Here is a 72,089-nt window from a genome sequence, read left to right on the forward strand (position 1 = left end):
GGCTCCACGTCTTGTCGATGGGGTCTAAAACCCATTGGGCAAAATCGGCTAACGTGTTCGGTCCTCGAAAGATTTTTTCCCGTCCTCCAGGAATCTTGCTGAAGTGAGGGCAATGACTGAAGATAGGTTCTTGAATGCACTTCTCGTACGCTCGATGAGCCACGCAGAAATTAGGAACGTGAATGCCAGTCTCTTGCATGCATTCGAAATCGAAAAAGATGAAATTGCCTTTCTTCTTGAGTCCATCCTCTTTCTCTGGTGGGGATTGGTATTTTTGCACGTAGCATTGATGTTCCAAGTCCACGATGTGGTGACAAATGTGACATTTTTTTTTTCCTGAACATACGTGTGTCTTTGCACTGTTGGTACGTAGGCCTTGTCCACACGTAGGGCACAATCTCAGGAGCTGACAAGTACATTTCTGCTGTGAACCTTGCGTCTTCAGATATTGTTGGTAACAGGCAGGGCTGACAAACGTACGCAGACAAGCAGAACAATGTACTCTTTCTTGTCCCTCGCTCAGACAGGGTGGAGAGGCCAAACATCCTGAGCATTTCGATCCGCAATGTTTGTGTTGCTCTCGATTGTTATAGCCATAGTCACATTTCTCACAGTAATAACTGTATCCCAGGAATCCGGTGATAGTGGTAATGGTATCGAAATGGTCATCGTGATAATAGACATGAATGTATTTTCCGTCCTTAAAGTTTTGGCCTCGAAACAACAGAGGTCCGCGCATTTCTTGAGGGTGCACTTTCAAGGTGTATCGTGGAGCTAGGGCATCATGCAATTTTTGCATCTCAGGAATGCCACAGGGTGTGTCTTTGGACAGTCCGGCTTGTTGTAACAGGAGTTGTGCTTCGTTTCGTTGTTTGGCTCGGTCGGATCGTTGAATAGTTTTCCAGGCTCTTTTCCATTCTACCGTGTCTTTCTTGTTGGCATAGGTTCGTCCCACCACGATGGCTCGGGCTAAACACATCTGGTCTTGAGAATTGTGAATTTGGTCGAGACTCTTTTTGGTGGTGCGAAGGTCGTTCACCAATAACACCTTATTGCGTTGTCCGGTCCCTTGAGGAGGAGAGACGTGGGCCATTTTCAGTGTGGCTTTTCCATCGGTGATGTCAAACTGGTCATTAGATTGTTGTACGTGTTGAATCTTGTCCATGACTTTGGAAGGGGTTAGTTCTGCGGGTCTGCTAAACTCGATCCAAACAGGGGATTTCAAGCTGTCGTGATCTATGGATAGTGTCAAGCGATCGTCTTCTTTGGGTTGACATTGTCGCTTGAGTGCGGTGAGCAAAGAATCCCACATCTCGGTGATAAACCCTTCTGCTTTCTCCAGTGGTACGTCGGACTTGAAATCTTTAAACTTCACTGTGTAGGTGTAAGCCGTGGTTCTAAATTTTCTAGAGGAACGCTTTTCCGTCTCTCGCATGGAATAGTACTTTTCAGGGTTGACTAAGGGTGGTGAACTTTGTTTAGAGGGTTCAGATTCTGGTTCACTCATGTCCTCTTCAAAATCACTGGCATGAATTTGTGCCAAGACTTCAGCTCTGGTACGAGGCGATAGATCACGTTTCTGCCTCTTACTTTCTTCTTCTTCTTTCTTCTCGAATGAATAGGATCGTTTCATCTTGAGTGCAAAACGTCAAATGACTCAAGTTGAAACACCATAGACTAATTTATTGTCATGGCAAACCAGCGTATATAAAAGGGTGTGTGTGTCTTGTCCTTTCACTATTCATTTCACTCTCAAACCGAGCACAACGATGGAAGAGACTAGCCAAATCAAACGTTTCATCAGAGCTTTGCGAGGGGTCATTATAAAATTCTCTTCAGACCAGCCGACGGACTACTCTCCTTCCTTTCGAGATAAAAGTCAAGATACTTGCTATATCTGTCAGAAGAAAGGGCATTGGTCTTCAGAGTGTCCAGACCGTCAAAAAAGAAAAAAACAGGGGCTAGAAAAGACAAAAGTCAAGATACCTGTTATTATTGTAAAGAAAAAGGACATTGGTCTCCAGATTGCCCAAAAAAGAAACGAGAGGAGTCAGAAGAAAAGAGGGATTCTTCAGAAGAAGAGAGAGATTCTTCAGAGGAAGAAAGCAGCCATGTGAAGAAAAAGAAACAGAAGAAGAAACGAAGAAGAGAAGAAAGTGAGGAGGAAGAGGAGGAAAAGACTGTGACGGTGAAGAAATTGAAAAAAAAGAGAGTAAAAAAAAAGAAACAAAAGAAGTGAATGTAATTTATAAAGTGTTCTGTTGTGAATTGTGAATTGGATTGTAACTATGGAGAAAAGAATACATTAATTATATAAGGTAAGTGTCTTTGAGTTTTGATTTTAAAATAAGAAGCTACTCTCACGCACTCATACACAGACACGTACTATAAGGGTAAAATGGGTTTTTTTTGTTGATTTTTTAGTTATTGGCAAATTGAAAGGCTATCTCTTTTCGAGAGAAGTGGGTGGCCCTGAAAAGGGCCTTTTTTTGGTGTAGGGGTGAGTTTAAGCAAGCAACTTTAACTGCCTTAAGCCTTTGCCACGGCCGAGGCCTACTTCTGATGATGATGATTGGGTTGAAATCACTAAGGGTGATACGGTAGGCTTAGTCACAGGGTTGGCGTGTTTAGCTCGGGAAGGTCGTATTCTCTTCGGTTTGTTTCAGACTTCTTAACTCCGCTAAAATGTCCAACAGTACCGTGGCCGTTTGATTTTCACCCTCTTGTTTCTTTGCTGCTACTTCTTCTTCTTCTTGTTTTTTTCTTACCTCTTCTTGTTGCTGTTGCTGTTGCTGTAGGAATAAAGCCAGTTCCGCTTCCTTTTGTCGTTGCAAAAATTTCTCCAATTCTTCTTTCTGTCTCTGTCTAAAATTCTCCACTTGCGGTAATGAAGAATGAGACGAAGGTTCCGGAACAAATTCTTGCGAGGTAAGAAAATCCACAAAATCACAATGTACCTCTTCTGAAAGTAAGTCCGGGTTCCCTTGGGCGGTCTCCACTGCTGTTGCACCCCAGTGAATCGTTTTCTGAGTTTCCGTCATGTTGAATCACTGTCGCATAGATTGATTGCACACAGGCGCTAGCGAATCTATATAGACCACGTGACGTCACAGACTGTTCTCTTCGGATTGGATGCGGGCTGACTGAATTTTGTCACGCGTGTTTGGATTGGTCAATGAACTCAATCCGTTTCAATCCTTCCTCTCCCTATAAATAAGCGCAGTTCAGCGCAATCACTCACCTGTTCTCGGAGCCTCAAGATGTGGACCGATGTTTAATCTTCCACCCTTGTGTCAACAATGATGTTCAGGACGGACATACACATGTATGTCCGGTCCAAGTTGACTGTTGTCGATAGGACAGATACTAGTCTATGGATGAGAAGAGTTTACATAGAAAGACAAGGATGCCTCAAGAGGGTACTTGTGTATGGACCTGCAGTTAGAAGTTTAAGAAGAAGAAGATGTGATAGATGCCGTCTATGTTAATATTAACATAAAACCAAAGGTCCTTTTCAGGGCCACCCACATTTCTCGAAAAGAGATTGACTTTCTATTGCCTACCCCTTTTTATTTTTTATTTTTATTTTTATTTTTTATTTTTTTAATTTAAAAAAAAAATCCCATGTTCAGTTGCCTTTGTCTCTAGAATGGATATTATTTTTTTTTCTCCCATTGTTCAATTGCCTTTGTCCCTAGAATCGATATTTTTTTTTCCATTGTTCGAATGCCTTTGTCCCTAGAATGGATATTTCCTTTCTCCAATGTTAAATTCCCTTGTCCCCAGAGTGGATGTCTTTTTTTGCCCATGTTAAATTTCCATTGTCCCTAGAGTGACCCAGGGTGGTTAATGTTAATTTCCATTGTCGCTAATCTTACCCAGGGGTGTTTTTAATGCTAATTCCCATTGTCGCTAATCTCACCCCATTCACTACTGACGAGTTCAGTGGGTTACAAAGTAAGCTTTCAAATAAGCAAACGAATGAACTTGATATTCGCAATGTCCACAACAAACGTGAGAGATCCAGTGTCGAATATACTATTCTGATCATTTAAACAGTTATTTAGGCGAAATGTTCATAACTTTTCACAAATAGAATGGTTCAGACTATAACCAGTGCTCTCTGTGGTCTTTAACAATATCATAGACAAGCATATTGAGGTCAAAGGCTTTTGCAGAAAGGTACCATTTACAGGTCAGTAAAAATACTAAATTCGATTTTTTAAAAAATGAATTGAAAGTTTCGGTACAAAACTAAGAGCCTCAGAGTCAATAAGCCAAGGCGACGAAGAAGTTTTATTTCGCCTGGCTGTTACAGAGTAACTGGTTTGAAAATTTCCTGTTTACGTTATTTGATACAATATTTTGTATGCATGTTAGCGATAGAAGCCATAAAGGTCTTGAACTTAGTTGGGGTCCTTCCAACAGAGAGCATGCAAGTAACAGGGCATAAATATATTTCTTCTTTAGCAAGTAATCAGACAGGCAATAAAATATACTTACATTTTGCATACTGAATTTCCTCAAAATGTACTTTCTTAGTTAGTTCTGCAAATCTGAATTACATGACTCATATCATGGGTTAAAAAACTTGATACACAACTCGAAATTGTGCTGTAATTTCGACTACATTTCCAACAGAAATCACATTCTCCTTACTGCACTCAAAACAAAATGAATGTGATATTCACTTGCATCTTTTGATAATTTCAGTTTAAAAAATTAATATTTTTGCACATTATGATTCCAAACAATCAATGACAGAACAGATGTGCAGTTAATTCAGTGCTATTCCACTGCTCAAATCACATATGCATCGTATGTAATAGACTCGGCTAATAAATCAAGTCCATCACAAGCAGAAAAGCAGAATTGAGTTGACACAAGAGAAAAATAAAATCCATCCACTCCAGATCAACTGGAAAAGTCGTTTCATGCGCATTCGCTCAAAATATGACTCTGATTAAAATTTCAATTAGACCGAAAGAAAAAGATTTTTTGAAACTAACGTCGAGCGCGCGACGAAGTTCAAAGGTCGGTGGCGGTTCTATGTGCGGATTAATATTGTTACTCTGCAAAGCTGTTATAAGATTAGTTATTAAGTGTTATAATATTTGTTATTAAGTATTATCAGATTTGTTATTGCACGATATATAACCTATTTTACTGTTATACTTCACGGAAACAGAGAAGAACTGGCGACCTATACCTCTTATTAATACCGATTCGCTAAAATTGATTGATGCTAAAATATTTCAAATATTGTGATTTTCAGTGATTTAATTTCTTGTGGGATAGACAATAAATTAAAAGGATGTTAACAGTTTATAATCTGACAGCTGAGGTTGATACGATAACGAGAAAGATAGACGGATAGACAAATATATAAAAATTAATAAATTTATTTTACTATACAAAATATGCGTAATTTCATATCAAACTCTGCCGTACATTAGACTAATTTATATATACAGCATGGTGTATATAATATGTTTTATATCTTACCTAACTCGTTACTCACACCACCATACCCCTCGCCCTCCGCCCGTTAGCATTGTAAACATCTCAATCACGACTATGAATTTACCTCGTAAATATTCACTGATGCCATGGCTTTAATGTTTTACCTTCAAGCTTTGAAGAAAAGGAGGACGGTATGGATTGTCTTAGTACCAAAACTCGGGGCCGGTGGAGGGGTGGGGTCCGTGGTCCCCCCCCCCCGCTCCAAAAAATACACATACAAAAACGTAGTCACTTTTCAAGTGATATTTGACCATCGTTTTATTCATGCACATGTTTATTGGGTATTATGCACACTTTGAGTAAATAGACACATAGACTTTTTATTTGATACCCGTTCGAGGTAAGTCGGGGTCCTTTTGAAATTTGTAAAACCCATCCAACACTTGTTCTTATCCAGTGCTGAAACTTAAAACACGAAACACGCATCATTTGCGACGTTATTAAGCTAAACTCGTAACTAAACCATTGTTTTATTTCTAGTATTTTTCTACCTATTTCAACCTGTATTCCTTTTTCTACAGCACCTGTACTTCGTCTTCATTTGTTTATCTTGGCAATCTGGGAGAAACGTTGAGACACTAGTTTAGAAGCGTTATATTTGCTGTAAACTACGGTAGGGTTTTGAATTACCTAAAAAGGTTGCGACACTGTTGAAAGACAGTGCGTTTTTAATGAATAATATGTTAACGAGAGTTTACTACTGTCAAATTCAAGATCTGCTATAAAATATAATTTACTATAATAAGAAGACGGGGTTAAAATATAGACTTCGAACAGGAGACCGTAGTACGGTGAACAATTACTTGTCCCGCAAATGTTATTTTTTTAATTTGACACGGACTTTAAAATTGTTCAAGATATAAATTAAGACATCAAAGATCCAATTAATAATTTGGAACAATAAAATTCAATTATTTATATCCGCAACATCTTAAAAATAAATTGTACACCATGCTACAAATAAGAAATGCATACGGTAGAAAATACCACTACTTCGCTCTAGTTGTCTCCCTTAAATGCTCTTCTAGACATCAAGCAGCATTTCCGGTCGGGTCCATGGCAGGAGGGAACTTTTGTTAAACAATTACTCTTTTTAGGACCTATTTTATCGAAAATATATCGATAGTTGTGTCCTATTTAAGATAAGACGATGGTTCGTATATTTAGTTCTACTACGGCCCTTCTTGCGACGGACTTTGTGGAGAAATTCTCCCTTGATCGTTTGGAGTATGAGCTCTTCGTGCTGAGCGTCGAAACTGGGGTGAGCATCAACCGAACAAAGCAGACATTTACTATAACTGGGTCATGGGACAGTATGCAGGGTGCTTACACCTTTTTGGAGGAACTAGAGGAGAAAAGGTTTCAGAATGCACAGTCTGGAGAAAAACCACCGGACGGGGTATTGAATGCTACAGGTACTTCTGTTTTGCATATGTTGGCTACGGTATTTGACATTGTCCAATCAATCAACAGTTTGGCGAGAATGCCTACATGGGGAGATATGACAAGTTGATAGGTCTCAAAACCATTTTATATTCTCCACACTTCTTTGTTTATAGTAAGTATTCTTTTTTAATTGCGATCGCATTTATTTTCAGTTTTAGGAGCAAAATAACGAAGTTGTCAAGATATCAAAGATTGAAAAGATTAAAGGGACACAACTCTTCTTGGTAGAACTGATGACCTCATCTTGCCACATTGGGCGTTTGGATTATTTTGCGGAGTTTACGACAAAATCTTAATATGTAAGATTTTATGAAGATTGGCGTTTCTTTTACATTGGTTCTAAAACCCACTCCAGAAAAGCCCCTGAACCTTCTGCAGAAATTCATGAAGTGTTCTCACAAATAAAGCAGTGTATTGTATGGAATGTCATACAAACTTAACTTGATCTGCACGACAGAAATCAACTAAACGTTTCTCTTATTTATTAAGAAAACTTACCTTAGAATACTTTCCACAGTTTAAAATAAGAAGTTTTTTTTATACCATTATTTTTTCTATACCTACATTACCGAGTTCCTTCATCAGGGAATTTTGTTTTTTAATCTTAACAATTTTTGTTTTTTGATCATGCTTGAAATATTATTCCTAAAATATTAACGTGTAATATTTTTTATCTATCAATTTATTTTATATCTTCATTCCATTATTATTTCTGTATTGAAGTTTTCTGAAACAATTACAAATATTTTTGTAACAAGATGGTACTCATTATTAATATTTTAGAATATATTGACCAGTTTTTAATCATAAGAAGAATACCAGATATATGATATTAATACTATTTTAGAGTATATGTGTTTTATTAAAAGAATCTCAGAAACATTTCTCAATGCAAATATTTGTCATTGACCACTGTGGCCATTGAATATTTAACAGGATCAGTGATGACGGTTGTATATATTTTTGCCAAACAGGTTCATTAAGAAACACTCAGATTTCAATAAAAATGCTGCATTGATTGAAATCTTCCTGAGTTGTATGGTTGGAGAAGAACTTTCTATTTAATATACTTTGAAACAAAAATTCAATATTTTGATGGTATCATTTCCAAATAATTCACAAAACTTTGGCAACTGATAGTTTTCTGTCCTCATTGGTATCATGTAGGATTCATACTGTTCAGTTTACGGAAATTCTTCAAAAATATTAAAACATTTATTTTGGGTATGTAATAGAATTGTTGCATTCTGGAATACTTTGCTGTCTTAGATTATGAATAATTTTGCCCGCATGCTCAAAATCTGTACCTGACAAAAATGATGTTCAAACAGAACATTATAACAAATTTCATTGCTGGATAAATAGTTTCTCTACTGTATGAGACTTTAGAAACTTTTGGTCTCATTCAGAATTTCAGAAAGCAGCTTTTAGAAAATATTCAACATATATTGCCAATAAATGTTTTCTCCCAGGAACAGGGTTTTCCAGGATGCAAAAATCCACCTAAAAGTTAGCATATAAATTAAAACATGCAGGTCCTCACTATGCAAGATTTTTCTTTAAAAAATTGTTTTGCTCAGTTTCTGCAAAATGAGTATCAGTCCTCTAGCGTCTGTCTTATCAAAGAATCTAAGTGATTGTAAATAGATTAGGTGAGCTCATATAGGCCAGATCTTAGTAGAAAAGATGATTAAGACACCTGTTGACTGTATGTTATCATCTTTCATCAATAAACTAATTACACCTTGCTTCAATTAGCATCATTCAACAGGCTTTAAGCCATCATTCTTTAATTCCATTGATGATATTTGGAACATTTGCATTTGATTGTATGCAACATTTATATAGTAGTAGATGTACCAAGATCTTGGGACTTTTGGTATCCTTTACTAAAATATAATTGATTTATTTGTTGGAGTATTAAAACTTGTTTTGAATCTTATAAAATCAATTATTTGTCTGCGTCATGTAGAGGTATTCATTCTTCTTTGAATGGGTACATTATCAAATGTGTGTTTTTCATATGGCAGCTGATTCCAGACTTTACTCTTTCAGCTAAGGTGTTGCAGGTTTCACCAGTAACACAATAGGCATGAGAGTGTATTAAGACTTAGAGCCTTGGATATTTAAAAGGTGAACTATATGAAATTGATGAGAGTAATAGAGGAAGGCCCTAAACCTAAGGATATAAAAGATGAAATGAAAGCACGTGAATGGAATATGGTCATTTGTGATATGTTTGAAATGGAATTAAGTTTACCAAATAAATCTGCATGGAATAGAAATGTTAGTTCATATCTTGATTTCTTTTAGTTGTACACATAGAATGGTATGGTAAGATGGTTGAGAATTCATTACAACTGTAATGTCATGGTCACAAATATGACCCTTATCAGTTGCATTAGATTTTATTGTGATATATTATTGGTAAGAAGAAAAAAATACAAGTTTAATACCCGGAATTATTACCTTGATACAGTTTAATTATTTTGACTCCTATATTTAGAGCAAGGGGGAAAAAGGAGTCACATGGCTTCAGATTTAAAAATCCTTGGCAACTTAAGAAACAAAGAATAATTCAGAAGTTGTAGATTATCAGACTTTTTAATTCACAGCTTTTTGGTCAATCCCACAAGAAATATTGACAATTGTTATGAGGGGTATGCTAAGTTGTTATGAAAAGGGGGTAAATTTTAGTGACCACAACCCTATATATTGTTTGCTAATGTTTGGCAGTGTACAGTATCTTTCAACACAAAAGATTGGATCATACAGCCACTAATTGTGTGTTAACAAGTATTGTAAACCAGTTTAACTTATATTGCCTCATTTGACAGTTATAATATATAATGTACAGTAGTTGGTAGTCTGCCATATTCCCCAAGGGCAGCATGATAAATCACATCAAGTGAGTACATTTTTTTTAGTAATATTAGATATATAGACAAGTAGCATATTTCCCATTTCATTATTAAATGTTTTAAATTATTGAATATACAAAATTTACCTCAATCAAATTTATTGCTTATAAATTTTTCACTAGTTACAAAGTACAAGTGCAGAGATCTAATTCATTTTTTCCAGAATTAAAATACTTCTGTAAGTTTCTATAGAAGTCCAAGATACTGTATCAAATTCATTTCAAAATCTATAAGATCTAGCTGACCAGGAATATGATATTTGTTCTAACTCATATATTATTCTGGTATTAACCTGTGCATCTGTTCTTGATATATATTATTGTGATTCTGAGGTAAATGTTTCTAAACATTTTTGCCCATTAGGTTGTACAGCATGATTCTACAAGTAATATGACATGACAATTTGTATTTGGCTTTTTTCCCGTAAAAAAAAAAGCCTCCCCAAAACCAAAACTAAAACAACATCTCTTGATATATGTCTCCTTTCAGTAAGCAAAGATTAGTACTTCTTCTCTACCATTCTATCTCTGATAAAAAAATGTTCTTGTTCTTGTTAACTGTATTTCTGACTCATACTTTCATGTAGCATTTAATCAACATTCAGAATAAGTTGTTCGTATCATTTTTGTTTACTCTATTTATTGTCTCTTTCAGTTTTGTAACATATTCTGTTTCCTTGAAAATACTTTTATTACATTTCCCAAAGCCTTCTCAGCATGTCAAGTTAATAAATTGTAATTCACAGGTAATAATTGGTTGAATCAGCTTTATCCTGATGAAATTTTCATGCAATATTATCAAATTTGTAAGGTTTCTGAGTTAAGAAAAAATCTAATCTAAATTTTGAGAGTTTCTTTGCCAAGTGTATTCTTAAAGTTGTTATGTTCTTGTAATTGAAAAGTATTCTTTTATGCTGTTCCCTCTTTGTTAAATTTTCCATTTTTAGATGGTACTAGTATCTGCCTCCCTTGGTGCTCAGCATTAAGCGGTTAGTGCTATCACTGGTTGGCCCAGTGTCAGGATACTTTGAATTGGTGGGACACCATGCTACATGTCTTCGGCTTGATGTCCCAGTGCTATGCATCACTGTAAGCTGCCACACTGCAGACATCATAGCAGTACATGTATGACTGAAAATTTTTTAAAGTTACATTAAAAATCTAAATCATGTACACACCATTTCTTGATGATAGCTGTTCCTTCTTTGATTTTATTTTTCTTCATTTCTGTATGATAACTTCAGTATTGCAGTGTTTAACATCACCAAACTATATGAATAATTTTACTCTGGATCAGGAAGAAACTCATTGATTTCTGATCAATAGTCCAGGTAACTGAGAAGAGAAAGATGGCTTGTGCACAGTAACATAGGTCTGCATAATGTACTGTACCAGGACCAAATGGTTTTGCATAATAACTTTAGTTCATGACTTTTCCAGAGTTTGTGTGGAGCTTGCACTTAGGTATAGAAGAAATCTATTGATTTTGTGGACAAAGGCAAAGTTATTCAGGCACAAAGAGAAATGGGTTTTGCAGAATCACTTTTATTCTAAGGTAAAGTTCCTTACCCAAACTTTGTGGATAGATTATGGTAAGAAGTCAGTAGTTAGGTTCATGTATTGAGAGGCCATGGTCATTTCAAGACAGCAAAATTAATTTCTGCACAGTAACTTTACACTGCACACCTTGATAAAAAATCTCCAGAGACAACCATACCTTACTGTTCTTTTTAAGTTCAGACCAGGTTTGTATACAAAATGTGCCATTCACACTACTCTTATTGAATCTGGTTTGAGAACTCTATCATAATCAACCAAGTTCTTCTTCTTCTTATGGATTTTAAAGCCATTTTGTGGCACAAGATAGACTATACAGTAAAACCTGTTATGAGAGACCGCCCCTTCTGCCAACCAAAAGCGGTCTCTCAAGACAGGTGGTCTCTCATAAGAGGTGTGTGAAAATGGACTGGTTTTCAGGGTCAGTAGTTAGCATTGTTGAAAAATAAATAATACCCATACTCACTGTACATGTATCATATCCTTTATTCATGAATCTTGTTAAATAATGCATGCATTCCTCTCAAAATATCTTTATATAATAAGATATACATCTATCAAACAACGTGAATAAAATTTATATTTCAACATCACATTAATATGTACAAAAAAATGAACAGATATGATGTATATATCTTATTTTATACACTTATTCACTATTTTTTTAAAAGAAATACATTATACTTCTTTGTTGACATGTTTTACTCAGCTATTTGGTCTGAAGATGTATCTCAATTATTGCCTTTTCCTGAATCAACTTTCCAATTACTGGTATGTTTTTACTCCTTGCAACACAAAACCACTCCCATACTCGCTCGTTCAGATCTCCGTAAACTGTCCGTCGTGCCGTGGCATATTTCCTCTGTGCTTGTGCACCTTTCTGCCATTCGTTTCTAATGGACTTCTTGTCTTTGATTACATTTTAAACTTGCGTTTTACCGACGCTTAAGCTGACTGCTATTTTGCGAGTGGTCTCACCTTTTTCATTTCTTTCAATGACATTAATCCTTTCTTCCAGTGTTCAAATTTTTCTTTTTTTCAGCGGAGATTCTGCCGTTGTTATTAGTGTTGACGTTATAAAGACTATAGGTTTTGATCAGGTTTTGGGGAATTGTGGAATAAATATATATTATGTACCAATGAATGAAACCAAAAGACATAATTAACTCATCAGGAAACAATACTGTACATTTATTTAAATCAACAGCGTTATAGCTCGATAAACAAATGTTCCGACCATCTGCACCCACGTAAACAGATTGTGGCTTGGTGAAACACTAACAAAAGAAATAAAAAATAATTTTAAAAAAATCCGGAAATGATTCTCACTTACTAGTATTAAAGACAATGAGCTCATTCACCCTCCAGGCATTATGGATTAACTGGAAAGCAAACGACGTACTCAAACCAACACTGAAGCCCTTTCAAACGATTTCTCACTTGGACATAAGGACTACCGGCGTTTTGTGAGTTTTCATACAGATAAAGAAAAAATACAAACCTCTAAATTGACTGCGTATATCCATCATTACTCCCTTTGATGTTACTCTTACTGGCTATTCACATGATTTCGGCACTACAATGGCGGTTAGTGACATGTACTTTAGTCTGGTTTACTGCAGTTTACAAATGACACCGTACGCTGGAGTTGTAAATTTCACAAAACTGGTACTGTAGCAAGACAAATTATTTTTAAATACTTTATTAGAGCAATCTTTGCTATTTATGCAGTCTTTGTTACAAAGGATTAAATGATGTTAGAGGTGTTTATCCCGATATATGGTTGTTCAACTATAGTGTTATTTAATGTGCACTTTGTTTGCATACTACATTTATCCCGAGCTCTAGTGTTTACAAAGGATTAAGTTAAGGTCAGTGGTGTCAATCTGCTTTGATTTTTTGGCGATGCGGTCGTTCATAGCAGTGTCAAAATGCATATTTTGCCAAGAAATCGCGGTCGCTGGTCGCGTTCAGCAGGTGGTCGTTCATAACAGAGCGTTTATATAGTAAAATCGATCCGTGCATTACGATTGTGGTCGGAAATGACAGGTGGTCGCTCATAGCAGAGGTCGCTCATGACAGGTTTTACTGTACATAGCTGCCAATATAACGGTAGAAGAAGAATCCTGGAAAACCCTGGGAAGAACCAGTGTTCCACAGGATGCTACTGGCAAACTTTATCACATACTCACATTGGCCGAGCCAGAGACTTGAACCTATGCAGACAGAGGCGAGATGGCAGTGATCTGTAACAGTGAGTGCTTTAGACCTCTCAGCCACTCATGGAATCCTCCAGTTATTGTTATCAGAGATCTAAATGTTCAACATGACACAGACTTATATTTTAATCAAAAATGTCCATAACAGCATTTGAAATTATAACCTGCCTGCTGGTCCTATGCCCATAATTTTCGCAGAAAGCCATGCCATCTTGACTGGTGCTTACTGACTCGTTGAGGATTAATCTACGTTTTCCATTTCGTGAATTATTTCATTAATTTAAGTTCTGTGTTGTGCTAGTGAGTATTCATTTTAATTTCATTGGATTTTATTTGATTTGACATTCTTGGACCGACCTTTTTGTGTGCCTTTATGAACCTGATATTTAAATAATGCTTGGACATTGCATTTATAACCCTCTGTGGGAAGAAGCTGATGACATTAAAGCAGGTATTATGGCCAAGACTTTATTGTTGACTCATTTCTGTCTCACTTCCTGGAAACTCTGAACATGTCTGCAGATATCTTTCACAAGGGAGAATTTCACTTGTGTCCTCTCCTGTTCCTGCTTTTAGCAAACTGGAAAGGTCACAAGGACCACTATTAGTTTGGATTGATCTGGAGTCTGATTTTTGTCACCACCTCAGTTGGCAGCTAGAATCAGATTCTATTCTGAATGACAGCTCTTTACCCTACTGCTTTCTGTACACAGATGCATCAGATTTTATATTAAGGGTGCTGACCTGGAGCTGGATGAGGTTGTTCTTCAGGGACTATAGTCATGGGAAGAGGTGACCATTCAAATAATTTAAACATGTGGGCAATGTTCCTAGCACTACAGCGGTATGTCAACCTCATATTGCTTCATTGTGTTAAGGTTGCCACAGTCAAGACATCAGTTGCAGTGTACATCAGATGTTGGAGGTAAACATTTTCCTTCACACTGTGGAAGTTTCGAATCTCCTCCACTGGGCAGTCTCATAGGAGTCTGCCATATTCATCGCAAACGGATCATCTTTGGCAGACAGCCTGTCCATACAGGGTCATGTGGTCCTCATGGAATAGTCACTGCACCAGTCAGTAGCAGAGGCACTTTTTCAAAGGGGGGTGGGTATAGACCTGTTGCGAGACTGAACAACAAGCTCCATTTTTAATTCTCCAGTGCTGGATCAAAGAGCTTAGGAATGGATGCTTTCATTCTGTAGTGGGATCATCTGTTCACTTATGCCTTCCACCTTTAAATGTACTACTGCATGTTTTTCACCAAGTCTCAGCTATCCTGATAGCCACCTTTTTGGTCACTGTTCTGGTGGGTTAGTGGTTAGAGCAGCCATCTCAGCTGTGGGAGGTTGTGGGTTCAAGCCCCGGCAGAGTCATACCAAAGACGTATAAAAATGGTAACAACAGCTGCCTTGCTGTCTGGATAATGTGACTGGGTGGGACATCATGCTATGTGTCTGCTGCATGATGTCCTAGTGCTAGACATCACTATAAGCTGCAACACTGCAGACATGTAGCAGTATGACTGAAAATTATTTAAAGCTATGTTTTAAAACAATCCAAATCCTCTTGTGTTCCAAATTGGTTGTGGTTTAATGACCTACCTACACAACCTGTTAAAAGACAAGCCTTGGAGATCATCACGGGGGAAGGACCAGGTATCACAGCACAGGAAGTATATCCTAAACCACAACCCACAGATTCTCCACCTTCACGCTGCATCATCCAGGCTAGGAGGTATCCCACTTCCAAGGTTAAGTATGCAAAGTCGAGAATCTGATGTAAATGCTGCAGTAGGAAATGTGTTATTCCCAGCTGTCCCACTTTAAATGCAGTTGCAGAGAATATTCTGTTTCTGCTAAAGTAGCCATTCTCTAATTTTTCTGGTATTGGGTCTGACACTCATTTTTCTGATCTTGTATGTTGAGCATCAGAGACCCAAATATCACTCATTATTGTCTTGATGGAGATGTGTTCTTTGGGCATTGTTGTTGTTGTTGTTGTTGTTGTTGTGGGGTTTAACGCCATTTTTCAGCACGATAGGCTATACATGGCGGCCAGTATTAATGGTGGAGGAAGAACCCGGAAAACCCCGGAAAGAACCACCGACCCACGAGAAGCTACTGGCAGGCTTTCTCACATGCCCACATTGGCTGAATCTTAGACTCGAACCGCCGCAGACAGAGGTGAGATGGCAGTGATCCGTAACGAAGAGCGCTTTAGACCACTCAGCCACTCGGGGCCCCCTTTGGGCATTGTCTAAACCTCGTTACAAACCTTTGAGTGAAGCTTCCTTTGAGAACCTTGTCCTTAGGACAGTCTTTCTCCTTTCCTTAGTGTCAACAAGGAGAATGTGTGAGTTTCATGCCTTTTCAGGGGAAAAGGATTGTTTATTATTACATGGCAACTGTGATTAGGTTTTTCTTCTTTGCCATTCTAGGTTTCTAACAAAGAATCAGCTCATACTCAGATTCCCAGTTTCATTCATTTCTCTGGTGTGGATGATCAAATCAAGCTACTTTGACCAGTTGGGCCTTTAGGTTTTGTTTTGCTTCCTCTAAAGGGAGAAGGAAGGATCAAAATTGTATGTTTCTTTTGTCAAGTTTTTCTCCGATATTTTGGTTGACACCATTTCCAGGTAAATTGTCCTCACTATCTTGCTTATCAGTCTCTCACCATGTGGTGGCCCCATGTTACTGAGTGGTCTAAAGCGATTACTGATCACTGCCATCCTCTGTCCTTGTGGGTTCTAGTCTTGGGCTAATACAATGTGGGAATGTGATAAAGCTTGCCAGTAACTTCTGCTTGGTCTGTTTTTCTTGCTGGGGTTAACCTGCGTTCTTCTTCCACTAGCTGTGCTTGCTGCCATATATAGCCTATCATGTGCTAAAATATGGTGTTGAACCCAAAATAACATCAACTCTCACTGAGAGGGACTTTTCTTTTATGAGAATTAAAGTCTATTAGTTTAGGGCTATTGTTGCATTTTGGGCATGCTAGAATCACTCCTCTTTGGATGACGTTATGTGAGCAGCTTTCTGATGGTCTAGCGCTAACATTTTTTTCATCTTTTTACCATTGATCTTTGGTGCACCAAAACAAAGGCATTTACTCATTCATTCTATCTGTGACAGCACATTATGTGGTTAAGTCATATACCAGCTTACAATAGAGCACTCCTACCATGTGGGTAAGTGCTTTTGTTTTTTGTTTACCAGTTTTGGGGTGTGAGGCCATTAGACTAACTGGTAATTTCAGCAGTGTAGTAGTAACAGGTAATGTATTACTGATGTCATCAGTTTGGGGGTGGAGGAAAATGATTTTTAAATTATGTAACACCTATCTGCTATTATTGCAAAGATTCCTTCCTCCAATACCACTATAATATCCTGTAGTCTAAGCCTAATTCAAGAGAGAATGATTTTATGTTAGTTAAGACAAAGGAATCAGACTGGGATCATGTTCTTTTCAGTTTGGGGCCTCTAATTACTAATCAGAGGAGGGAATATTTAACTTGGATTGTGTTCCAAAAAATGTAAGCAATGCAGTAGTTACCAGTAAGTATTATATAATTAAAATTACCCACCCACCCCACTCCAATTAAATTAAAAAAGCATTTTCATATTGCAGTCAAGAATACCAAGAAAGCTGGAATGGCTTAGTTTTATTTGCTTCAAGGCTGTATGAACATTGTAAGAAAATTAAACAACTTTACTGTTTTTTAATAAAAGTTCATTATTACCTCACTGTAATGCTGTTCAATCATGAAAGTGTACGATGTTATATTGACATGGCCATTTTATACTCCTGTTCATCACATGGAAAATATATCAACTAATGTAATGGGATCCATTACATACCCATGATATATTCGTGAAATTGATATGTTGAGATTCTTTATAGTTAGGGACCACTGTGCATATTGCTTAAATTCTCAGTCTGTATTTATTCATATCTGGTTATTTCCATTTTCTCATCACTGATTCAGTTTTCTTTGTACTGCAGTCAAGAATGCCAAGAAAGATGGAACATATGAATCACTTCCAAGTCCTGATTTGGTCTATGGCTATGGCAAGCGGCCAGATGGTGATAGCAGTCAAAAGGATGGGGACACTAATGAGAAGGAGGTAGAAAAAGCTAAAGGTCCATATCCAGAAAAAGAGGCCTGTGTGGCCCTGAAGGAGGAGCGGAAAGATACAGATACAGAGAATGATCTAGATGATGGGGAAGATAATTTGGAAGATGATTTAGATGATGCTGTTGCTGAAATTCGTCCAAGGATAATGAGGCGAATACCACCACCATCAAAGTCAAAGATCTCATTGAAGTACAGGAAAAAGAGGAGGCCTCCAATAAGAAGAGAAAGGGATAGATCATATGTTCCAAAGGTAAGAAGGGAGACTGTACATGAAGAAGAAGAAATGGAAGAGAGCAAGAATGAGGAAACGAGCGCTGATGGTTCTGGTAATCAGGAAGAAGGAACATCAACAGGTGGTTTTAGAGCAGGCAGGAGAAGATCACTTCGTAAACCAGCTCCAAGAGTTGCAACTCAAATAAGTCTTCCAGAACCAAGCCGAAGAAAGAGGAAGTTAAAAGAACCCGTTAAATTTGTTGCTACTGATGATAGTACTGAAGACGACCAGGAAAAGAAAATTGAAGATGATGATGAAGCCACACTTGATGACGAGGGAAATCCTCTGCCTTTATCCTCATCTATTATGAAGAAGAAAAGAGGGAAAGGTAAAAAGAAAAGGGTTGTGGATCCAAACATGACCTATCCTTGTCCAGAATGTGAGTATGTTGGAAAGACACCAAAGCATTTGTTTGAGCACAGAAGGCGTCAGCATGCTATCTTTTCTCAATGTAAAGTTTGTGGAAAAACATTTGGCTTCAACAAAGACCTTAATCGCCACATAAAGAATGTTCACTGCGATCCTGAATATTGTTGTACAGTATGCAATCGATACTACAAAAACCGTAAGGTTTATGAACGTCACTTGGAGACACACAGTGATGGTTACATAAGGCCTTGTTTCAAATGTCAAATGTGTGAAAAAAGCTTTAGTACAAAATACGTCCTTAGCACCCACATTAAAGCTGAGCATCTAGGTATCAGAAAGACTTATCTTTGTCCAAAATGTGGTAAAAGTTTCAAACAGAAAATCTCCTATATCCAGCATGCTAACATGCATGCAGGTATTCGACCATTTGTTTGTGATGTTTGTGGAAAAGACTTTATATATGAGAAATCACTTAGAGAACATAAATACATACATACAGATGTTCGTAAATTTATTTGTGATATTTGTGCAAAGACTTTCAAGAAGAAGACAAGCCTGAGGATTCACATGAAGGTGCATTCTGATGCTAAAGACCACATTTGTAGTAGTTGCGGAAGAGGTTTTACTCAGAAGCAGGCCCTTGTTCGCCATGAAAGAATTCACACTGGAGCCAAACCTTACCACTGCACTGTTTGTCAAAAAACCTTTGGTGATAATTCCACAATTCGACGCCACATTATACTCACCCACAAGAGTGATCCAAAGAAGTGGAGAGAATTTGTCCATGCTGAACTGGGACGTAGCAGAAATAACCAGAATATCCACCACCATCAGTCATCAGCAGCAGCTGTACCACCTCCACAACCACCACCACAGCCACAACAATTACAACAGCCTCAACCTCAGCAACAGCAACAGCAACCACTCCAAAACCCAACCAGTGAAAATGACCACAGAGCAATGCAGAGTAAGTTGTGGTTTCATACTGTCAGTGATATTTCTCCCTTCAGCAGCCCCTACATTTGTTCATTTTAAGATGTTGTGGCTTTATACAAGTATTATAAAGACATTGCTTATTTTTCTCCCATCAATAGTTTCTGTTTATTTCAGCACAATTCAAATAACTAGTTATAATTCATTTGTAGATGCTGCTAAGTACTTCATATTTCCATGCCCAAACATGTGCAGTTTTTACTTTAAAGCAAAATTCATTGTAAGGAATTTTTTTTAAACAGTTGGTTTGCAGTTTTCACCTTGAAAATTGACTGATTGTCTTACTTTTTTGTATGAAATTATGAATATTCATGTAGCATCTCTTGGTCTAAATTGATCCTATCATAAAACGTTAAAGATCAAGTTCTTTGTTTACCCAATTAATACAGTAGAAATGGTTGTAGTACAGTGTTTGCTTTTCAAAAAGTCTTATAAATGTAACATATGTATGTAGTGTGTTTAGCAGATGACTATTCCCTATTCCATCTTGCCCAGACAACTATAAGTCATTACCATTGTTGTGCAGGTTAAACATGCAAATTGCCCAATTGTTTACATGTAAAAAAATGAAGGGAAAAAAAAGAATTTTGAGACCAGCTTGTCTGCTTTGTCTTTGTAATCAAGTGGGGTATAACAGGGTGTCAGCACATTTTAAATCCCCAAAAGTACAAACATCTAACCTAAAGTAAATACAACATGAGACAAAAAGGACAAAGGTAAAGAGTTTGCAAAAAATCCCCCAAAAGACACAAAACAAACATAATGGCAAAATGAGGAAAAGTCCTTAAAATACAGGTTCTCATTTCTGTGTAAATCGCATTCTTTTAAAATGTCCATAACCTTCTCATGTGGAATATTTTCATAAAACAAGTTCTATTCTAAAGCAGGTTTCTTTCATTAGTTTTATATTTTTAATGACTCTTTTAGGTCTGTTTTACATCCTTCAGTCTAACTACAGCAGATAATATTTTTGGTTTTCCCTAATTATAATGCAATTCTGGATGTGTATAATGCTATGAATTCCTATGACCAAAATGACAAAATATATAGATAATATTTTTACACAGAATGTACTATCAATTAGCAGAAAAAACTTCCTTAAAAATTGCTGTACATGTGCTTGAATTGATCAAATGTATGACATACTCATGGTTGAAAGACAACAACATATAGCTTATATCTTGATTTCATTTTTAAAGATTATTTTTGAGAAACTTGAAGTTAAAAATATATTGAATTTACATAAAAATTGTTGCTGTATATTTGGCGGCATTTTGTTTATCGACCCCACCCTGTTTGGCTAACATTTATACATATACGTACATTCATCCAAATTTGGACCACTTCAGTGGCCTAAGTGGTTAGAGCGGCCACCTCAGATGTGGGAGGTCATGGGTTTAAACACTAATCAAGTCAAACCAAAGATTTATAAAACTGGTACTATGAGCTGCTTCGGTTGGTGCTCAGCATTTAGATGTTATTGTTAGGACTGGTTAGCCTGGTGTCAGGATAATGTAATTGGGTGGGACATGATGCTACATGTCTGCAGCATGATGCCTCAGTGTTAGACATCACTATAAACTGCCACACTGCAGTCATCTTAGGAGTATAACTGGAAAATTGTTAAAGGTATGTTAAAAATCCAAATTACACACTCTCACACTCATTTCATCTAAATTTGTATCATTCTTGTTGTATCAGCCATATATAGTTGCTTATGAGTCCAGATGCAAAATGCACAGACCCTGATCTGCCATTGTATAATGCACCAACAGGTCTGGGTTTATGCAGTTTGTTAGGAGTAATCAATAGAACAAACATCATAGACTCAAATTTGCAGAAACATTATGCTATAGCTGTACATTGGTTACCAATTTCTGTTTTCAACTTCTTAAAATGCAGTAATGTAATTGCAACCAAAACCTTACTGAGTTCAAGATTTTGTCCAATTTTGATGGAAAGCATCCTTACTTTGAGGGGTTGAAATTTATACAGGTCCACCATCAGATAGCACCAACAAAGTCAATATTTAAATGACTCTCAGAAACCACTCAACAGAATTAGACCAAATTTACCAAAGGCACCCTGCTATTGAGGATATGCAGTTTTATACAAATGCTGCTGCCCTGACATCTGATATGGATGCTTTTATTAAAAAATTGAAAACTATTCATAAAACAAATTTTTACCAAATGAAGCCAATGTACCATCAAATATGCCCACCATTACTAAAAATATTTTTAAAAACCACATAAATGATTTTATCAGAACATCCATTTTACATAATTTCCCCAACTTGAAAGCATCTTGGCACTGAGGTCTTTTGATATTGGGCAAATTATGCTTATGTACAATCAAATATGGATAGAAATTAAAAAAAATGATGAAACTTGTTATTACAACTTTTGCAGTCAACAGCACTGGAGAAAATTGCAACTGAAGTCATCCATTGAACCTAGATTTATTAATAGATATTTTGGCTATTAGACAGATATCAACTGGTTGAGTAATATCAGGCCCACTTAGGACTCTTGTTGTTTTATGTTATATATACTTTCTGATCATTAATCTTAGCTAATTGTCATTGTTGAAACATGAATATCACCAAAAGTGTAATAAGTTGTATATGAAGACATTTGAACAATGTCAGTTGCATTTGTTATGTTTCACATGTACTTAACTGATTTTCTATCCTTTTCATTCCAGGACCTATGTCTCAGCCCCTGTTTCCTGGCATGCCAGGTACACAGCCCATGGTTCCAAAGAGGCCTCCAAAGCCCAAACCACCAGTTGTCAGAAAAGAAATGGGACATCCAGCAGTTACGGATGACCCCAACAAGGACATGCCTAAAGATCTGCTCCTAGCAGCGACCAATCAGCGACAGCCCTACCCGGCTCACCAACGACCCTTCCCAGCACACACTGGCAATATGCAACAACATCTTCAACCCATGTGCACCAATGATGCTATCTACACCCACCAGGGCTCAGAAAGCAACCAAGAAATGCCTCAGGCTGCACCAGCTGCTGCAGCTGCCTCTGCAGAGTTTGCAGGATTTTCTCCTCTTCAGCTGCCAATGTCTCCATTCTTTGGACAAAGAGATGGCAGGTACCCCGACTTGAACCGAGCATGGGAGTACCCACCTTATTCAGCCTCAGGGTATTTTATGCCTGGCCAGAGGCCCCCATACCCGCCTTACACAGGCCAGCAAAACTAAGTGCAAGTCAGTGATCTTGTGTATAAAATCTCTGGTAATTTTGTGTGATTTAGTCTTGTCAGTAATTGTACGACTGTTATGAATTTTGTAAAGATTGTCTTGAATTTGCAAAACTCATAAAGTAATGTCATTTCTTTGTCATTTTCTCATAAAGGAGAAATATGTATGGTTTAATGATTGAGTACAAAGTTGTTGGTTGTTAAAGACCCCATGTTTTATGGAATGGTATATTCAATACCTAGACACTAATCAGTGGTATTGTTTGGAGTTATATCATGTATCAGTAAATAAGCTGGTCACGTGGGTCATGTAGGCATTTAACACCGATTATTTAAGTAATGGGGTGTCATTTATTAGAATTTGATTCTGCATACCTTTAAGTGGCAAGTATTCACTTCATTTAGATTTGTATACATCCATATTCCTTTTGGAAGGTCATTATTTAGATGTTCCAATTGGTGCATAAGGCAAAATCAATATTAAAGTACGTAGACATTTTTGGATGAAATGAACCTAAAGGTTTGATCCAGTAAAATCTAGATTGAATTTTGTGTGCTGTGATGTCACAAAAAATGCTACACATATTGATAAACAAATTTGTACAAATCTCAATTGTGACGATTCCACTCTATGCGCTCTTATTTTGACCCAAGTTTAGTACAAGGCCACTATTTTAAAAGTTGATAGTGATAGATAATTTATGTCTGGAAGTTTTTGGTGACATTTATGTTGCAGAGCGTTCAATAATCAGGACTGAAAAGATTTTGGTTAATGAAAATTAGTGTTAAATTTTAAAAGAACAAGTTATATTTAATTTAAAATGAGTAAATGCGCATATATGATCCATGTGACTTGTACTATAGACAAGACAGAATTATAGTATGTTGAGTCTTTGTAATGCCGGCAAATCATACACAGTCAACTCACAATACAACAACCAAGTTTTATTTCCAGACATTATGTCCTGGCAATGAATGTATTCTTTGTAAAGATCACGACTTCCATCTTCTTTGTCTTACTGTTGTCAAAGTGTTAGGTATAAATGAGAAGAATACATCAGAAATTTGTGATTCTTTTTCACATTTCTTACATATTTTCCAACATATAAAACTCTGTTTACTAGAGATAAAATGTTCAGGATCAATCATCTAATCTCTTCCTGTTAAAAATAAAATCCCAAGAAATTATAATGTCATTGCTAGGAACATTAATATGTGAAGTAATACATATGTTTGGCAAATTTGCTGTTGAAGTCAGAAGCTGAACAATATTCCTTTTTAAAGATACGATTTAATTTATCATTTAACCATTTTCATTCCCATCAATTTTCTATCAAAATTATAATATTTCATTTGCAAAGAATGTTGTTGTATTGACAGTTGACTGTATAACACTTGTAGCTTGTATGATGAGTGTCGATATAATGTTAGGCATACAGATGAATGCGATCATAAATGTAAGTAATCATGTATGATTGTATGTCAGATCACATCTTTATAATTACACTGTAAATTTCACAAATTTTATTTGCTTGTGAAATTTACTTAGATAATTTATGTACAAACAGGCAATGGATTCTCATTGTTATATAGAATTACATTTCACATGATACTGTTGGAGCATGTTTTAGAAATAAAGACATTATTTCAGGGAGCTATGGTTACCCTTGATTTAAATTGGATTTATTGATAAACAGCAGAACTTCACAAATGCCATGTGTATCTTTCATTTAGTCCAAGAATCGGTATGACCTTTTGACCTGACTTATGCCTCCATATTCACTGTAATAACTGCACTTTTCCATATTGGCACAGGCTTCAAGACAGAAGTTGCAATAATTGATCCCTTACAGAGCACACATTTTTTTATCATGGTGTGTTTTATGGGAGGGAAGCAGCTGCTCAGAGACACCAAGAAGACCATGTTTTTCTTTGATCTTACAACTATACATGTCTTATCTCTTCTTACTACATAACTTTTATCAGATTAAATTAGTCTTACAAATAAATCAGACATAGGCTTTATTCAGCATGACCACTTTTTCAAAAAATGTGTCTCCAAAGTGAAGAGCTTCCATAGGTGAAAGGAGATAACTCTTGTAGTATATATATATATATATATATATATATATATATATATATATACAAATGAAGGGGACATTGTTTATATCATTGGAATGTATGTAAAGTAAGTTTTACAGAATTTTCCAAAATAATAATTTTGATGTGCACAAGTGGGTTTTGATGTTAAATTTGGTATACTATTTACAGCTGTGCGTTTATTTATTGTTTGTACATCAGTACAACAGTTTGAAACCATGTATTGTACTAAACATTTTTATGCGTGTTTTTTTTTAAACTTTTACTTGGACATGCTTTTATTCTCATGATAAGGTTTTATAGGAAGAATTATCATACACTTTAGTTTTAGTGTGCTGCAAATGCTGTCCTTATAAAATATAAGTTCTACCAGGTTTAGCTAGGTTAGTATAAATCTGGCAGAAATTTTGTTTCCTTTATGAAAGGACTACTGCTATAAGGTAGATAAAAGAAACAAGGTCTTCTTACCATAGGATTTCACATTCTTCACAACTTGGCCACAAATTGTTACTTGCATAAAAGAAATTCAGCTAGCTGTACATAAACATTACCTGCAAGAGTAAAATATATTGGGGATCTGTCCTAGAGTTTTCATCAATGAATTATCTTCTCAAATATAGTCGATACCTTTACCTCAATTCTGTGGATTAAATCACTAACATAACCATAGTATTGCATGAGTCATTTAGGTTTTTCATCATCGTATTTCAACTGCTAATACATTTTGTGCACATGTGCATATATTTCTCTATGGACTTGGATAAGGGTTGTTTGGTTTATCCTTGGTTATAACGGGGGTTGCCTTAGCTGTTCATGTCCATTGTTAATTTATTTACCATGGAGAGGGGTGGGGGACTAGAAAGCTAAAATCAAATGCATTTACATATTTGGCAGAGTTGCCAGATTCCAGACATCAGGCATTTGAGACTGTTTTGTTTTCCGCAGGGCATTTTAGGATGGCTGTCATATCAAGAGCAGCCACTGTTGTTTTAAAGACACCAATATTCTTTGAGCCTGTACCTCTATGCATCCTCCACTGTTCACTAGAAAATGTATTTGGTGGTTATTAGATATACTAATAGAACATTTCACATATTTCAGTTAATTGCAGTTGTTAATTGGGTCTCCTGAACATAGAGGTACCATAACTTACCTGTTGCTGAGGATTTGAAGGGCCATAAAATTATGCAGTAAAAACTTACGAACTCTCTATTTCCCTGAATTAAATATAAAGATTTTGTACATTAATTTGTATAACAGGCTACAACCAAAAGGAAAAGTAAAATGTCTCTTTGCATCTTCCACTGATTGGGTAAATAAGCACAGACTTAATTTTGAATTATTGAAATAACTGTAGTACTTTGTTACCTTTGATTTAACACGTACATGACTTCCATATATATGTACCTGTTTATGTCGATGAAATACAGTCCTTTCAGGACACCCACAATCATGTCAGAAAATTTTTTGGGAGACCACTTCTCTGTCATATCATTTCTGCATTGATTTTAAAAACTCAAATGTTGTTGTGGTATATAACAACCGTTTTTGTATTAGTTTGAAATCTTTCCTATTGTACACCCACCCACCCCCAGTTTTTCTGCATGGATTTACAATTGCTGAAATGGCGGTAATTAGTAAAACAAATCAGTTATAATCAATATATGATGCTGATATTGGTAGTTTTCCAACCCTTTTTCAGTTTAACTGATTTTTTAATACTGTAGAAGTCTTTGTTTATTGAAAATACAGGAAATATCACAAAACCAGTCTCAGGTGCCAGCTCACTAGGATTTGCCAACTTTATTGAGATTGCCTGCGCATGTGACCTTAGCTCCAAAGTCCCAACAGTTATTAAATATAACAAAGGATTTGTATAGTTACAATAATCTCACCTACTTCATGTTTAGTTGTAAGCAATTTCTATGGTACCAAAATTTAATAAACCCCTGTAATAGACACTTTAAAAAATAAGTCCTTGACCACGTATTGATTTATTTGGGCATTTGGCATGATTTGTGATGAAAAATGAATCAGTATCAGTGTAGTTAGGTGTTTTTATATATATATATATATATATATATATATATATATATATATATATATATATGTTAGAAGTAAAATTGAAACATTGTTTTGTGTTTCTTCTGTGTTTAAATATCAAAACATTTGCTACAGTTATTTGTCTCTTACTGTTCTTTTTTTGCTATAACTTACATTGGTGCTTGGTTATTTCTGCAAAAAAATACATGTCATTGAACAGTCAGTATCATTTTTTACAATGTTTTTCTAAAAATAGTTTAACTGTGATCTTTGCCCAGTTCAATATTCTATTAAAAAATGTGCATAACCCACTTTTTGTATGGACTTCACTGATGTTGTGATCTTTATGTTAAAAGTTCAATATGCAAACTTTCAAATCTGGTCTTCCAAAAAGTGCATGTTCATTGTTAATGAGCAATGAATGGTTGCATATTAAAACTGAATACCGACTACACTGTTAATGACATTGCATTAAAGTTGCAGATTCAGGAACATAACAGTGACCACCATGCATTAATCCCTCCATATTAGGACTGATGATTAGGCTGAACATTAGTAGAATAAAGGTCAGAAGGGATTGTGATTTCATTGAATAATTTTACTATGACATTGCAAATGAGAATGATACAGTCTTTAAAGGGGAGTGATGTTTGTGGGGAGGGGGGCAGAAGGAGACGTTTTAATGTACATGGTGAGCTTTTGTCAAGTCCCACATGGCAGAAGCACCCTTTTGCATTCATTTGTGTGTGTATATGGCCATCCACACCCTTTGTTAGAGATTTTACTGTAAGCTTGATGCTGAAGTTGTTTACTTTTTAGTTAAATAAAAGGACAGGCTTGACAAAAAGGTATTCTCTTCTTTTTTTTTAAGATCGTGTTGCATATACTGCAAAACTGTTAGTAGGCTTTGTAGTGCTTTACCCATCTGTGGACCATAAAATCTTTTCTTATTTTTAATTAAATCATGTGGCCATTGAAGAAACGTTTCATGCTCTTTGTTATTTTGGGATTCTTAAAAGAGGCAGCTTCCAGATTCTTTAGAGTTATGATTGTGATGTAATTACCTTGTAGAGGTTACAGTAGATTCCATTAAAATATCACTTTACATTTTACCAGATTTTGTATAAGCCATTTTACATGCACCAGTAGACAAGTGTTTGTAACTTTGTTAACCTCACTTGTTAAATATATATTTTCAGACCATTCATTATATACTTGTATAAGATATATTAATGTACTATCTTTTTGCCTGTAATAGCTTTAGAATAGTTCTGTTTTTTGCTTTGATTTTAGCATTGTAGTGTTTCAGGGTCATTTTGTATATAACTGTATGCAAGTTCACTTGTTTAGGTTAAACATGAGATTCTGTAGATTTTCCTGGTTTATATTGGAAATAATATGGTTGTATTTTTAATTATATACCATACATACTTACATACATATATATATATATATATATATATATATATATATATATATATATATATATATATATATATATATATATATAAAAGTTGAGTCCAACTGTAAACTGCATTGACCATGATCTGCAATTGCATAATTGGCAGGCAGATCTGGGTCCATATGGAACATTAGAAATCCATAGTGCAACAGTGTTAACCCTGATCTGCTGGCACATTATCAGGTTCTATGTTATTTTCAGTTGGACTAGGCATGCATGCAAGTATGTAATGTACATATGCATAATGACATTTACAACCTCAGAAGAAAAGATCTTAAAATGCACCTACCACACATTATTTTACAGTACCAAATCATCTCAGTAGTATCTTTGGGCATTTTTATTATCAATTTATGCCACTTGCCATTTGTTTATGACAGATCCAGTGAGCATATAGTATCAACCATGTCTATCCATCCCATCCCATCATGATATTCTTTGATTTGATTTCTACTCTTGCTTTTGAATTTTGAAGAATTCTTTAAATTAAATCTAAAAAAGGTTTTGACCATTTTTCAGCAAAATTTGAGTTATTATCATTGTACAACCTTTATTGCATTGTACCAGTACATTTAATGGGCTTCATGGATTTTTATGCAAACATTGAACTACTTGTATGAAATTTTACTTCCCCAAGAATGAATTTTAGTGGTATGGTATGGCCATGCATCCATTATGCAACAAACATCAATCCATAAAATATTGCTTTTTGCCACACTAAAGTGAATTTTTCCGATCTATTTCCAATCAAACTTGTAATATTTGCTTATCCATATCTAGGATGAGTTTGATAATGAATGAAATCCACATATTTTTTAGGTGATTTTTTTATCTCAGTGGTTGACCTTGCCACTCTGGAGGTCATATTTTCAATTACTATTGGATCAAATATAGGTTTGATGCTTATATCATTAAGATCTCAGACAAATTCAATAATGAGCAAGAGATACGCACTAATAAGGCAGTCTTTTGTCTGATTGACTGAGCATGTTATCACTGGAAGCAGTAATTATGAGTAGTCTTTGATCAGACTTGAACCATATACTGATATCATAAATCATTGGGACATGTTCGGTAATGAGCAGGATACAGACATATTAATGAGCTCATCATGTCTTTGATTAGCTGAAGTTGTTAGCACTTGGCATTTTAATGAGCCGATCTTGTATTTGAGTGGACAAAGTTGTTAGCGCTCTGGAAGTCATATTTGACAGATTTTGTTGAAAAGTGAAATATAGACTCATATTAGCAAGATCGTGAATGGGATTGATAAAGAGAGCCATGCATATTAAAGAGGTGATTGGCTGAGTGTGTTACCACTCTGGAAGCCATACTTTATTTTTTTGAGAAATTTTTAAACTTGAAATGTTTGCTAATCAAGATCTTGGATAGGTTTGGTTAAGAGCAAGATCCATAAATATGAATGAGGTGATCTTGCACCTGATTGGCTGAGCTAGTTACCACCAATAAAATGTATTTCTGGTCAGATTTTGACCCACCTGTAATTAAATGGGCTTAAATAATCAAGTACAGTTAAGAGCAAGCTCCTTGCATATTAATGAGGTGATTTTGCATCTGATTGGCTGAGCTTGTCAACTCTTTAATGACTCTTTTCCAAACGTTTCTTTTCTCAAAATTAGTAAATATACTTATATCATTAAGATATATTATCTGGTGTTTTTTTTTTTTTTTTTAAGCAAGATCTATCCATGTTCATTGGGTAATTTTGCATAAATTTGGCTTGAGAGACTATATTTCTGATCTCATTTTAATTAATGTGTTACAAAGGATCGTCTAGACATTGGATAGATCATTAGTGAGACCTATTTATATTTATGAGGTGATCTTGCAACAGATTGATTGAGGTTGTTACCATTTTTTAGACTGTAATTTTGATAGGATGTTTATCAAACTTGTTGAATAAGCCTGTGTCCTTTAGATCTAGTTTGAGTATGATTATGTGCAGAATTCGCACATATTTTTGGTGTGACCTTGCATCATATTGAATAGAGCTTGTCAACACTAGAAACTACATTTCTAATCAGATTTTCATCAAGCTCTATATATATTAATTAGGTAATTTTTTTTCTGATTGTACAAGCTTGTTACCATTCTGGAGCGGGCCCCAAGAGTCCGAGTGGTCTAAAACACTCTCCATTACGGATCGCTGCCATCTCACTGTGTGGGTTCGAGTCTTGGATTCAGCCAGTGTGGGCATGTGAGAAAGCTTGCCAGTAGCTTCTCGTGGGTCGGTGGTTCTTTCGGGGGGTTTTCCCGGGTTCTTCCTCCATCATTAATACTGGCCGCCATGTATGTTCTATCTTGTGCTGAAAATGCTGTTAAACCCAACAACAACAACAACCACCACCACTCTGGAGACTGATTTTCAGTCAAATTTTCCTCTACATTGGTAAATAATTTTACATTATTAGAATCATAGACAGGCTCTATAATAAGTGATATAATGAAATAGCTTGCATCTGATTTGCTGCACTTATTACCTTTCTAAATCTTGAGACTTGTTCTCATCTGATTTCTATAAAAATATTTTTAAAAATATTAAAAAATTATCAAGAATCTTTTGTTTATTTAACTTATGAGCAAGAGACCATGGATATTAATTATATCTTTATCTTTAGAAAGAATTTTTATCAGGATATAGTACAATAAGTAAACTCGGCATAATATACAGTTGTGTTCTTACAATACTATAAAAGCCTGCAAAGTAAAATGGTCAGCTGTTCACTTCAGCATAAGCCAAGTGAGCCATATTAGACCCTTTTGTCCAGAAAAGTTTGGCTAGGGAATTGTCCCCAGCTTTAATCACATTTGCTTGATTTCAGATAATCATAGCCTTATTTTTTTCATACAAATTATTACAATTATTAGTTGTGATAAAATGAAGAAGACGATTCTCAGCAACACAAAGTAATCATTCTTTTTGTTTTTATAACCACCCTCCCCCCACTGCTTGCATCTCAATTTAGTTACATCTACCCATCCACACTGGCAACTGCCTCTCAGTCCTGAGAAGAATGTTAGTAAGATTGTACCAAACTACTGAACATAGACATGATATTACGCTTGCATATTTATATTCATATATGGATGACATGATGATAATTTATGGCCATTATGCCAGTTTCCATTTTTTTTTAACAAATCGTTTTTTTTTTACTACATGTTTTTGAACTTTTGGGAGTTGGACTAATAGCTTGTTGGCACAATTAAGTGAAAACCACTCAAGGTTGACAAATTCAATTCCTGTTTGTCTGCATATGTAGATGACTTGTTTTTATTTTTCATGCCATTTCAGAAGCTGCTGCACTGTCAGATATGGTCCTCATTACTAAAAAGAGACAAAACTTGAAATGCTTTTTTGTGTAAGAGATAATGGCTCACAGTTTATAACATGCAGGCACCAGGTTGGAACTGAATGTATTATTGTGCTTTTATTGAAACTTTCTTAGGTAAAGCTACCATGGTTGGAATTAATCAACTGTAGTGTTAAATTCTATGTAAAATAGTGACTTTTTCATGGAGTTATAATACCATCTGAAAACATCATTTAGCTAACTTATGTAATGATAATCATTTTCAACATGTATGTCAAACAATAAAGTGATCATTGGAATTGTTATGCCAGCCTCTTCAAGCCTTTATTTATTTTCTTCTTACAAGTCTTGAGTAGTTATGGTCCTTTTTGAAATATTTCTTTATTTGCATATGTAAAATAAAATGTTCCAAATTTGTTATTGGCATTTGTATTGACAGAGTCTAGATCAAGTGTGATTTCCATACAATTCTGTTCAAATTTACAGATTTATTGTCATTTCATTTAGAAAATTGATGTATCTTGAACCAAGATGTCTTCAGACGTGTTTGCATTTGTGTATCATTTTAATAATTCATTATTAGCATTAGGTAATTTTACTACTTTTACTCAAATTATCCACAATGACATATCATCTGTCAAAGAGAATGTCAGTAATGGGTCAGAACTGAATGTAATCCACTGCTCTCCTTGGTCCAAGGCAGTTATCAGTTGCCATTAGTAACAAAAAGCTCCCATAATAATACTGTACATGTAATTTTCATGGCAGTAAAATATGTTCCAAAAACCAAAGCCAATATCATTTTATACAGATAATCCATTTTAATACATGTATCAATATATTCTTATACACAATTTGCAAAAAACTACAACTCCAACCTACTATCACTTATTATGTCTGCATATCCTTTTTGTCAAAATATGCTGCTCAACATTTTAGGTAAAAATGCTGCTCCAGACTTGGAAATATACGAAAATCCAGACTTGATGGGTCAGAATATTTTCAAGTAAGATTTGTCGTTGTCAAGAATTTTGACAGAGGGACTTGGTCTGTGCTGTTCATTCTTCCTGTACTTTGAGGTAAACAGTGTGGACCATAAATAACTTGCTGTTGTTTTATGCAACAGCAAACCTGCATCTTCACTGTGCACACTTTATGAAAAGAATGTAATACTTTAATGAGTTGCATGGTGTGGGTCACAATGTCATATTTTTTTTAACAACAATATGAAATGTGTCTGGCATTGATTCAGGAAGAGAACATTTTAATTTTATTATATAAGAAACCTTTTTCTGAATAAAAAATTTGATGATTAAATTTATTCTTCAGCACACCGCCCTTTTCTTAAGTTGACCTCAATTTATTTGCTGATCATACCAACAAAAAAATAAGTTATTTGAGAGAAATGTTGATTTGATATAACCTAATATATTTTTTGCTGAAAACACCAGACCAAGTATTGATGTTATCCTCCTTACATGATTATTTACTGCATACTTTTTATTATGTATTGAATACTTTACTTTCAAAAGAAGTTTTCTATGCACACCCAAAACTCCCTTGAGCAGTAATGTAAATTCTGATGTTTTAGTATGGAAGATATAACATTACACACTAAACCATCTGTAAGTGGTTCAGATATATAAGAATATGTAATTGTCAAATACATGAATACTGCAAACCTTTTAGATCTCACAGTTCACTTTTGCCAGAAGAAACAGAAAGCTTATAAGAAATTATTCTTTGGAGAAAACTGCTAATTTACTTGTGTCAATTTCATTAGAGAAATAAACATTTTAGCAATGCATACCTTAGGATCAGATATCCATTTTTTTATGCAGTAGGTGTGCTAATTTTACAAACTTGCTCATCATTTTAGCACAGGCAGAAACAAATCTCAAGAATATATGCATTTGCGTTGTCTTGTGTAAATGATTCTAGCCAGGCCTTGTGTTAACTTTTCTAAGTCAGGCCTCATGTAAATACTCCTAACCAGACCTCATGTTAATGTTTCTAAGCCAGGCCTCCTGTAAATGATTCTAAGCCAAGCCTCATGATAATGATTCTAAGCCAGGCCTTGTGTAAATGATTATCAGCCAGGCTTTGTATAAACGATTATAATCCAGGCCTCCTGTTAATGATTATAAACCAGGCCTTGTTTAAATGATTCTAAGCCAGGCTTTGTTTAAATGATTATAATCTGGACCTCATGTTAATGATTATAAACCAGGCCTTGTGTAATTGATTGTAAACTAGGCCTTGTGAAAATGATTAAAAGCCAGGCCTTGTGTAAGTGATTATAAACCAGGCCATGTGTAATTGATTGTAAACTAGGCCTTGTGAAAATGATTAAAAGCCAGGCCTTGTGTAAGTGATTATAAACCATGCCTTGTGTGATTGAAAGCCAGCTGCTACACTGCCAAATATAAATGCCAAATATTAATCCTAAATAAGCTACCTTAGCTGCTACAGCTTTCTTTATTGCCAAGAAAACTCACTTATTTGAGATTCTATTTTCAGAACCATTTTAATTGGAACCACATCCTGTTGCACATTACTGAACAAATATGACAAAAGGTATTATAGATTCTATTTCAATTCCGACACAAGTAATAATTGATCTTTCCTTAAAGTCTATCTTATGCTAGTTACATGTATTCCATTTGACCATCCAGTCCAGCTTAAACTGAACATACTCATTATGATCAGATTACTCAGGCTTCAAAATTTCAAAAAATAAGACATAAAACTGGTAGATATTTTTGCATTCATGTGTGAACATAAGATTTGTAAAATGGTCCCTCGCTATACTGGTAACTATACAAGTTGTGTGAGGTCACCTTATACTGAGGTAGGTTCAGTATTGAAATTTTAGTCATACAAAAATGGAATCCATGACCAAATACTAAAACACTTGATTATGAGGGATAACGGTGGCTTGGAAATGCACCAAATATGGGAACCAGGAATGAAACCTACTGTAATCATGCTCTTACAACTTATTGTCATTGCATAATTTCATATGACTGATATACAAATATCATAATTGCATGTATCATGTTTGATGTTGTGACTGTAGATTGATACATATATATACTTTATACATAGGTAGTTTACTAATTAAAGAGCTTATTGCTTTTGGATAGAGTTAGCTTGTTGTTTGTCCCTGCACTTTTCATAGAAAGCAAGGGACTCTCATCCTGGCCATACATGTTTGTATATGTACTGTTGCTCAGCTTCTTTGATGCCAAAGAAAGAGTTGGTATGAAAATTTATTAAAGTATAAGTATAAAATGTTACAGTTAATGTCTGTTGTACAGCAAGTGACAAATGAAGCTTTTTTTAGACCTTGTAACGTCTTTTTTTTAAAAATTCTTGCTTCTACAATATGTACTCGTGTAAGTTGAGTCTTCCTGCAAACTGAATAGAACCGACTCAGATCTGCTGTCATATAATATTCTGGCAGATCTGGGTCGGTGCAGTTTGCTAGGAGTAGTCAGTAGAACATATACATTGGTCTGCAGGTGCATTATTCTTTGGCAGATCATCATTTTTGTTGGCAGTTTGACTGCACTTGTAAGCAAGTATATATGGTAGTTCTTCACAAATGTAGATTGTGAAATCTTTGAACAGATTTTACCTCTTGTCTTTTATAATAAATTGCAAGTCAGTCCCAAGACTTTTATACAGTATAGGTGTTATCTGTGAATTTGATGTTGTGTCAAAGATAAGCAAACTTTGTTCACCATACCTACTTTTTAGAGTTTCAACCTCGTCTGTAAAGCATATGCAGTATGTAGGTTTCACTTTTCCAGCTTTTTTGTTTAATTACTTCCTTGTTGTGAGAAGATGTACCATTATTTTGTTTATTCATTACCCTGAGCTGTGGTGGTCAGTGTGCAGGACTCACAAATGAAAGGGTGTGTGTTTGAATCCTACCATTGGATCAGCCTGGGTCAAATGTGGAGTGTCAGGACACTTTGCTCCAATTGCTTTGGCACTAAATTACCCTGAGCTGTGGTGGTTAGTGTGCAGGACTCACAAATGAAAGGGTGTGTGTTTGAATCCTACCATTGGATCAGCCTGGGTCAAATGTGGAGTGTCAGGACACTTTGCTCCAATTGCTTTGGCACTAAATTACCCTGAGCTGTGGTGGTTAGTGTGCAGGACTCACAAATGAAAGGGTGTGTGTTTGAATCCTACCACTGGATCAGCCTGGGTCAAATGTGGAGTGTCAGGACACTTTGCTCCAATTGCTTTGGCACTAAATTACCCTGAGCTGTGGTGGTCAGTGGTAAGTGTGCAGGACTCACAAATGAAAGGGTGTGTGTTTGAATCCTACCATTGGAACAGCCTGGGTCAGATGTGAAGTGTCAGGACACTTTGCTCCAATTGCTTTGGCACTAAATTACCCTCTTGCAATGCATTTTTATCAGATGAGAAAAAGACTACCGGTAATTAATCTTTTATTTTGGTAGAAAACTCATTTCAATCATTTAAACCAATTGTGTTTCCTTTGAATATGTGCTGGTTGCAGACAACTTGAAAATACTTTTTAAATACAAATTTGTATGATTTTAAAACCATGAAATACATGTATAAACCCGTTTCATAATTATATTATGTTATTTTAAATTTCAAATCTGGAATGATCTGGTTTAAACCAGTATAACAGTGGGATAGTTAATTATTTAAGCAAGATTTAGGTGGATGGGAAACATGCTTTCTTCAAGGCACATTGTTCAAAACAGAAAGTAATCACCCTTGAATCTAAACAATTGAATAAATAAATGAAGTAATTGTATTAATAATCATTTAATTAAAACTGAGATAATCCTATATTTTGGGGGTCGGGTAGGGGGTTGTACAGTTGATGAAACCAGTAACCTCATTATTACATGTATACAAACTAGTTCCAGTGCCTTGTTCTGTTGTCTTAGGACCATCAAAACAATGAAAAATGAGCAGAAAGTTAAATGTTAGTGGATCAGCAAAAAGCAACAACAGTAACAATAATAATAATGTCAACACATGGATAAAAACTGGCTTGGTAATTGTTCACAATTTTATTCATATAATTCTTTTAAATTAAACCTACATGTAAACAATGCTTTTTTTTAAAAAACATCAAACATAATAATCATGTTACATGGAGATTATGTAAAGAACTAGCAATTACAGTACCTTTAAAACGTATTTTGAAATTTTTATTTGATATAGGCACTCAGAGCTTTGAAATTTGCATTTAAAAGTAGATGGCAATTTAAGGATAAATATGTTTTATGGTTTGTAAAAGAGTCATTGTATATGAATATGTTTTTCTGGCAAGTAAATGTTGTTACTTGGCAAATGAAATTTAATTTTACTTGTCAGGTAGCAAGTGGGAGAAATGTTTTCCAACCCTTTCATTACCTTCTTAATATCTCAACCCATTTTTTGCATATATTTATGAACACTGATACCAGGATTAATGTTAGGAAGAGTAACTTGGCTGCACCAGAATAGGTCATTGTGATCTAATTTGCATTTTTAAGTGACATATTTTTGGCTGTTGATTCATTTACACCATCAGTCTATTGGACTGTTTCACCCAAACTGAAAAAAATGTATGTATGTAGTTCTGGACAAAAAAGTAACTCAACCTTTCTTAGAATAGGTGAATGTGACCTGATTTTGCAGACTTTAGTGGTTATTCTTAATTACATCCCCAATATTTCAAACCCCACATCAACTACGGAAATTAATGTTGACACATGGACACGTCTCAACAAAAGGTACTCCACCATACTATACTAAATCAAGTTTTAACGTTCAGGTAAATTTTGTGTTTTTACCAGTTCATTCATTTCTAAAGTCATGAAAACTTACTTGGGTACATCTCACTAGAAGTAACTCATCCATGCCAAAACTAGATTAGTGTGGTCCAATTTTCTTGCTTTCCTTTTGTATATTCAGTTCCTGTTTGCCACATAATCATCATCTTGCACCAAAACTCGTGAAATGTGTATGCGACTGTTAAGTAACTTATCATACAAAGACTAGCTCATTATGACTCATTTTCATGCTCGAGCGACTTTTAATTTCAGAAATTTGCTTCTTGCTCACTATATATCTTTGGCCCCATTTGACTTAACTTATAAAAATTGGTATTTGAATCCATCATAATAAAAGTAACTCAACCATACCAACACTAGCTTAAGAGTTAACCATAAATTCACATTCTACTGACCTTTCTAAGCAATATCTTATAGGCTCGTCATCTTTGAGCCAATTTCACCAGCACTTATGAAAATTGCAATGTGGATGCATATCATGGTGAGTTGTCCTACAATATAAAAATTGGGTCACTGAAAAAATTTTCATGTCCGAGTTGTTTGTTTTCACCTGTTTGTCATGCCTTCAGATATATTTGAGCCTATTTCACTATGCACTCATGTAAATTATTGTGTGGATGAAGGAGAGTAACTCGGCCGTACCAAAAGTAGGTTACTGTGACCTATATTTTCAGGCTTGAGTGAAACTGGTATTTTCATTCATACCAAGCTGTATATCAAGTGTTCCGGATGTACTCTTGTTGGCAAAAGGATTATTGTTTGCACTTGAACACCTTATTCTTGTATTTGTTTTGGTACTATGTGTCTGTTAAGTAAGGGCTCATAGAATCATCCCATTTGTTCACCCAGTAGTGTGGTATATGGATCATGCATGTATACTTTAAAGGAATTCAGATGAAGCTTGGAAAATTACTTTTGAAACATTATTTTCAACACAATAAAAAGGGCCATATAATTTTCATAAATATGCATCCGCAGGAGTTGTATACTGGCTAGACTTTTTAGTAAGCAAAAGCTCGCAAGATATCCCCGTTTTCTGTGGCACACCTTAATATCTTTAAAGCAGTTTTTCCTAAACAATAGGAAAAAGGTAAAAGTGACCAAATTTTTACTGAAATCTTAATCACAAGATGTGCCTTAATGGCAACATTGGTGGTAATAGGTGTCCAGGTTTGAAATTAGAAGCTTAAACAATTTTAAGCACTGCTTAATAAATGTTGGAAAGTGAGTCACAGTGACCAGATTTAGATGTGTGACAATACTTTATCCTTAGGTGCATCTTCAGTGTAAGGATGGCAGTATGTGAAAAATTAGTGCCACAGATGTGTAAAGCAATTTTTCAAACAAAAAGTGCATTAGAGACTATCAACAAAAACTACAAGAAAACAAGACTATTGGTTACAGCATATTATGGTGCTTGTGAATCAGTTAAATTAAGTAACTTTTGTTATCAGAATTATTCCACTGCCATTCATTCTGCACACATTCATAGATGGTAATAACTCTTGCACTATACTTAAAAACAAATTTAATATTATTTTATATGTGTGTTTGTTAATTCACACTGAATTTATACAGGTATCATGACATATTTACAGGAATCTAAACTTGCAATACTTGGAAATACAAGAATCCTGTTATGTCAAACATTCATAGAGTGCATTGAAATACAAGTATTACCATTGGAAACTATCAAGACTCATTGTTGCAATAGGCCACCTAAATAAAAAAAAAACTAAAGTCACTGAGATGTGAAATACAAAGTGACTTAATTTTGGTGGGGTGATATTATATTGTATTTGGATGCATCCAAAGTTGCATGACTAGAAATACTTAAAAAGATACTGAAATTGAATCCTTGAGTGTGTTTTGGATTTTGTCTGTAGCTTTAAAACATTTCAGCCATATCACTTTGATGTCTGCAGTGTGGCAGTTTATAGTGATGTCTAGCACTGGGGCATCATGCCATGGACATGTAGGAGAATGTCCCACCCAGTCACATTATCCTGACACCAGGCCGATCAGTGCACTTAGCTCCCAATGCTGAGCGCCTAGCAAGGCAGCTGTTAATACCATTTTTATAAGTCTTTGGCATGACTCGGCCAGGGTTCAAATCTGCGACCTCCCGCATCCAAGGCAGATGCTCTAACCAGTAGGCCACCGGTGTGGTCAAATCATTAATTAAAGTAACTAATTTGAAAATTAGGTCATACTGTGCTACTTTTAGCTTAATCTCCATAGAAAGTTGTCTGATTCAGCGGCTAACAGCAAAACTTAATCATAATTTGATGGATGGATAAATAACAGTAGCCCTGTTGCCCATCTTGTATTTGTGATGAGACATTTTCATTATAATATTGCAGCTTTTGCAACTTAAATGATGAATACTGCCAAAAAGTTAAGAATCAAATTTATCAAAAGAAATAATAAAGCAAAATCACCTTCAAAATGCCATCTTTATTATTGGATAGTGAACATAAATTGGCCTTTTCTTTGCAAACTACACAGCTATTAGCTATATATGTACATATACAGTTAGTGTAGACTACAGATTACTTATGGAAACAAAAGTGTTAATATTATAGATGAATAAATATGACAAAAAATATTTAAGAAATTTTTCAACATGAAGGATATATATCTGATTAAAATTTCAACTGTATACATACCTTCAAGAAAATTCAGAGGGGATGAAAATATTTTAAGAAATTTATCATATACAATGAATAGGGGGACTTTTTTTTTGTTTCCAAGCAATCGGGGCTGACTGCAAAATCTTATGACTAAGCTGCATGATATTTTCTTGACTTTTCAAGAATTCATGCAATGTAGTATACAGTTGACAATGTAGATGCATTAAAGAGTATGTAATAAAAATTATACAAAGCATAAAGATTAAATCTCTGAAAATACACAGTAAAAATGATATCCTCAATAAATATTTTCATGATAGTTACTTGGTAAGTATGAGTTAATCAGTTCTAAAAATTGGTAAATCCAACATCTATTATATCATCTTCTAAGTGTTTACATTTTCATTTTCCTGGAAATATGTAAATTTAAATGGTTGTTTTGATTGGTTTTTCACAGCACTTTTAACACATGATTGACTATATCATGCCAGGGATTTGGAGTCAAGTGCCTTTCACAACTACAGCTGACACATGCTGTCTTGGATGAGCTAAGACTATGTGACCATAAGCTATTGAGTCAGTGCTCTACAAAATGAACAACAGTGGCTGTCAACATTTCAAAGTAGGATGGCATTTTAAAAAATCTTCACCAAACTATAATACAATTTGTTATCCCCAGATAGTTATGTTGGGTTACAAATTCTAATTTTCCAAGTAAATCCAGTAGTATAAATCTATCCTCGAAACATAGTTTATGCTTCAGCAAAACACTACTGTAGTTATGTGATAACCTGGTTGGGCAAAGGGTTTAATATTTAAGAGTGAGAGTTAACTTGACTTTGGCAATTACCGTCTTGAACATAATTTGATGAAATTTTGTACCATTGGGGTCCTGCTTAGCACCTAGTTTGGGTTATCATGTGATAATTACGTGTTGGATTAGCAGAGTATCCACCTTTTTTCCCAAAACCAGAAAGTCGAATGCCTGCTATATAGCTGAAATTTTTAGATTTGAACAAACTAGTGACCAGAAAAGTGAGGCTTTGATTCCTGCCTAGACCAGATGTCAGCAGCAGCTTATGTTCATGAACAAGACACTTCATTCCAATCACATCAGAATGGTAAAAACAACCAAATATTTTACATGACTGTACACAGCTGGATCCTGTGAGAGTATCATTTTTTTTAATCCATATAATTCAAGCAGAAGATTTATTCAGATAAGGTGAAAAATCAATTTGTATTCCTATAAACAATCATCAAGTTTAAGACACATGTACAAATCATACTTTATCATTTGCTCAAAAAATGTGTCCTTTACATTTTCAACATCAATTTACAGACTGACACAGTAAACTACTAAAGATTCAGTGGTTTGTAACAGTACCAATTTTCTTGGACCCTGTGATAACTACAACTAACAAATTTATTGATCTAATGAACGATTCTTCAATGGAAACAGCCTCTTCCTCAATCCATGAAGTATTGACAATAAATTTTCACAATTCAAAATTGAAGGCCACACAAATAACTGGATTCTCTGCAACTTTTTTCTTTAAATAAAAATTGCACAAGGCACAAAAGAAAAACGCCCAGTATTTGAATGCATCAAATATGGCAGTCAACGACAGCAAACAGATCCAATGTATGGATGTACTGGTAGCACAAGATCAAACCTTGGTTTGAAAGGCTGCATTATCCTCAGCAAAGTTTTAAATTTCCAACTGCTAAAAAACTTTATAAACATTTGTTGTTGTTGTTGTTGTTGTTGTAGGGTTTAACGCCATTTTTCAGCACACGATAGGCTATACATGGCGGCCTGTATTAATGGTGGAGAAAGAACCCGGGAAAACCCCAGAAAGATCCACTGACCCATGAGAAGCCACTGGCATGCTTTCTCAAATACCCACATTGGTTGAATCTGAGACTCGAACCCATGCAGACAGAGGTGAGATGGCAATGATCCGTAACGGAGAGCGCTTTAGACCACTCGGCCACTCGGGGCCCCTATATAAACATTGGTTATTAATGTCTGTGCACTAGATCAAAAGCTATCTATAATTTGATATCATTCAATTTTTGCAATTAAATGAATTCAGCACATCTGTGACAATAAATTTTGTGAAGTCATTGGTTAAGTCATTAGTTAAATTACATGTACTACCATCACATATCATTACAGTTAAAAATATCTGTATCAATTCAACCTCTTTTTCAGTTTTATGAAATAAAACACTCCTAAAAAAATTCTCAAATACTCGCTCTGACCACTTTGGGACCAAATAGATCAGAAGAGCACAATATTTGTCATTAGCACCAATAATGAAGATGGAAAAATTTAAGCAGGGGGTGCTATGTGTGAGAATGTCTCAAATTTAATTTTCTGAGCATCATTGCTAGCCATGGGTCATTGATCTGCTTAACTCCGGACTATTTGACTGGCTAACTAGTATAAAAAAAAGCCAGGATATCTGATAACTCGAATAATTTATCAGCTGTTTTTCCAACAAGCATTGAGCTATTCTATGGCCAGCTGGAACATGCAACAAGCCAGTAAAATAGCATTGCACTATTCTACAGCCAGCTGGAAAATGCTAAGTAATTTGCAACTATTCACTGGAAAAGAGCTCAAATGGCAATTTTGCCGGGAGGCTGGCAAAAGACTTCTGAGCTGTTTAAGTGCCTGGCTGATCAGAAAGCACCATACTTTCTTGTATAGGCCACTGAGGTTTTTGTTTGGATGACAAGGCATGCTGACATAGCAACTAAATGTATGTCCCTATGGAGATAACCATTTTAGACAAACCATTTGCATTTAGAATAGTTAAAAGACCTTAATAACCAACTATTCAAATATTTTATGACTTAATTTTGAGATACGTGTCGGTGAAACTGGGACACGATGTGCAATGTATTTACAGTTCATCATAACAAATGTATATTAACATTTATTTTATCACCAACCTTTCCTGTTTCGAACTGAGTTAAATGAGTTTAGGAAGCAAAAATATTTCCTCTCATCCATAGCTCACTGATATTTGTCGATCAACTATTGCATAACTGAGATACCAATCGACAGCTGATCAGTTTTATCACCAGCTATATGTAAAATATTACATACAATGGACAGACGAAATATGCCCAACCTAACACAGCAAATGGGTAGAAGTGATTAAATAACATACGAAATTTCAAATCTTTAACCATTCAATTTTTTTTTTATATATCCGTTTTTCATGCAAAATTTTATTGTTATTTATAGGCAGCTATCCTTTAGTGTCTGAAATCAATTTGGACAAGTGTCCTTTATTGGAATATGGTTCCTGTGGATAATTGTCCTTTGTGTGTAGGTGTCTGTTATGGCCAGTTTCCATCATCAGTTTGTGTCTTTTATGGACAAATGTCCCTTTTACAATTGTGAAGTATGCAAGTAATCTTAAAGAAATGGGTCCGTAAATTATTTACTTGCTGAGCAGATTCCCACTATGAGATATTTTTAAAATTTGCCTAAATTGATATTTTATAAATGGCGGAGCACTAAATATCAGAACCAGCGAAAAAATGTAAATGTTGTTGGGATTATCTGGAGCTTGACCAACTAGAGAATACACTGTATAGTCATTTTTCCACTTATCTACAAGTAACATCAAATTCGGACATTTTTCACAGTTCAGATAAACTTATAATTTGCATCACTTAATTAAAAGAAGTCTGACAGTATCTGTCTTGATCAAAGACCAAAAGTTTTAACACTGAACAAATTTCAAACAACTTGCCATTTACATCAAGTTACAATAATATCAAAATTACATACAGTAATTGGGCTATTGAAATTTTGTGGTCATTTAAGGTTAAACAAGACAGTTGAGTAAACCATGAACACAGAATACATATCTTTAACTTTTATAAAAATGTACATTTATCTAAAGGAATATTCTGCTTAAAAAAGTCTACTGTATATTTGCAATCACAAACTCAGAAATCTTAACTATTTAAGACGTGTAATAAAAACAAGCATAACAATCTCAAGAAAGAAAATTCACAATATTCATTATGATGAATGGTAGATTGGAAGACTGTAAAATCCGCCTGAAATTGCCGATATTGAGGTACACAATTTAACTGGTAGCTACTGATGTTTTTATTTATGCAATGAACCATATATTATCGATTTGATGGTTAAAAATGTGTGTAATGTATATGTATATAAGTAATAATTACATTCAGATGTAAACATTTTTAGAGTAAAATTTATATTTATAAACAGATTAAAACATAATGAATCTGAATTATGTCTAAAAATACAATGCAAGTACACTCTATATTTGCATTCATATTGAATATCTAGAGAGCAGACTGGCATTAATATAGCAATGTACCAGTATTCAGATGGTTGGTTGAAAATGAAAACAAACTCGTTAGCATGTTTTTAATTGTGGAATTGTCTCACCTTATGGGTTAGGTTATATTCTCTCTCTCTCTGTATTATGTACACACACACACAGCGACACCAAAAATTCCACTCTCTGAAGGCTGGGACACTTAACAATTATTGCTGGGCAACCATTTTTCCCATTTTGAAGGCCTATTCTGGCAAGTGAAAAATATTATTAAAAATATTCCTCTTAAATATCAGAAAATTGTATCAACTGTTTTCCAGCAAGAAAATAGCTAATCCTTATATTGTACCCCGGTTTCCTGCACCAAAATAATTTTTATTTTCCAGGAGAATTTAGGAGAAAATTACAAATTTCAGGAGTCATTTTTAAAGTCTGATACTATGATTCAAGACACAATACTGCAGTTGAAGGCATGTGTGCAAAAAGCTCTTAGTTACCAGACTCAACCATGGGTACCGACGTAATACGATGATCGTTGCAAAATTGTTCATTAAAGTTGTAGAGAAAATAATGTATTTTTTGTAACAAAACCTTTAGTTTAGCTTTTAAATATCAAATTCCAAGACATTTTATGACAAAAAAGTAATTTTAATGGAAGTTTCCAGGATATTTTCATCAATTCAAATTACAGTTGGATTCCAAGACCTCCTTAAAATTCAAGAGGGTGTGTGAACCCTGTGTATCTCTGGGCGCCTACAACAGGGTTTCCAAATTATCTCCATATAATTCTGTAGTCGAGTGTTGGGTGATTTATACAAGGCCAAACTAATCCACGCTACTTATTATTAGAATAGGTCAATACTACAACCCTTAAAGAAACAAGACTCGTGAATGTTCATGTTATGCCAACACACCAATATATGGTAGCAACATCTTTCATCTTTAGTCTGCCATACTGAATGGATATGGTCTTGCATTATGCTTTCTCGGCAGCCAATTGAAGAAACTTTATCTAAAGGAACACAGCAAGTTTAAAGAATCCAAGCAATCATCATTGTCATTGTATTCTATGATGGCTTGTGGGGAAATTCCTGATCAAACCCCATGTGGAAAGTGTACAGTTACCAGACAGTTTAGACGTGTGTGATTTGGATTTTTAACGTAGTTTTAAAAAATATTCAGTCATATCGCTACGATGTCTGCAATGTGGCAGTTTATAGTGATGTCTAGCACTGGGACATCATGCTGCAGACATGTTGCATGATTTCCCACCCAGTCACATTATCCTGACACCAGACCAACCGGTCCTAACACTAACATCTTAATGCTGGATGCCCAGCGAGGCAGCTGTCAGTACCATTTTTGTAAGTCTTTGGTACGACTCAGCCGGGGATCAAACCCACAACCTCCCGCATCCAAGGCAGACGCTCTAGCCACTAGGCCACCAAAGCGGTCCAGTTTAGACCTGGGTTTAGTAGTATCAGATTCACAATAATGCGAACAATGATAATGAATATAAAATATGGATAAGTTTCTGGTCTGGGTTGTCCAACTACTAGAAAACTGAAGGACAATGAAACACCACAATAAATGGATGCATGTTTATTTGATGATCACAAATAGAATAGGTAAGTCTGTAAACCTGTGTGACATTTTCCACTAGCAGGACCGATGGTGAGTAAAAAGTACTGTATATAATTAGGACTAACAATATATCTCACAGCTACAGCAATATTGGGTGCAAAGGGAGTACTTTAATGGGCAACCATGGATTTTCACAACTGTTCTATATATAGTTAAGAGGATGCCCCACCTGAGACCTTTGTAATTATGTATACCACATGTATCTAACATAAAATGCTGCAACACAACATGGCAATAACATAGAATCCTAACAATGAAACAGCTAATGTGCCCAGAAAAGTGATATGTGTGTCTCACCTTGCAGGTGATAATTAAAAAATTCTGTCACAGTGATCAGTCAGATGAGCATGTCACATATCCAGTTCTAACATGCCATACTTTTAAAGGCTAACATTTTGCAAATCTAAGTGAGAGACAATCATTAGCATAGGAAAATCAATACACAACTTAAAATCCATGTGTTTACACTAAAATAAAAAAGCCTTATGATAAGGAAAACCATAATGGAAAAACGTCATATCAAAGAGAATCACCATACCAAAAATTTCAAACTTACAATTAATTTCTGATTTCTTATGGGGAGATAATTCAACATATGGGATATAAATACGAAGGCCCATGACAGGATGGAAACACATTATATATGGAACACTTCATCAGGGACAGCCACATACATCAAAATGCCACTGGGACTTTATGTTGGAAAAGAAAGCAAATATTTGTTTCATGCTAACCCTATAAATGAACAGATGAAGTTTGTTAAACTAGAGTCAACCTCTGATGGCTTCAGTATTCAACTAGAGTCAACCTCTGATGGCTTCAGTATTCAAAATGAGTCAACCTCTGATGGCTTCAGTATTCAACTAGAGTCAACCTCTGATGGCTTCAGTATTCAACTGGTTACTATACTGGTAGGTCATTAAAATCAGCATAAAATATTCACCTTCATAGGGCTGGTAACACTGAATTTGTTTTAACAAAAAAGAAAAAGGTGAGTAAACTACAGACAAACCCATGTTGACACTGATGGAAGATTTTGAGTCTTATGTTGCCTGTTTATTAAAATGTGCTATTTTCTGCATACAAATCTGTAGACCCTTACCTATATTTGGCAACGGCCATATAAGCATTTCCCATAATGCTCATTTGTGGATTTTTTTTTTAAAAAAAGGCGTTCAAAAACTTTCCCTCAATTCTGACATGAAAAGGATTTTGTACTTTCATACATGCACCCTAGGAAATGGCCACAGGACATATGGTCATGTTATTTAATGTAGATCTGCAAGTTATCAAACATAGATTTTGATCTGGATATATTCTCTATATATCATTATTTTGCAGGCATATCCATCCAATTCCTCAATTCTATGAAGAGGTCAGACCCAAAAACAGTCCATCAGTATCAACACAGATCTGGAGGCCTAATTTATAGGAAGTATCACATTGCCTTCCCTCCAGCTAAACTGGGATGAAAGTCATCTGCTGGAGACTTCATTGGGAAGGATCTATAAGAAAAATTATTCACACATATAAGAAAATTATTCACACAAATAAAAAATTGCCTAAGCTTAAAAACTTTAGTAAACCAATTAAAGAGCCATTCAATATATTAATTCTGACTGATCATAACCAATTTAAAACATACATGTCCTGTTCCATATTACTGACTGAGGAAAATTGCTGAAATTTAAGCTTAAAATATTTTAAGCACCTTCTATGCATGAGCCGAACATGTACTAAAATTACCCACAATGCCAGTTAATATGCTCAAAATGCACCAATAAATATAAACATCCTAAATGATAAAATAAAAAGTAAAAGCCAGCGTAACTGAAAAGCTAATCTGTTCTAAATAAGATCAAAAAACAGGATGGGACCAAATGACTAATGACAGTGGCATTTTTAAATACTTTAAACCACACTGTATATATGAAGTCACAGCAGAATGATACATCATTTTATTAACTGTTTAGTTGAACCCTGGGTCACAGTCCATGGATGGGGGATTGCTGAGGTAGTAAATGTAATATAGTGTTGGGATTTGTGATAGCAAGCCATCACAGTTGCTATAATTATTTCTGAGATCATAAACCACTTCCTTCTTTCCTAGATCCCTAACCTTAATCTGCACGACACACTGGGTGGGGTGGATGGCGTTAATACATTTAACATTTCAATGAGAGCATTGAATTTAATACCACATCAAACAATTTTTCATAATATGCAATAGCAAATAATAGTGCTTTTAAAATATTGCATACCTGAAACAGTATCACTTCAGAACCTCTGCTCTGCCATACACAGCTGTGACCCAGGTTGTAATCCAAATTCCTATATAGATATGGCGTTTATACTGTGACTGCATAAACAAGGATTTGTCAACAACAAAAAACAAAGCAACAACAACAAAGGGAAAAAAACATGAGAAATGGCAATGTCATTTCAATAATAGAAAATCTGATCCTCTCACACACAAGGAATGAAGCAAAAAAACAACAATGCCTCACTTTAATATGGTTACCATCTTGAGACTTCAAAGTGCCTGTACCAAGTTATATGAACTTCCAGCAGTCTCAGATACAGAGTTAGATTTTTGGATGAATGGATGGACAGACGTGAGTATATTACAATATCCCCAATCAAATGGTTTTTAAGAAAGGGGACAACAAATACATGCAAAGCAGATCTTCTAAGACTTGAAGTATTATAGGCTTAAACATACATAACAGGTATCGGCTGTTTCATGGACAAAGGCTTAACTTAGGAATTAAGCAAGTTGCTTAGTTTGAGTTTTGTCCATTATTTGAGTAACTCTAGTTAATATTACTGAATGTTTACTGTTTTGTTTATACAAGGTTTAATGAAGGATATCTTCTAAAAGTTCTTGTTTCTCTTAGGTTTGTATCCCTGTAATTGTATTAAAATGAATTACTATCCCCGTAGTGATATTAAATTTTTATATACAAGGAATTTCTGTGAAGGTATGTATATAACTGTGGAAATTAGATGCTGAATTTCAAACACTTTCCAACAGAGCAATACGTCCATAAATAGTCAATAATATTTAGCACACTATATAAACTATGATGATGATTAACATTTCAAGTGTTAGAGAACGTAAAATAAACTTATTTCAATTTATCATTTCCATAAGATGTACCTGCCAAGTTATTAATCTGCATTCCATAGCCCTAGAAGAGTAATACAATTGGTAGTGTCTGTGCATCTGACTGGCAAATAACTTGCAAAAAAATTTATGTAATTCAATGACAGCTTTTAATATTATTATTGATAAACATATATATAAAAATCAATGATTACGTTTTTAATCTTCATCAAAAACTGCCGGAATATGGCCATACTGACTACCGTATATACTCACTTATAATTATGGGACCAACTGCAAACGGCACAGACCCAGATCTGCCGTCACATAATGCACCTGCAGAACTGGGTCTGTGCAATTTGTTTGAAGTAATCAGTACAACAAACAACATAGACCCTAATCTAAACTTGCATTATGCTATGGCAGATCTAGATCTTTGTTGTTTGCAGTCTGACTTGACCTATAAGTGAGTATGATGATCACAGCAATACATTTAAAAAAATCTGTATAACATTTACCTCTCCCAAAATATTAAACTCACCACTGCAGTGAATGCAGTAATGCGTACAGGCACTCCTGGTAGTTAATGAGTCATGTAAGGGGAAGGTTGTACCTGCAGTTGCTCACCTAACTGAAACTTAGCACTAGTAGCAGTACAATGAAATTTCAATTATAGGGTTTCTTTTTATAATTCTGTTCATGACAACCATAAAAACCCATATCATAACCGAGGAGACTTATGCTAAGGAATGTTCCAATAAGTCTGTTTCATGACAAGGCATTGTGTAACAGTCACATAAGCAGAAAAATAAAAGTGAAATAGCAGTGATAAACAAACTCTGACTATTTTAAGGCGATTCATGACCATATCTTGGGTAAATATTTTCATGTCTTTTTTGTTAATTTTTATGGTGATTTTAATTACTTCTTTTTGTCTGCAATTACGTTTTAATTTCTGAGATTTATGCCAAAAATTCGCACATAAAACTTGAAGAGGTGAGTGACATTCCATGCATGAAAAAAAAAAATATTATTCTGTTTAGGTTTTTAGGTTGACTACTAGTAAAGGGAAACAATTTCATATTTCATCCTGTAACAGCAATGAGAGGACTTGCACACTGAAATTTATAACCTGTTTTCTGTTCATCTGTTTCAGATGTATAGTAAATATCTGTTTTAAATGACTGGGTTGAACATTTTAAACGTTGACCTCTTTTCACTTATTATTCCACCATTCTGCCGTAATCTGGATCAAAAGTGAAACCATCCGAGTCTAGCACAGATCCTGATACTAAGGAGCTGTGTTGTGAAGAGTGACCATAATAACTAACAGCGGCTTAGAAAAATCTCTGAGGATGAATATAAAACACTACAAACCTGATGATAAAACATAAAATTATGGACTTCAAACTTATAAAAATATGAGAAATAGTTAAATCACAATATAGTGTGACTGTGTCTTGAAAAACAAACACAATCTGCAGCACACAAAAGAATATCTGAATTCTGAAAATTATCCCAAAATACAACATAGCTAAATATTTTCCCTAATAGAAGTTCAAGTATTGCAAAAATAAACCTATGCACACTCATAAAATTATCCTTTTAACATTTATAGAACAAAATTGTACTATCCAAAGTAAACCATTTTCCCCCGCATAAAACAATGCACAATTCTATTGATTTCCTGAGTTGTCAGGATGAGCAATGTACTGGGAATAGTTTGTCATATTCATATACTGACTGGCTAGACTGGTATAATAGGCATAGAGTGAAGAAATGGAAAGGTTTTCTGGTGGTTCAATTTCATGAAGTCTTTTTGCAATCTCTTCCTGGCGACCTGTCAGGTCTTGTCTTGCTGCTCCTGCTGCATCTTGTCTATCTACCAGAGTTTCATGTTGTTGTCCAAGAAGAGCATCATTGTTATGTCTTGTAACAGGGACTGTGACCTCCAAAGAGCGTGGAACTTGGATATCCAAAGAGCGTACAAGACTTGGATCAATAATGCGACTCGGGACATCTGCAGATCTGCCATGAGTGGTTTCCTCCACCCTAGATAAAACCAATTCCTGTGATCTGGACAGATGTGTTGTGTTGTCTAATGAACGATTTACTGACGATGTCATTGTTGCATCAAGTGGTTGATCAAGACTTGCACCAAGAGTATGGTCAAGTGTCCTGCTGTAATCATGCTCTGTCAACCTCATTAAATTTAGATCAGCAGACCTGGCTAATGCTTGGCCTTGATAGTGAGAGTCCATTGCAATGCTTTGCACAGGGGCTGTATAGGAATAATGGTTAACTGTTGATGAGGCTGGAATAGAATGTTGTGTATAATCCAGATGAGCGTTGTATGCATATGGGTTTGAGCTGCTAGGTCGCTCATTAATGGAAGGATGCTGTGCCTCGATTTGACTGGTATGAACCTGAGAAGGATAGGAATCTAAAGAAGTTTGAGCTGGTGTCTCAGGAGCTTGAGCTGAAAGATGTGAATGGGGCTGAACCATGGATGGTGCTGGAGTGGAAGCTGATGATAAAGGTGAGTCCAAGGCATGATACTCATTCTTTATATCTGAATTAGAATCATCATCACCACTCATTTCACTGGCAGGTCTGATGTAATAATCTTTGTTAGACTTAACATTAGTCACAATATCTTCTCTCCAGTTGCTTGGATCTTTGTGTATCTTATGTACAAGAATCATATGGCGTCTAATAATGGAAGCATCACCGAAAGTCCGTCCACACAACTTGCAAGAGAATGGCTTGTCTCCCTTGTGTGCCCTAACATGTCTCTGAAGAGCTTGCTTTTGTGTAAAACCACGACCACATTCCCCACAAACAAAGTCTTTATGGTCTGAATGAATTTTTTCATGCATTTTAAGGGCTGACCTTTGTCTAAAAGCCTTAGTACAAAACTTGCAAACAAATTTTTTCACTCCAGCATGAATATATTTGTGATCACGAAGAGCAGATTCATAGCTAAATGATTTACCACAGATATTACATGGATATGGACGAGCACCTACATGGACATTGGCATGTTGCTGTAAAGTGTGTTTGGTTGTGAAACTTTTTCCACATACAGAACAGAGGAAGCTCTTCCGTATTCCCATATGCTCTGATTTGATGTGACATTCCATTATGTACCTTGTACAGAATGTTTTTGCGCATATCTGACATGAAAATTCTGGGCGTTTATAACCAGTGTCATGACGTTTCCGATGGTCACGCAAAGCCTTCAGTACTTTGTACATTTTACCACATATGTCACAGACATGTTGTGGACCAACATGAGATGCCCTGTGACGTTTCATATACCGCAAATTTGGAAATACTTTATCACAAATGTCACACTTTGTTGGCTTCGCAAAATGTATCCGATGTTTATGATCACCAAGAGCATTTCTTGTTTTGGCTATGAAGTCGCACATATTACATGGAAATTCTGATTGGATTTCATTGGGGCCTTTCTTAGGTCTTCCTCTGTTTCTTTTAAGTGACTCATGTTTCACACTGGTTAAATTCTCTTGCTGATCTGTACCTGGCTTGTGATTCCTTAACCTGTGAGTCATATATTTTTTCTTAAACTTTTTGCTAAGAGCCGCCGATTTATTTGTTGATTTGTTAGATTTTCCCTTCCCATGTCTACTTCTTGTTCTTGGTCCTGATACACTTTCCTCACTGTCTGTTCTTTCAATCTCTTGTTCTTCTTGCTCCTCTTCATCACTATGATCATTCTCTTTTGTCATCTGACTGTCAGAAGGCTGATTTCGTAACTTTTTTGACTGTGTTCTTTGCTCCTTCGGCATTGTCCACTCTTCATCTGTGTCATCATCGACATTTTCTTGACCATCTTCATTATAATACTCTTCCTCATCTGTTGGAATATAATCTTCATCTAACTCTTTTTTAAACCTTCTTGTCTGACGTAGTCCAGACCTCATTTCATTTGATTCACCAATATAAGATTTTGGGGGGAAGTGATCATCCAATTGCTTGTTTTGAATGGGTTCATTATCTAGCTTCTTTACCTTGCTAGCCCTATGAGGGGTTTGAACAGGAATTTCTGGGCTCTGGGGTAACTGATTTTGATTTAAATTCAATGGTCTATCATAATTTGGAACAACTGTTGTGGAATGAATGGCTGGTATATTCACTGATCCCATGGAAAAGTGCTTTTCTAATAACTCTTTTGGCAAGGGATCCGACAATTCTGCATTTCTGCTCAGTACCTCTGCTGCTTCCACCAAGGCCGTGAATGGACGAGAATCGGGTGTACCTGTCACTTCACCTTCTTTTCGGATTACACCCGATGCCCCATAAATAGCTAATGTGCTAACTAACAGTTTATGGGCTCTTTCCATAGGGTTCCATAGACCATGAAGTGTGTAGTTCTTTTCAGACGCAGTGATATTTACCCCTGCATCTTCACAGATACGTTGCAGCACTCCCAGGAAATCAAACGTGTCGGGAAATTTTTCCATGAAGGAGTTCGACACATCCGCTACCACCCTGGAAAATACAGTCGTCATCTTGACCAGCAATTGTTATTTAATCAAATTATTAATATGAGTGAATAAACTCATCCAAGCATTTTTGTAAAATGTTGCAAAAAACATGAATTTGGATGAAAACTCTTCGTCAAACTTCCAACATACACAGATCAAACCTCAATATGTTTTCTTAGGTGGTGAGGAAACAAGAACGGTAACTGTTACTGTTTCTCATAGGTTATACAGGGTCGACGAACGTGTTATCTGGTCATTCCGTACCCAAGTCGTTTCGTACCCAAATGGTCGTTTCGTACCCAATGATTTTGTCGTTTCGTACCTAAAGTACAAATATAACCACCAGTATAATATAAAAAAAGATATTTCATATGTGATTCGAACTATTTAAAGCTGTTCAATGTTTCATTACAGGTATTACCATGTGAGAGTGAGTATCTTTTGATCGCCAAGCTGAAGTATTGTAATATAATAGCATAAACAATTTTCTTTTCATCAGAATAAACTATTTCTATGTTATTTTCCCCCCTTTGTGATAGATAGATAGATAGACAGATAGATAGATAGATAGATAGATAGATAGATAGATAGATAGATAGATAGATACATAGATAGATAGATAGATAGAGATAGATAGATAGATAGATACATAGATAGAGGCATCCAAAATTACAAAGGTAATTACACGAACAATAAATGCTAAAATGAATCTACATGATAGTAAAATAACGGCTATATATAAATGAATAATAATAATAATAGGAATATAACTAAGGGATAAATATCATATGAATTCTACATGACCTTGTAAGTAGTGAAGGGGGATAGATTAGCGTCAATGGGAATTAGCATTAAAAACACCCCTGGGACAGATTAGCGTCAATGGAAATTTAACATGGAGAAAAATCGTGGGTCAGATTAGCGTCAAGGGAAATTAACATGGAGAAAAATCGTGGGACGGTTTAGCGTCAAGGGAAATTAAACAGGGTGGGACTTTATAGCGTCAAGGGAAATTGAACATGGAATTTTTTTATATTTTTTTTTTTTAAAATAAAAAATAAAAAGGGGTAGGCAATTGAAAAGTCATTCTCTTTTCGAGAAATATGGCTGGCCCTGAAAAGGGCCTTTGGGTTTATGTTAATGTATTCATTAACATAAAGAGCACTGCATTGGTCTTCTTCTTGTCCTTAGGCTGCGTCTTACTGTTGGTCCGTAAATCAGAACTCTTTTGAGGCATCCTTGTCTTTCAACGTAGATCCTACGTATCCACAGGCTGGTGTTTGTCCTGTGGACAACGGTCCACTTGGATCGGACATACATGAGCATGTCCGTCCTAAACATCATGGAAGACACAAGGGTGGATGACTCAACTGTGGTCCACATCTTGAAGCGACGAGAACAGGTGAATCAATGCAGTGAACTGCGATTATTTATAGGTAGAGGAAGGATTGAAACGGATTGAGTTCATTCACCAATCCGAACACGCGTTACAAAATTCAGTCAGCTCACATCCAATCCGAAGAGAGCAGTCTGTGACGTCACGTGGTCTATATAGATTCGCTAGCGCTTGTGTGCAGTCAATCTATGCGACAGTGATTCAACATGACGGAAACTCAGAAAACGATCCATTGGGGTACACCAACAGGGGAGACCGCCGAAGGGAACCCGGACTTACTTTCAGAAGAGGTCAATTGGGATTTTGTGGATTTTCTCTCCTCGTAAGAATTTGTTCCGGAACCTTCGTTACCTTCTTCATTATCGCAAGTGGAGAATTTTAGACAGAGACAGAAAGAAGAATTGGAGAAATTTATACAACGACAAAAGGAAGCGGAACAAGCTTTTCTCCTACAGCAACAGCAGCAAGAAGAAGAGGAAAGAAAAAAAAACAGCAAGAAGAAGTAGCAGCAAAGAAACAAGAGGGTGAAAATCAAACGGTCACGGTACTGTTGGACATTTTAGCGGAGTTAAGAAGTCTGAAACAAATGTATCAGACTTCTTTATCACGACCGAAGAGAATACGACCTTCCCGAGCTAAACACGTCAACCCTGTGACTAAGCCTACCGTACCACCCTTAGTGATTTCAACCCAATCATCATTACGCAGTCCAGAAGTAGGCCTTGGCCGTGGCAAAGGCTTAAGGCAGTTAAAGTTGATTGCTTAAACTCACCCCTTCACCATGAAGAAAAACATTTCTCGAAAAGAGATAGCCTTTCAATTTGCCAATAACTCAAAAAAATATTAAACAGCCCATTTTACCCTTATAGTACGTTTCTGTGTATGAGTGAGTGAGTGTACGTTCTTATTTTAAAATCATAACTCAAAGACACTTACCTTTTATCATTAATTTATTCTTTTCTCCATTTTTTACAATCCAATTCTCAATTCATAACAGAACACTTTAATTAAAAGTTCATTGACTTCTTCTGTCTCCTTGTTTAGTCTCTCTGTTTTTTAAATTTCTTCACCGTCACACTCTTTTCCTCTTCTTCTTCTTCCTCCTCGCTTTCTTCCCTTCTTCTTTTCATCTCCTGTTTCTTTTTCTTCACCTGTCTTCTTTCTTCCTCAGAAGAATCCCTCTCTTCTTCCGAAGAATCCCTTTCTTCTTCTGAAGAATCCTTCTTTTCTTTTGACTCCTCTTGTTTCTTTTTTGGGCAATCTGGAGACCAATGTCCTTTTTCTTTACAATAATAACAGGTATCTTGACTTTTGTCTTTTTTATCCCCTGTTTTTGTTCTTTTTTGACGGTCTGGACACTCTGAAGACCAATGCCCTTTCTTCGGACAGATATAGCAAGTAGCTTGACTTTTATCTCGAAAGGAAGGAGAGTAGTCCGTAGGCTGGTCTGAAGAGAATTTTCTAATGACCACTCGCAAAGCTCTGACGAAACGTTCGATTTGGTTAGTCTCTTCCATCGTTGTGCTCGGCTTGAGAGTGAAATGAATAGTGAAAGAACAAGACACACACCCTTTTATATACGCTAGTCTGCCATGACTATAAATTAGTCTATGGTGTTTGAACTTGAGTCATTTGACGTTTTTCACTCAAGATGAAACGATCCTATTCATTTGAGAAGAAAGAAGAAGAAAGTAAGAGGCAGAAACGTGATCTATCGCCTCGTACCAGGGCTGAAATCTTGGCACAAATTCATGCCAGTGATTTTGAAGAGGACATGAGTGAACCAGAATTTGAAACCTCTAAACCAAGTTCACCACCCTTAGTCAACCCTGAAAAATACTATTCCATTCGAGAGACGGAAAAGCGCTCCTCTAGAAAATTTAGAACCACGGCTTACAAATACACGGTGAAGTTTAAAGATTTCAAGGCTGAAGTGCCGTTAGAGAAAGCAGAAGTGTTCATCACTGGGGTGTGGGATTCTTTCCTCACTGTACTCAAGCAACAATGTCAACCCAAAGAAAACGATCGCTTGAGACTTTCCATACAACACGACGGTTTGAAATCCCCTGTTTGGATCGAGTTTAGCACCCCTGCAGAATTGACCGCTTCCAAAGTCATGGACAAGATTCAACACGTACAACAATCTAATGACCAGTTTGACATCACCGATGGTAAAGCCACACTGGACATGACCCACGTCTCTCCTCCTCAAGGGACTGGACGCAGAAAGATGTTATTGGTCAACGACCTTCGCAGCACCAAAAAGAGTCTCGTCCAAATTCACAACCCTCAAGACCAGATGTGCTTAGCCCGAGCCATCGTGGTGGGACGAACCTATGCCAACAAGAACGACACGGCAGAATGGAAAAGAGCCTGGAAAACTATTCAACAATCGGACCGAGCCAAACAACGAAACGAAGCAGAACTCCTGTTGCAACAAGCTGGCCTGTCCAAAGACACACCCTGTGGCATTCCTGAAATGCAAAAATTGCAAGATGTCCTAGCTCCACGATACACCTTGAAAGTGCACCCTCAAGAAATGCGCGGGCCTCTGTTGTTTCGAGGGCAAGATTTTAAGGACGGAAAATACATTCACGTTTATTATCACGATGACCATTTTGATACCATTACCAGTATCACCGGATTCCTGGGATACGGTTATTACTGTGAGAAATGTGACCATGGTTATAATAATCGAGAGCAACACAAGCATTGTGGATGGAAATGCTCAGGATGTTTGGCCTCTTCACCCTGTCTGAGCGAAGAACCAGTGCCTTGTTCAACTTGTCTGCGCACGTTTGTCAGCCCTACCTGTTACCAACAACATCTGAAAACGCAAGGTTCACAGAAGAAATGTGCTTGTCAGCTCCTGAGATTGTGCCCTACGTGTGAACAACTCATACGTACCAATAATACCAAGGCACACTTATGTTCAGGAAAGAAAAAATGTCACATTTGTCACCACATCGTGGACTTGGAACACCAATGCTACGTGCAAAAATACCAACCCCCACCAGAGAAAGAGGATGGTCACAAGAAGAAAGGCAATTTCATCTTTTTCGATTTCGAATGCATGCAAGAAACCGGCATTCACATTCCTAATTTCTGCGTGGCTCATCGAGCGTGCGAGAAGTGCATTCAAGAACCTATCTTCAGTCATTGCCCTCTCTGTAGCAAGATTCCTGGAGGGCGTGAAAAAATCTTTCGGGGGCCGAACACGTTAGCCGATTTTGCCCAATGGGTCTTAGACCCCGTCGACAAGACGTGGAGCCAAGAGGACATCGAACGTTACGGAGATTGTCATCGTCATGCCACAGTGATGGCTCACAATTTCTCCGGATACGATGGACAGTTTCTTTTGAGGTACTATACGGAACAAGGCACCGAACGTCCTAAAGTGCCTTTGAACGGAGCCAAAATCATTTTCATGCAAGTGGGACAAGTACAGTTTAAAGATTCGATGAGCTATTTGGCCATGCCTTTGAGTCGAATGCCTAAAACGTTTGGAAAGACAGAAATGGCTAAAGGGTACTTTCCACACTTTTTCAATACGGAAGCCAATCAACATGCTGTTCTACCCCATTTACCTGAGGCTCACTATTACGACCCTGACAACATGCGTACCGAACAACGAGAAGCTTTCTACGCTTGGTACCAGGCTCACGCCTCCGACCCTTTCGACTTTCAGGAAGAAATGCTAAAGTATTGTCGTTCCGACGGTGACATTTTACGGCGTTGCTGTGGAAAATTTCGAGAACTGTTCATGGAACACGGAGAGGTCGATCCTTTGAAAGAAGCTTGCACCATTGCCAAAGCGTGTTCCTTAGTGTATCGACAACGATTCATGCCTGAAAACACCGTGGCTGTCATCAGTCCTCAAACGACCCACTTTGTCAAACGTCAATACTCGGTCAAAGCCCTACGTTGGTTACATTACTTGTGCGACAAGGAAGACAAGTGGATTCAGCATGCTCGTAACGGAGGGGGCGAAAAGACCATCGGAACGTATTCGGTCGATGGCTGGGACTTAGAAAACCCCAAGATCGTGTACGAGTTTAACGGTTGCTTATTTCACGGATGTCCCGTCTGTTACCCTGACCGTGGCACTAAAAATCAGTTTTTGCAACGAACCATGGAAGACTTGTACCAGGACACTTGTCAGCGACGCCTAAAGTTAGAACAGCAAGGATACCAAGTGGTGGAAATGTGGGAACACGAGTACGATCACCGTATGAAAACCGATCCCGAGTTTAAACGTCTCGTGGAAAGTTACCAGTTCATGGACCCGCTGAACCCGAGGGATAGTTTGTACGGAGGAAGGACCAATGCCACCTGTTTGCTGTACCAAGCCGACGAAGAGAAAGGAGAAGAAATCAAATACTTGGACGTGTGTTCGCTGTATCCCTACGTGTGCAAATATTGTCGCTTTCCTGTAGGGCACCCGCAACTGCTGACGGAACACATCGACCTGAAAAACATTCGACAATACGAAAGCTTGATCAAATGCAAAGTTTTGCCTCCCACGAACCTATACCATCCCGTCTTACCTCACCATTGTCAAGGCAAACTGATGTTTCCCTTGTGCCGTACTTGTGCCGAAACGTGCAACCAAGACCAACCTTGCCATCACACCCAGGAAGAACGTGCCTTGACGGGAACCTGGGTCAGCGTAGAATTGTTCAAAGCTCTGGACATGGGATACCAACTGTTAGAAGTGTACGAAATTTGCCACTTTCCCAAGACACAACAATACCACAAGGGTGACCCCAGTCAGAAAGGCATTTTCGCAGACTACGTGGATGCCTTTTTGAAACTGAAGCAAGAAGCCAGCGGCTATCCTTCCTGGTGTCACACTCCCGAAGACCAAATACAATTCAAAGAGAAATACTATGAACAAGAAGGCATCTCTTTAGACCACATCGAAAAAAACGAAAGCAGGCGATCGTTTGCCAAAGTGATGTTAAATTGCTTGTGGGGTAAAATGCTACAACGACCGTGTTTACCCAAGACGGAATATTTGACAGAACCTTCCCGCTACTTCCAGATGATTCACGACAAAACCAAATACATGAAACACGTGGACGTCGTTCGAGAGAATTTAATCTTGGTCAATTACGAAGAAGATCTGGACTTTGTACAAGACGACCCTTTTGGAAATGTCATCATTGCGGCTTACGTGACAGCTCATGCTCGCTTAAAATCGTACGAAGCTTTAGAACTGTTAGGGGAACGCGTCCTGTACTTTGACACGGACAGTTGCATTTACATCCATCACCCGAGTCAACAGCACCCTAACATCGAAGGAGACCGTTTAGGAGCCTGGACAGACGAGCATCCCGACGACAAGATTCTAAGTTTCGTCAGTGGTGGTCCCAAAAATTACGGCTACGAATACCGGGACATACAAGGAGAAGTGCACACTACGTGCAAAGTGAATGTACTGACTCTGAATTATCGTACCAGTCGAGTGGTCAACTTTGGGGTATTGAAAGAAGCCTTGCAATCGGGAGAGGATGGAAACTTTAAAGTGACCACCTATCAACCGAACAAGATTGTACGTTTACCCACTCATCACATCGTCAGTCGGCCCTTGGAAAAAGTCTATCAAATCGTGTACCAGAAGCGAGTTCGACGTCCCAATCATTTCACCTTACCGTATGGACACGTTGGTATAAAACATTGGTTGTAAGAGGATAGTTACCCCACCAGAAAGATGACTTCGCCACAGCAAGAATCGAGTGAGAAACCCGATGAGAACCCTACCATTTTCCAGTCTTCTTACCTGACTATTGTGATTGTGCCCGTCGATTGGACACGTTTCAGAAATGGCCTACGGATAGGGAAGGATTACCTTCTTCGCATGTTTTAGCTAGAACAGGATTTGTCTACTTGGGACCTGAGTCAGGATTGGGATACGAGGTACAGTGTTTCGCTTGCGGACTAAAGTTACGAATGGATCTATGTATCTATAAAGATTCAGCTATTCTGGAACATACTCGATGGTCTCCACACTGCCCTTACCTTTCTATGGCCTTTCCACCCATCACACTACGGTACAATGTTGACGGTACCTTCCAGAACAGGACATAAAAAACGTGAAAAAGGAAAGATGTACAAGCTGGAGACTGCATTGAGACTAGTATAAAAAGGGGGCTATGGTCAAGATCGATAGTTCATTGTGACTACCAAGACCGAGCGAACAAGATGAATACTTTGAAAGAGACATCGTTCCAGTTTGGGGATTGTAAAAAAGTTGTATCTTCCTCTAGTGTGACTAATACTGGATGGATAAGACCCAGGCATTGCGACGGAAAATGTCCGAAAGGAAACTGCGATTGTCCATGTGGTTACCATTGTAATTGCGTAACGGAGTTTGCAGACGAGTGCGATTGTGAGCCTTGCGATGTGTACGATGCTGTACCTTGTGACCTGAGCGATGCCGTAAAGCATCATGGGAACTTTAGTGTCCCTACCCCTATCATGGAAAGGGATGCTGTGCGTGTCAAACCTGTGAAATGCGAAAGTGATGCCGCTCGTCCTCTTAGACATTTTACCGGGTTCAAAGGGGAATGTTCACCTTCACGTCTACCCCCCTACGGATGTCATCCAGCCCTGAGCAAACTCCTGTTCCTGTCACCCAACCCTCATCGAAACGAACCTGTGAAAAACGAATATTCGTTTCCTGTGCGTTTGTCGGAATACTGCGACTTTGAAAATCGTCTTCAATCGTTCAAAGGAAAATGGCCTAAGTATCTGGGAGGACCGACCCCCAAAGAATTAGCCAGAGCCGGATTTTTCTACTTGGGCGAAGGAGATAAAGTCAAGTGCTTCATTTGCGGTGTGTCACTTCACCACTGGGAACCGCAAGATTCGGCCTACGTAGAACATGCTCGATGGTCACCGAATTGTCATTACTTACCCTTAGTGGGACCGAGACATTGAAGTAACTTCTTACCATAATCTGTTCATGGATACTTTACAAGAGAACATTCGTGCTTTGCCTGTGGAGTTGAGAGAACGCATTTACCGAGAGCTGGTCAAAATACAAGTGAAACGTAAAGAACAATTGCATCCGTTACGTCACCGGTGTTTGAACCACTGGTACCTGAAGGCTATACAAGGATTGATTCAATTGAAAGTGTTCCATCGGACAGACATTGATCAACGATCCTCTAGTTTTAAAAAGGATTGGTTTGGTATGGACGATTGTAGGTACATCATTGTAAACGTACTGCATCGAATTCCAGAGGAAGAGTTAACGAATTACCAACATCTTGAACACAATGTCAACTTGGTGAAAGAGGAAACTTCTGAACGAATTGTAATGTGTAGATTAGTGACTGAACGATTTAAATTCGACACTGAAGTAAAACCATGTTTGTGCAAACAGTACATTTCTTGTGTCAGACCAAAGAGGATTTAGTATGACATATTCATGGATACTTTGCTAGAGAACATTCGTGCTTTGCCTGTGGAGTTGAGAGAACGCATTTACCGAGAACTGATCAAAATACAAGTGAAACGCAAACTCAAAGTGATTCGTCCCTTTTTAAATTATGCTATGTTCCAAAGTACAAGAAGACTGATTATGAGTGGATATTACATTAGGCACCAAGTTAAACGAGGCTATTGGACACCACCCAACGATTCCAAAAACAGTGTATATACTTATGGATACTTTACAAGAGAACATTTTGGGCTTGCCTGAGGAGTTGAGATCTTTAACCACTGGTACCTGAATGGTATAAGAGGACTGATTCGTCAGAAATTTGTTCAGTGGTAAGACCTTGTTGAACACTTTCAGTTTGTGAATGATGATGGACCAGACGTTCGTAATTTTGGATACTTTGAGATTCACTTACTGCAACGTATTGAGGAAGACGAGATAAAGGATTACCAACATTTGTTACATGGAATCTGCTTAGAAAAAGACGAAACATCTAGACAAACTCTGACGTTTCAGTTACAGTATGTAACATTTAAATTCCCTACTGGAGAACGAACATGTTTGGTTAGAAATTACCTTTATTGCTTCCGAAACAAAGACACTATAAAATCAAGTTGCCATGCCACGGATTATGTCACATATCATTGAACAGATTCCGTGGAAGGAACTGAACGACCATATTCAAACCGTGGATCATTACCATCGATTATTACAAGAACTGTATCCATTCAATTTGGGACGACAAGTGGTGTGTGTCTTAGTGACTTGTTTTCTGGGATTTCGTTTACCAGCCGATTCTTTGTGGACTCTTTACGATCAGTACTTACCACCTCAATGGCCTTAAATGGTCACGAAAAACTCCTTTTGCTCAAAGCCTTGCGTTTTCATCTGGATACTTCTCGACCTCAACAGGAAAAAAAGATTCGTCAACTTTTAGCTACCCAAGACGTGTATGACGATGCGTGTGTAGCTTGTGACTTACATCCCCATTGGACAGATGTCCGTGCCTGGAAAGAATGGGGTTTTGAGGCTTGGACCCAAGAAGTGGCCCAGTATGCACGAGAGTTGTTCAAGGAAAAAAGTTACTTTTCAACCCGTGTTAGTGACGGTGCCAGAAGAACCCGTCACCCAGAACAGGACTGTCGTGGACAGACCTGAAAGACCCTTTCGGGAGGACACTTGTGTGACCTTACCCCCTACTATAGAACTGGTTAGAACATTACCCAAAACATCTTGTACAGACACTTGTTTTTATTCCACGTTCATGGTTATCATGTGCCTTTTATTCTTGTACTTAAGCCTTTGGCTTTTATGTATTTTTGTCTTTCGTATTCATGTTTGAAAAAAAACATTCAATAAACGTGTTCTGAAAAAGTATATAAACTCTTGTCTTGTTTGTTTTTCGTGTCACAAGTGACATTTCTCATACAATGGCTACCTCTGCTGTCTCTGCTCCCTCTTCCTCTACTGTCAAAGTCATCGACGAACACTTAGATCGTGCCAGTTGGGAGGCTTTGTATCTTCGCCATCCCTTTAACATGCTCATTGCTGGACCTAGCGGTTCTGGCAAAACCGAATTCGTCAAACGTTTGATCGAACATAAACATCATTTGATCGATCGGCCACCTCAACGGATCGTGTGGTGTTACAAAGAGTGGCAATCGGCGTACAACCTCTTGCGAGAAAGTCAAGGCGATTCCATCGTGTTTGTGGAAGGCATTCCTAAAGAAGACGACGGCATCGTCTCTGACTCCCGTCAAACCCATTTGGTCATTTTCGACGACATGTTAGGAGAAGACGAAGAAGAAATTAAACTGTGGTTCACGCGCAAAGGGCATCACCGTAATGCCAGTGTCGTTTACATCACCCAAAATTTGTTTCAACAAAGTAAAGCCCATCGCACCATCAGTCTCAATGCGCATTACGTGGTCTTGTTTAAAAGCCCTCGAGATAAATCGCAAGTGCAAGTCTTAGCCAAACAGTTAGGAACGCCTTGGCTGACTCAGGCGTACGACGATGCCACTCAAACGCCACAGGCCTATTTACTCGTCGATTTCAAACCTACCACCCCCGAGGATTTGCGATTTTGTACCCACTTGTTTCACCACTGGTGCCAAGACGGAGGGCCTGTCCTGTACACGTCTCCGTCCTCGACTTCATTTCACTCCCCATAAAAAAAAATCTATAAAAACCTCAGACCCTTTTTCGTCTGTCTCACACAGTGTGAACATGACGTCCCTTCAGTCGCATCTTCCCGTCAAATTGATTCGTGCCTTGTATGGCATCAGTCGAGAAAAAAATCCACAAACACGAGCTCGTGTCTTAGAAGCTAGTCTCATAGAAGTCTTACGATGGTTCACGGTGACGGCACGTCAAATACTCCAAGGAATCATTCAGATTCCTGATCAAACCAAACGCTTTTTCGATCGAAACAAATTCGCTTTGGTCCAACTGGCCGATCCCCGCATCGACACTCAAACCAAAAAACAAATCATTTTGAAACCTGGAGGGAGCGGTACTCTAGGAGGGGTCATCATTCGCTCTCTCTTAAGATGGGATCCTAATGCCCCCAAAGTTATACCCAAGAAAAAAGTCCAACGAAGCTCCAAGAAGAAGAAGAAAAAGACCAGGTCTCCAAGGAGAACTTCTCCAGTGGCAGGACCCTCCTCTTACCAGACACCACCACCCCGGAAAAAGAAAAGAAGCCCCCAGAAAAAGAAACAGAAAAAAAGTCCCCAGAAAAAGAAAAGCCCACAGAAGAAAACTAGTCGCAAGAGAGGCACTTCGGCCAGGACGCAACCTTACACTCGCAAACCACGACCTGCCACAGCGGTGACTGCGTCTCCGACAGCCTCACGTTTATCCACTTCTCCGTTAATGACACCCAGAACTGAAGAGTACTTGGAGACGTTGATCACACCAAGAACTTCTCCGTTGATGACCCCCCAAAAGAACTTCCCCAGTGGCAGGACCCTCCAATTTAGCGGCAGTGGCTGCTGCTCACAAAGTACCTTCTCCCAAAATCAAAGTCCAAGAAAGATCGGGCATGTTACAAAGTTTACTGGATTTGTCCAAGCAAGAACTGGCTCGATTTAGTCCGTTACGTACCCCTGCACGACGTGTCATACCTGTCCTCAAACTCATACGACGTAAAGACAATCAGTGGCGACGCGTTCCAGTATAAAAAAGGCCTGTGACCAAGTAGGGTATCAGTGTTTTTTTGGTGCTCCTGAAGACTCAAAGATGTCACCCTCCAGAAAACCCCAAGGAAAGAAAAGGAAAGGATTGCCACCACGTTTAGCCAAACATGGGGACATGTTATCTGTCCTGTCCAAAGCTTCTCCACCCCTACGAAAAAAAACTCATTCAAACGACCTCCAAAGAGGTCATCGATACCGTGTGCGAATGTTGTTTGAACATTTTGAAAGGCACGATCCCTTTGTCCAAACACCAGAAACAATGCTTAGGCAAACATCGTCACGTTCTTCGCCAAATGGTTCAAAAGAAAATTCCCATTCGTCAAAAAAAGAAGATGTTGGTCCAACGTGGAGGCATTTTGCCTCTCTTGTTAGGCCCCATACTGAAAGGAGTCTTGGGAACCATGTTGGGAGGACTCGTGGGAGCAAGATAAAAAGACCCTTGGAAGTCCCAAGATCTCAGAATCGACCCCTGACAACCCCATGGAAGGACGAAAACTAGCTTTAGTGCCTTACAAACGATGGATGGAATACCATCGGTGGCAAGAACAACGCACCCCGCATTTACCTCCCAATCCCAATTTGAGCGAGATGTCCCAGTTACAACACGAATTGCAGTCCTTGATGGATCGCCAAGATTTGTCCGAAACAGAAAAATCGCAAAAGTACGGTCAACTCTTGCAACGACTGCAACTCTTTCACCAGAAAGCTTTAGACGAAACAGCTCTACCCACTCTGAAAGATTTTAAGACCTTGATGGAAAGTCCAGCACCATCACCAGTACCAGTACCAGTACCAGTGACCAAGACAGAAAAAGGAGAAGAAGAAGAAGGGTTTCAAACGTACGCAAGTTAACAACACCACCTACATCCAGAATTGGATGGATTAAAAAGATGATGGCCACCCCTTCTTCATCACAAGAGAAAAAGAAAGTGAAGACAGAAGTGAAGACAGAAGTGAAACAAGAACCGATATCCCCCGCTCAGACATCCTCCTCTTCAACACCTATTGCCGGTCGCACACGCAAAGCATTGCAATCCAAGAAAGTACCCCAAGAGAAAAAGAGTAGCATCCTCCAAGAGTGGGTGACTTATTAACACACAAAAAATGGAAAAAGTCTTAGCCAGCATTTACTACGATCCCTCCCATCCTGCAGGTTACGCAGGAGTTCAAAAATTGTATCGTGCTGCCAAAACTCGACTGAAAAGTCTCCGTTTACCTCAAGTGCAACGATGGTTACAAGAACAAGCTACCTACACTTTACACAAACCCATTCGACGCAAGTTTGCCAGAAGTCGCACCCGAGTGGAAGGCATCGATCATCAATGGCAAGCCGATTTAGCCGATGTCTCTCATTTGGCCAGCTACAATCGTGGCTACAAATATTTGTTTTGTGTCATCGACGTCTTTTCCAAATTTGCCTGGGTCGTGCCCTTGACTTCCAAATCGAGCAGCGAGTTAGTGCGAGCCCTGCAACGGGTGTTGAAACAAAGCGGTCGTCACCCTCTTCGATGGCAAACGGACAAAGGCACCGAATTTCTGAACCAAGCTTTCCAAAAAGAATTAAAGAAACGTGACATTCATTTTTTTACCACCGAGAATCCCGAAACCAAAGCCAGCATCGTGGAACGTTTTCAACGCACTTTGAAAGAACGCATGTGGAAATATTTTACGCATCACCACACTCTGAAGTACATCGACATCTTACCGCACCTGGTGCAAGCGTACAACCAATCTTACCATCGAAGCATCGGACGTGCCCCGCAAGACGTGACGCCCGACAACGAAGTGTTGGTGTTTGAGCGCCTGTTCGGTACGTCCCCGACGAGGGCTGTCCCCAAGAAAAGTGGAATGTTGGCCGTAGGAGATTGGGTGCACATTGGCAAAACCAAACGCACTTTCGACAAAGGTTACTTACCTAACTGGACGACCGAATTGTTTCGCGTCACTGGACGAGTGCATGGCCGTCATCCTGCCGTCTATAAATTGGAAGACATGAACGGAGAAGTGCTCAAAGGAACGTTTTATTTGCCCGAGTTACAACGTGTCATCAAAAAAGAAGACGACGTGTACGACATCGAAAGCATTCTCGAACGCAGAACCCGTAAAGTGGGCAAACGACGTGTCAAAGAAGTCAAAGTACGTTGGAAAGGATATCCACCCAGTTTTGATTCTTGGATCGACGCTTCGCAAGTCATCGACTATAAAAAGAAGTGATCATCATGCCCTTTCACACAGCAGACGCAGCTACGTCGACCATTCCTTCTTCACCTAGTTCTTCTGTGCAAGATTTACAAAAACAACCCTTGTGGGTGTGGTGTGGAGAACGTGTGCCTAAAACGCAAATCGTCTTTTTCTGCCAAATCTTCGTGGTGTATTGTGTCATCGGGGCAGCCATCGCCAATTTGAGGTTGCAACAAGGAGACAAACAATTGTGGACCATTTTATTGAGCAGTTGCATCGGTTACCTGCTTCCCAATCCCTTCCTGAAATTCTCCTCGAACGGGAACCTTGTGTCCAGTGCCAGTGTCAGTCACCACTCCAACCACAATCAGAACCCCATTTTAGACGGAGACACGCCTCTGACGTCCAGTAATAACCCTTCGGAGAACCACAGAACTCTGGAATTATGAGTCGGGTCACGAAAACCAATTTTACTTAACCTTACCCAGTGACAGTTCCATGGAGGTGTTTCCCGACAATACGTTGTGCTGTTACACGGCCAAATTACCTCAGGCCATCCCCTTAGATCACGAAACCCGTTGGGAAGTGGCTTTAGTGGAAATGATTCACCCGACCCAAGTCCTCAATGTCCTTAACAACCAAAATTTTTTCACGGTGGAAATTCATGACCCACAATTGCAACAAGAGTTGGATAAGATTAGCACATATACCAATAAAACCTATAGTGACAAAACTCGAACGTCGACCTACAACTTGTTCATTCCCGCAGGCTGTTATTTTAGCGGTCAACATTTGGTCAGCACCATAGCCAACAGGTTTAATGTCGTGTTCCATAGAGCTTTGGAGCTTGTCAATAAAAAGGTCACCCTGGAGTACCACAAAATAGCTCGTCGCTTTCTGATGAAATTTACTGAGGGGGGCAAATTCATGTCTTTCTTATTTTGTCCTGAATTGTATGACATGTTGGGCGGAGACATGGAGCTGAGGAAGAAAGTAGAACAAAAACCCGAATTACCAGTCATTTACGACAACGAGACATTTACCAAGTTTTTTCGTACCCCAGTAGAACTGAACCAAGGACTGAATTTGATGTTCGTGTATTCCGATGTGGTGGAGTACAACGTGGTGGGACACACCTCCGTACCGTTACTGCGTGTCATTCCTTTCAAAGTGGATTCTGCCGCAAACGCTGACGAGGAAGGTTTAAACACTTACCACGTCCACCGCGAATTTGTCCATCCTCACTATTTGCCTGTCAGCAAGTCGTATTTGGACACGGTCAACATTACTATAAAAGGAGATTTGGGACAAAATATTCCATTCACCAAAGGAAAAGTCACGGTGAAACTCCATTTTCGAAAACGGTTTTCTCACGACTCGTAAGTCATGTATCCAGTGTACCGAGGGGTTGCACGACAGCGAGGACACGGTTTAGGAGATATGTTAAAAGCAGCCTTTCGTTCGGTGGCCCCAGTATTGAAACCGATGGTGACACGCGGATTGCACGCCTTGAAAGATGCGGCACTGACACAAGGCAAAGAATTTCTCCAAAATGTCATCATCGACAAACAAAACCCTAAAGAAGCCTTCAAGCTGCAAACGGGCAAAGACATTTTAGGTCGACGAAACACACCTATAAATGCCCTGCACGCTACCGAGTCAGGCATTCAGCAAGGACAAGGCAGAAAGAGACGACGAAGAAAACACCCTTTCACCAGACTTCAAGCTAGAAAGGCCAAGAAAAGAAGAACCGTTCGAGACTTAGACGTTTTCGATTATTGAAACACAGAGAAAAATGATGCACCGAGAGTCTTGCGCTTGTTCCAAGACGGAACTGGATATGTTTGCCATGCCCCCCACCATGATGACGATGCAAGAATCCCAGTGGGTGGAATTTCACCCGGTCTCCTCATTGACCGATTCCGCTCCCATCGAGTTTGAAATCAAAGGACAACCCGAAGATTACATCGATCTGAATAGCAGTTACCTGTATTTGAAAGTGAAAGTGATCAAAACGGATAACACCAATCCAGGAGGCGATGCTAGAGTAGCTCCTGTCAACAATTTCATGCATTCCTTGTTCAGCGAAGTGGACTTGTACTTGAATAACAAACTAGTCAGCAACAGCATGGATACTTACCCTTATCGCGCCTACCTGGAAAATCTCTTGACGTATGGAAAAGAAGCCAAGAATACTCATCTGGATGCTTGCGTGGTATGGAAACCTGACACGGCAGGTGTAGACAAGTTTAACGACACAGTCCTGACAGAAGATGACAATCGTCACAATGTGGGGTTTAACACACGTAGAACTAAAATTCTGCAAGGGCGAAGTTTAGAACTGATGGATCGTTTGCATTTGGACATGTGGTTACAAGAAACGTACTTGCTGAACGGGGTGGATATCCGTCTGAGACTGAATCGTAGCAGTGCCGCTTTCCATTTGATGGCCCATGCCAACGAATACAAAACTATCATTCAAGAAGCTCGACTTTACGTGCGTCGTGTGGAAGTGTTACCTAAAGTAGGAAACGACATGAGTCAGACGTTGAGCAGAACGACCGCCAAGTATCCCATACGACGAGTGGAAGTGAAAACCTTCACCATTCCTGCTGGACAGCGATCCATGATCGAAGATCATCTGTTCCAAGGACAGTTACCCAAGCGTTTGATTGTTGGTATCGTCAAGAATTCAGCATTCAACGGAACCTACAACGAAAATCCTTTTGAGTTTAAGCATTACAATGTGTCCAAGATCGAGGTCAGTCGCGACGGCAAAACCTTATGTACCCGACCTTTCGAGCCTAACTTTGGTGCCGCAAAGAATTATTTGAGATCGTACTTGTCCCTGTACGAAGCCACCGGACAGTTAGGAACCAACACCAGTCACGGCATTACGTACGATGATTATGAAGGAGGCTACGCTTTGTGGGCTTTCGATTTCACTCCAGACCAAGGCTGCGACGAGGGACATTTCCACCCTATAAAATCCGGCCAAATTCGTGTGGAAATTCAGTTTGCGAGTCCACTGGATGCAGGGAACACAGTGAACGTCATCCTATATGCAGAATTCGACAATACCATAGAAATCAACAGTTTGAGAGAAGTCATTCTAGATTATTAGAAGCCATGGAAGACTGTTATCCCTCCTTACCTAGTGGAGAAACTTTGGACATGAAATGTGAGGAGACTGTGAAAGAAGAAGTGATTATGATGAAGTCAAGATGGCCAGAACAAGAAGCCCATTTAGTCTCCTGTTTTGCCAAACACTTGGTCGAAAAAATGACGGAATTGATCAAGAAAAATTGCTATGGATGTCAAAACGATCATCCCAGTCAAATTCAACACGATAAATGCCTGATGCTGAGTCAAGAAGAAAAATTGGACGAGTATCTGGACGAGGCTTGGAGTCTCATCTCGGACAAAGACGTGTTGCACCAGTGGTATAAAGACTTGCGTGAACATTCTTGTCCACCATTAACCACTCAAGAGATCCATCGTATCGAAGCTCTCCTGAATCAGAGTGAGGAAACAGAACGAATAACCGTTTATTCGTCAGACATTTTCAAGCAAAAAGTCAGGATCGAATTGACGACTTATTATTACCTGTGAAGAAGAAAAAAACACACACAAATCAATGGATACCTGGGAACTTTATTACCTTTTGAACCACAGTTCGTATACGCCTTCTTGGAATCCTGTCGTCTGTGCTAAAGATGAACTCCCTCATCGCAAACCTAAAGACCATCAAGCTTACGTGATCAACACGGACGACAGTCATCTCACAGGAACCCACTGGGTAGCCGTCTACTTTCCTCAAGAAGGATGTGTGGAATATTTCGATTCGTACGGATTGCCCCCTTTGGAAGACGATATCATCGACTTTATGAGAAGAAATGCTCAGACTACCCGATTCAATAATGTGAAATTACAAGGCACAGATTCCTTGGTGTGTGGACAATATTGTGTGTATTTTCTGCATCATCGCAGCCTGGGCTATTCCTTAGAACATTTAGTGACTCATTTTGATCCTCGTTCTTCTTCTAGAAACGATGTGAAAGTAGATCGATGGTTTTGTGACCATTATGCTTATCTTTTGTCTCAAGCTAGGAAACGTAGTGTCCATCAATGGCCTAATGATTTCCAACAGTGGAAATCACAAATTTATTCACAACGTTGTCAGCCCTGTTTAAAGTAGAT

The 72,089-nt window shown here is 37.6% G+C and overlaps 2 protein-coding genes across 3 annotated transcripts; one reads left to right on the top strand and one right to left on the bottom strand.

Annotated features, from left to right (window-relative positions):
• The first annotated feature begins 6,570 nt into the window (after window positions 1-6,570).
• On the top strand, window positions 6,571-35,289 carry LOC149798344 (uncharacterized). Of its 2 annotated transcripts, XR_016421996.1 has the most exons (4): window positions 6,571-6,938; window positions 17,672-19,414; window positions 22,147-33,905; window positions 33,958-35,289. XR_016421996.1 is itself a non-coding variant. In XM_089963489.1 (3 exons), exons 1-3 carry the CDS (start codon window positions 6,674-6,676, stop codon window positions 22,656-22,658), a joined length of 2,520 nt encoding a protein of 839 aa, XP_089819615.1. In that variant the 5' UTR covers window positions 6,571-6,673; the 3' UTR covers window positions 22,659-35,289. The 2 variants fall into 2 exon arrangements, 1 of the variants encoding a protein (XP_089819615.1); XM_089963489.1 differs by having other exon boundaries at window positions 22,147-35,289.
• Window positions 35,290-39,868: 4,579 nt separating this feature from the next.
• On the bottom strand, window positions 39,869-53,820 carry LOC149798345 (uncharacterized). Its single transcript, XM_089963488.1, has one exon. The coding sequence runs from the start codon at window positions 53,687-53,689 to the stop codon at window positions 50,831-50,833; it is 2,859 nt and encodes a 952-aa protein (XP_089819614.1). The 5' UTR covers window positions 53,690-53,820; the 3' UTR covers window positions 39,869-50,830.
• Between the last annotated feature and the right edge of the window lie 18,269 nt (window positions 53,821-72,089).

The sequence above is a fragment of the Sinohyriopsis cumingii genome, chromosome 6, assembly GCF_028554795.1.
Source record: "Sinohyriopsis cumingii isolate HCF-2022 chromosome 6, ASM2855479v2, whole genome shotgun sequence".
Lineage (NCBI taxonomy): Eukaryota > Metazoa > Mollusca > Bivalvia > Unionida > Unionidae > Sinohyriopsis > Sinohyriopsis cumingii.

Bases quoted from the DNA above. Each gene is read 5' to 3' on its own strand.
- LOC149798344 (XM_089963489.1), top strand. From the start codon at position 6,674: ATGGTTCGTATATTTAGTTCTACTACGGCCCTTCTTGCGACGGACTTT. The intron at 6,939-17,671 runs GTACTTCTGTTT...TTTGTACTGCAG, and splicing joins CGGGGTATTGAATGCTACAG to TCAAGAATGCCAAGAAAGAT. The intron at 19,415-22,146 runs GTAAGTTGTGGT...TTTTCATTCCAG, and splicing joins TGACCACAGAGCAATGCAGA to GACCTATGTCTCAGCCCCTG.
- LOC149798345 (XM_089963488.1), bottom strand. From the start codon at position 53,689: ATGACGACTGTATTTTCCAGGGTGGTAGCGGATGTGTCGAACTCCTTC.